A 72,089-nucleotide genomic window follows, 5' to 3' on the forward strand; every position below is an offset into this window, starting at 1 on the left:
GACCGCTCCGATCCGTCCTGAGTGATAGGAGCGAGGTGGCAGCTGCCACCTCGCTCCTAAACCCCTGCCATTGGTCGTTAGGACTAGCGACCAATGGCAGGAGGGGGGGCGGGAGGTTAGAGGTGAAATCTCCGCTCTGCCCCGCCCCTGGATGTCGGGGTAGAGCGGGGGGAAGATGGATGATGGTCCCGGGACCAGCGATCATGTCCCGGGACCGGCGATCGTGTCGGGACCCGCGGCGGTATCCGGACAGACAGCGCGGGAACGGCGGAGGCAGCTGCGGATCCAGCAGTAAAGATCAGCGGTAAGTGACCTTCACTGCTGCGTTCCAGGAGTTGCCAAACTACAACTTCCAGCAAGCCCAGACAGCCAAAGGTTTTCTGGCCATGCTGGGAGTTGTTGTTTTGCAACATCTGGAGGCCCACAGTTTGGAGACCACTGTGCAGTGGTGTCCAAACTGTGCTCTTACAGATGTTGCAAAACTACAACTCCCAGCATGCCCAGACAGTCCAGGCATGCTGGGAGTTGTAGTTCTGTAACATGTGGCCCTTCAGATGTTGCAGAACCACAACTCCAAGCATGCCTGGACAGTCTGGGCATGCTTGGAGTTGACGTTTTGCAACATCTGGAGGGTTACAGCTTGGACACCACTGTAGAGTGGTCACCAAACTGTGACCCTCCAGATATTGCAAAACTAACTCCCAACATGTCTTTCGGTGGTCTGGGCATGCAGGGAGTTGTAGTTTTTAAACAGCTGGAGGCACCCTTTTTGGGAAACACTGAGTTAAGTAACAAACTCAGTGTTTTGCAACCAGTGTGCCTCCAGCTGTTGCATAACTACAACCCCCAGCATGCACGGACAGTCAATGGGCATGCTGGGAGTGTTAGTAGTATGCCTCCAGCTGTTGCATAACTACAAGTCCCAGCATGCCCTCAGTTGTCACTGCATGCTGAGAGTTGTAGTTTTTGCAACGGCTGAAGGCACACTGGTTGTGAAGTTTGTTACCTAACACAGTATTTTGCAACCAGTGTGCCTCCAGCTGTTGCAAACTACAACTCCCAGCATGCACTGATAGACCGTACATGCAGGGAGTTGTAGTTTTGCAACAGCTGGAGGCACACTGGTTGCAAAACACTGAGTTAAGTAACAAACTCTGTGTTTTGCAACCAGTGTGCCTCCAGCTGTTGCATAACTTCAAACCCCAGCATGCACGGACAACCAAAGGGCATGCTGGTAGTGGTAGTTTTGCAACAGCTGGAGGTTTGCGCCCCTACAGGGTACATTCACAAGGGTCTACAGCGAGCTTCTTGCTACAAGTTTGAGATGTAGCAAGTTTTCTGCCGCAGCTCAAACTCCCAGCGGGAAGCTCGCTGTAGACCCCGGCCGTGTGAGTGTACCCTGAAAACACCACACTATACTACATTACACAAAATGAAAACGGAGCCTCCAGCTGTTGCAAGACAACTTCTAGTATTGCCGGACAGCGATTGACTTTCCAGGCATGCTGGAAGTTTTGCAACAGCGGGAGGCACCCTGTTTGGGAAACACTGCCATAGGGTATTTTTGGTATCGGAGGCAAGTGTCATTCTTGCATCTGGTTCCGTCCTTATGCCAATCCCTTATTTAGTCCTCAAATGTGCGTGGCACTCTCCGACTTCAGAGCCCTGTCGTATTTCAAGGCAACAGTTTAGGGCCACATATGGGGTATTTTCGTACTCAGGAGAAATTGCCTAACAAATTTTGGGGGGGCTTTTTCTCCTATTACCCCTTGTAAAAATGTAAAATTTGGGGGAAAACCAGCATTTTAGTGGAAAAAAAAATCATTTACACATCCGACTTTAACATGGATTATTTTTTTTTTGCTGTTCTGGCACCATAGGGGCTTCCTAAATGTGACATGCCCCCCAAAAACCATTTCAGAAAAATTCACTCTCAAAATCCCATTGTCGCTCCTTCCCTTCTGAGCCCTCTACTGCGCTGATCGAACACTTTACATACACATATGAGGTATTTCCTTACTTGAGAGAAATTGGGTTACAAATTTTGGGGGGATTTCTCTCCTTTTACCCCTTATAAAAATACAAAAACTGGGTCTACAAGAACATGCGAGTGTAAAAAATGCAGATTTTGAATTTTCTCCTTCACTTTCCTACTATTCCTGTGAAACACCTAAAGGGTTAACACATTTACTGAATGTCATTTTCAATACGTTGAGGGGTGCAGTTTTTATAATGGGGTCATTTGTGGGGTATTTCTAATAAGAAGGCCCTTCAAATCCACTTCAAACCTGAACTGGTCCCTGAAAAATTCAGATTTAGAAAATTTTGTGAAAAATTGGAAAATTGCTGCAGAACTTTGAAGCCCTCTGATGTCTTCCAAAAGTAAAAACATGTCAACTTTATGATGTAGATATAAAGTAGACATATTGTATATGTGAATCAATATATTATTTATTTGGTATGTCTATGTTCCTTACAAGCAGAGAGTTTCAAAGTTCTAAAATTGCAAAATTTTCAAATTTTTTATGAAATTTTGGAATTTTTCACCAAGAAATGATGCAAGTATCGTCGAAATTTTACTGCTATGTTAAAGTAGAATATGTCACGGAAAAACAGTCTCGGAATCAAATTAATAAGTAAAAGCATCCCTGAGTTATTAATGCTTAAATTGACAGTGGTCAGATGTGCAAAAAATGCTCTGGTCCTTAAGGTGAAAATGGGTTTGGTCCTTAAGGGGTTAAAACTAAAATTTAAGAAGTCATGTTTTCTTTGTGGGATCATGATGTATTTTCTGAATATGTGTTGAAAGAGAGCAGTATCTAGTCACAAATAAAGGTCAAGAAAACGCAGAAAAGGTCCAACCTTCCTTCCTCTAGCCTGAGAAGAGGAGGTTCTAGTTTTCTCTAGTTAGTAACTCTAGCCCTAGCCTTCAGTCAGAGAGCATGTATGTTAGCCACCTCCTACAACACATCCTCACAAGAAGGCTAAGAGTAGTAAGCCTACGTCAAGATGTAGCCAGGCTTACATTATACAAATAGTTCACAAAAGTAGAAGCAAATTCAGCCTGCTGCCTAGTGTATAGTCTTGTTGCAAGGATTATTAACTCTTTAGAAAAAGCATTAAAAGGGATGGCAGCAAAGGGAAGTTCATTTTGTCTCAGGTCATATTACCAATGCCTCATTAGTTAGGGGAAGTGGATACACCTTTTGGAATGACATAGTTTTCTATAGAAGTAACTAAAATGAAGTCCTACAGTTTAGCTACGGTTCACCCCTGTGAGAAACCTTGTCCAGTTTGCTACAGAATTGAGCACACCAGGCTAGTGCATTATAGAATTACTTATATCAGTCTACATGTACAATAGACATATAGAAGGAAATGTGTCAAAGCACCAAAGGAATATATCTGCAAACAGCATAGTCTGCAACCAATACACAATCTTAAAGGGTCAGTGACTAGAATTCTGCTTCCCCTGAAACTAAAATGTAATTGAATTTTAAAAATTCTAGCTTATAGGGCATTTTATCAAAATATTGTGCATAGGTCAACAGTTGAAAATGTAGTTACATTTGGTGATAGTTATACGAGATGAAGCAGTTCAAGAGGTATATGTTATGCCTCTGTGAATGTCAAATATCGAATATGACCTATTGATGTTTAGTGGGAGAATTTGCATAAACTTACTTGACAACTAGGACCTGAGAGTCAGGGTTACTACAGGAGAAGGTGTATTTAAATAGTAATGGTACTGGTCAAATGAGATCAAAAATAGCACCTAAAAAGAAAGAACAAGATAACTTGGCTCTTGCTTTTTGGAACAGAAATAACACTGACTTAACTGGGCTTGTTCAGTCACTTTAAATTAATCTCTCAAAATCAGTGGCTTTGCTGTAAAAAAAAATATAAAAATACAAGAAAGGATAAGAAAACTTGGAAATAAAATCTTTGCACTGAAAAGTATTCCCACAATTATTTGTTTTCCTTCAGACCTTTAGTTTGTAGAATGATGCAAGTCAAAACCCATTCTCTAGGTGTCTCAGTTATTAATAGAAAATGCTAATAGTGCTTTCTTGCCTGGCCATCTGTGGTTAGACATTAATTGCTGCTGACTAGTTGAACTTTTGTTTTAATTTCATTGTGCATATACAGACAGTATGTTGTATTTTCCGTTATTTTATGCCCCACTTTACACTGTAAAAAAGGCAGTCATTTTTTAACAGATATTTCTGCATAAATAATGGAAATGTTAACTACACAATTAGCTTTAATGATGTGTGGTTTATTTGTATAAATGGTTCAAGATGCAAAAATAAAAAAATAAAGGAAAATAAATGCTTTCTTGCTCAGCATATTTATTTTGAAAAATTTTGTTGAGTAAAAAGTCTGGTTAATACTGTCAAAGCTAGCATTATAGTTCAAATGTCATTCAATATAAAGCTTTATAAAGCTATAATTATACATGGAAGGTAATTGCATCATGTATGAATACTTTTTGCCTGGAAATACTCTCTCTGGAGAAGGGTTCAAACAGCTGCGTCGCCTCAAGACAGCAATGCAGGGTGAAGTCTTGGCAAATTAGCATTAGTGAGTGAAAAAGTGTTACTGATATACTGAGAATTTACACTGCATGTTCTATTCTTCACTATGCCAAGGAAATAATGATGATATGGGTGAGGGGATAGTGTCTAAATTCTGTAAATGTCTGTAAATGAGAAATACAGTTAAGTTGATCTTTGGTGTTTTTTTTGCCTGTATTCTCTATATAGAAAGGGCTTTCATAGCTTTGCACTGTTTTTGCGGATGATGCCAGGTGTGTGGAGTGTGCTAGTTGCTGGTGCCCAGCTTGTTGTTGTCCAAAGGGACAAGTCTAATGTTTTGTGATATCCAGTGGAGACTTGCTTGCTCATGACCTTAAAGGGAGTGTTACATTCTTAAATATCTAAAGAAACATCCTATTCTTGCATATATCACTTTCATTTTTGTACACAAAATAAAGATACGTTTTATCTGCCTCAAGATCACAACTTGTTTTAAAAAAATTTCCAATGGAATGTCTGTATATGTTTCTATATATCTTTAACCCCTTAAGGACTCAGCCCATTTTGGCCTTAAGGACTTAGACAATTAAATTTTTACGTTTTCATTTTTTCCTCCTCGCCTTCTAAAAATCATAACTCTTTTATATTTTCATCCACAGACTAGTATGAGGGCTTGTTTTTTGCGCGACCAGTTGTCCTTTGTAATGACATCACTCATTGTATCATAAAATGTATGGTGCAACCAAAAAACACTATTTTTGTGGGGAAATTAAAATGAAAAACGCAATTTTGTTAATTTTGGAAGGTTTTGTTTTCACGCCGTACAATTTATGGTAAAAATGATGTGTGTTCTTTATTCTGAGGGTCAATACAATTAAAATGATACCCATTATTACATACTTTATATTATTGTTGCGCTTAAAAAAAATCACAAACTTTTTAACCAAATTAGTACGTTTATAATCCCTTTATTTTGATGACCCCTAACTTTTTTATTTTTCCGTATAAGCGGCGGTATGGGGGCTCATGTTTTGCGCCATGATCTGTACTTTTTTTTGATACCACATTTGCATATAAAAAACTTTTAATACATTTTTTATAGTTTTTTTTTTTTATAAAATGTATTAAAAAAGTAGGAATTTTGGACTTTTTTTTTTCGTTCACGCCGTTCACCGTACGGGATCATTAACATTTTATTTAAATAGTTCGGACATTTACACACGCGGCGATACCAAATATGTCTATAAAAAAAAAAATCGTGCACTGCCGCAGATGCCGGGATCTGTATTGATCCCAGCACCTGAGGGGTTAATGGCGGACGCCCACGAGATCGCGGGCGTCGGCCATTGCCGGCGGGTCCCTGGCTGCGATCAGCAGCCGGGATCAGCCGCGCATGACACGGGCATCGCTCCGATGCATGCGGTTATGCACAGGACGTAAATGTATGTCCTGGTGCGTTAAGTACCACCTCACCAGGGTGTACATTTACGTCCTGCGTCCTTAAGGGGTTAAAGGGGTATTCCAAGAAAAAAAAACTTTTCTTCATATATCAGCTGGCTCCAGAAAGTTAAACAGATTTGTAAATTACTTCTATTAAAAAATCGTAATCCTTCCAGTACTTATCAGCTGCTGAAGTTGACTAACTTCTCTCTGATGACACCTGTCCAGAGTAGGAGCAAATCCCCATAGCAAACCTCTTATGCTCCGGACAGTTCCTGAGACAGACAAAGGTGTCAGCAGGGAGCACTGTTGTCAGACAGAAAAGAACAACTCAACTTCAGTAGCTGATAACTATTGGAAGGATTAAGTTTTTTTAATAGAAATTATTTACAAATCTGTTTAACTTTCTGTAGCCAGTTGATCTAAAAAGAAAAGTATTTTTCCTGGCATACCCCTTTAACATTCAATCTTACTCAAACAATGAACATCAATGCACAAAAATTGTGTCCCACAATCTCAGCCATTTTTCTCCTTTTCCTCCTCATAATTTTAAGACCCTTGTGAGATGATCAACGTACAAAAATCACAGAACTCAAATCCACCCTCAATAGTGCTGTGTTCACACTTATCATGCTAATACTCATAAAAGTAACATAAAACCTTGGATATCTCATAAACATTGGTGACCCAGCAGACCATCATTATCATTTCATTCATTTTATTTCAGACCAATCTGGGAGGGTCAAACCTGGGTTGGGCATTGTTGGTGTAGTGAACCACTGGTGTATATGTGATAAGCACACTTTGATGCTACTTTTGTGAGTATTTAATAAAAACTATTTTATGCCCTTAATACTAATGATCTGTACGATAGTAAAAATAGAAGGGGATTTGCAAGCCAGACAGAAAGACAAAAGTAGAGATGAGCAAATTGAATCTGACGAATCCGAATATGTTACAAATTTCATGAAAAATTAGATTTGCAATGAATGCAAATATCGCCACGATTCTATCGCTCGGATCACTTCATTAAACTCCATTTAGTGCCATCCAGGCTCCAGGGCATCTAAAATGTGAATTCCACATGTGAGGACATGGGGCAAGGAATCCTGGGAAGGTGGGAACAAGGGTAGGCAGGATGACCCTGAATCACATGCAAGATGGAGCCTATCAGCAGCCAGTCACCCCTGTGATGTCACAGCCCTAAATAATAGGCAGCCACATTTCGGCTAGTGACTCGATCCTTTGAATGCAGAGAGATAGGACAGACAGTGCTGTGTGTTACACAGACAAGCTTTTTCCCACAGTGTTTCATCTCCTAGTCACATCAGCGTTCTGCTGGACAGAGAGCAGTGCATTTTTAACAGAAAATAATTTTTGACTGCAGCTATTAACCTCTCAGTCACTTTCTACAGCATTCTATTACAGAGAGGGGACAAGAGCTGTGTGTTGCCTCAAACCTTTCAACAAGCTGGCTCAGCTGTAGAAATGTTAGGAGAGGAGGGATAAATAAGTTTTTAGTGCAACTCTGTGTCTTTGTTCCACAACAAATGGTCTGCTGGTTATACTAGTCCGTAGATGGTATAATACAAACCCAGAAGTCCATTCCTAATAGTCTTTGAGAGAGAGAGAGTGCAATTTTGTGTTTAGTACACAGTGACTTTGTACTGCAGCACTGTTTTGTACTGCTGGTGTTTTGCACAAATACTTATTTAAGCGTACTGTAGAACATTTTCTCTGCCCTCATAAGTGCATACCACATACCTACATCTAAGTGGTGTACTATATTGTACCTGTTAAATTCTCAACGGCCTAGATACTGTGAAAGTCCTGGCAAAAGTAATCACCGGCTGGTATTTTACTCAAATACTTTTTTAAGTTTACTGTAGCACATTTTTGTGCCCTCATAAGTGCATACCACATACCTACATTCACGTAGTGTACTATTTTATATCTGTTAATCTGTCAAGGGCAGAGCATCTGGATGTGGCAGCAGGGCTGGGAGATCATATGACGTCACAATTGAAGAGATTAAAGAGATTTTTTAATTTCATTTTTATTTCATTTTAATTTATTTTGGAGGACCCATTGGAGGGCAAGTCTAGTGTCAACAGCCGTGGTTATTCTAGCTTCAAGTAGTGGAAATGTTAAGATTTTTAAGTAGAAGAAAATTGGAAAAACATTAATCTCAGAGTTCCCCTCACTCAAGTTTATGGAACAGACTGTTGCAGAAATTTCTACAACTACCTCTAATTTGATCACAGATTTTTTTTTTTTTTTTGCAGTTTGTGTTTTTTGCACTTGTATGTTCTGTAATCAGGGCTGTAGCTCTAAATTCTATTAAATTGTATGTATTGCTCCCCTTTCCAACAGCGATCGCCTCAGGTGCACTGTTGCAAGGGGGAGCAATACATTATACTGAGGCATTGATTCCCAACCAGGGTGCCAGGACACTCTGGTGGGAAATATGGCACTAACATTTTTTTTTTTTCTGGCCAGGTCTGTGCACCTGTGAGTCACAAGCGTGCAGTGCCAGGACGGGTGACGCTGCAGCTCCAATCCTCGTGTATCTTCCCTCTCCGGTGGAGCAGCTCTGGACTCTGGATTCTCCCTGGTCCCTCAGCAGAATGATGTGGATGGAGGGAAGGAGCAGGGGCAGCGCTGACAGAGGCCTACTCAGCTTCAGGTAGTGCACCCCCACCCTTCTTTCACTCCTCTACACCTCTGTTACCCCACGTAACCTCTCTGTAATCCCTGGTCACCACTCTATTATCCCGTACACCCCTCTATCACCCCTCTACCCCCTTATGTCACCCCTCAACCACTCTGTCACCCCTGTACACCCCACGGTTACCCCGTGCACCCCTCTACAATCCTTTGTCACCCCTGCATGCCCCTATGTCACCCATGTACACCCCTCTACACCTCTTTCTCCCATGTACATCCCTCGGTCACTGTGTGGGGGTAATGCAGGAGGCATTGTGTGTGCTTGAGGGGGGGGGGGAGAGGCTGAAGACATTTGAGTGAGACTGGAAACATTGGGGGAGATTTATCAAAACCTGTGCAAAGGAAAAGTTGCCCAGTTGCCCATAGCAACCAATCAGATTTCTTATTTCATTTTGCAAAGGCCTTGTTAAAAATGAAAGAAGCAAGCTGATTGGTTGCTATGGGCAACTTTTCCTCTGCACAGGTTTTGATAAATCAACCTTATGCATTGTGGGAAGGCTGGTGGCATTGTGTTTGGAGGAGGCTGGAGTAATTTGTAGGGAACAGGGGAGGATAATGCTTGAAAAGTGCAGAGCTTAATACTAATATGTTAGTGTTGCAGGTTCCATGATGTCCTCTACCAGATGGGGAAGAAAAAAAATGAGAATGACTCTGATCAGTGATCAGTAAATATGTCATTTGTGAGTCACTGCATAAAACCGTACTGTAATCTACATAAGAAACATATTAAAAAAATTATTCGGTAAGGGTGTCCCGCTCATTTTTTCCCCAAGGGGTGCTGCAAGCCAAAATGTGTGATGTGTGTGTCTGTGTGTGTGTGTGTGTGTGTGTGTGTGTGTGGGGGGGGGGGGGGGGCACAATTTTTTGTTCTCAACTCAGGAGCAAAAAGAGCTAGCTACAGCTCGGTCTGTGATGCACATCATGTAACAAATTTTTTGCATTTAATTGATCACCTTGTAGTTTGCAGACTTTGTTAAAATACTTTTTATTGAATTAAAATTTTATAGAATTTAAATAAATAATTTTGATCCATAAAATCCAGGTGAGAAGTTCAGAATGGAAGGTAACTCTTGTCATGGCATGGCATGAAAAACATTTACTAAAGAATCTGCATGTCATACTGAATAACAGTATTATTTCACTAACCCAGCACACACCGTATGCATGTTACAGCAAGGCAAAGTGTTCTATACCCCTATTGAGGCAATATGGTCTCCTTATGCTTCCGCCACTATATGGTTTACTGATGCTGCTGGGACTGGGACATTACCTAAAAAATTTTATGGTAGCATTAGCTACCATAAATCTTTAATTTAAATTTGAAAATTCATCTTTTAATCTTAGGGATTGTGAGGCCCTATGGTCTCCTCATGCTGCCGCCAACTCCAGACTGTGTCATTCAGCCACTATATGGTTTTCTCTTGCTGCGGACAATTCGGACACAGGCTGTGTCATTCTGCCAGATTATGGTCTCCTCATGCTGCTGCCACCTCTAGGCTCTGTCATTGTGCCGCCATGTGACTCCTTGTTAGATTGGGTTTTTTGGTCACACAGTATTAGTTCAAAGTAAACACTGGGATATTACAGCGTTTGGAGTAATGAACTTCCTGACGCTTCGTGCAGAGCTCCGAAAGCCAGGGCAGGCACAAACCCTTTAACGCCAAGTTTGTTTACATGCCTTAAAATGGTTTATTTAAATAAGAGAAAACAGGTAAAGATTGATGTGCTACAGTATAAATTGAAATATTAAAAGCTGATATCAAACATCTGTCTGTTCACGTCTTAAAATCCTGGCATGTTCCCGTTTCTGAGGAGGTTTTCTAAAAAAAAAGGGCCGATGATTGATGTTTAAAAGATCACTGCAGGCGCTGTGCTGAATGTTTGAATTTGAGGTTGCCATGGAGATGACGGTACTAACCGTCTGCAACTTTAAGTTTTTAGATTAAATGCTTAGAAATTGAAATAATACCAGTTGAATACACAAGGCAGTGCCGATAGTGAGGATGTTGAGGTTTCCGTCATGTGTTTAAATGCACCAGCACCAGTGAACTACCCAAAATAAAGTCACACTTACAGGTTGCTTATCTCATACGGCTTCTAGCAAACTAGAGCTTTGTATCAATAAAATAATGCTTTTATTTATCCTCAGTCACAGACTTCTGATGCTATAGAACTTTGGTTTCAAACTGTGACCCTCCAGATGTTGCAAAACCTCAACTCCCAGCATGCCCGGACAGCCCAGAGAAGATGAAGAAGAAAAAATAATTGCTTTATTATACCATCGCTAACAGTTTTTATTTAAATTCCTAGGACACAATAGTGGTATTAAGAGACAAAAATAAAAACAGGAAACGGCATAAAGTGCAACAACTTCTATTAAGGCCAGGGGGAGAACTGTATATATTGGAGAATAAAGGGGGAGGGGGTGGGGGGGGGGAGCTCAATTGTTTCATAAAAACCATTGCTGTAAATTGCACAATTAAAGGCATTGAGCTGCCACTATAAAAAAAAAAAGAGTGTTCAGCTCCACATCACAGCTTCCAAGCCATATAATACGCATTTCTCTTTGGCAGTGAGTGAGGACATGAGTGCAGTTCCCGTCTAAGCTGAACACATTGAACAGCACTTGGCAATTCACTACAAGCAGATACAATATTGACCATGAATGCTTGGCATCCATATGTTTCAGAGTCGAAGTAAAGATAAATGCAAATAATATAACCCTGATGTTACCATACCATCACATATTTGGAAATCAAAAATATAGATAATACAAACCAGTCTATTATGCATAAAACACTTTTCACGTGAGTTGAATTATGTTATTACTGTTGATCAATTGAAACAGTTTCTGAAGTTTTAGATTATGGAAAGATGTTAGACTGGTCTTCAAAAACTCTTCAAAATGTAAAATATAGCCATGTGCATAGGAAAACAGTCATTTTATTAATCTATTCACCATACCCCATAGGGAAATCAGGTTTGCAAAAATACACTGCTCAAAAAAATAAAGGGAACACTAAGATAACACATCCTAGATCTGAATGAATGAACTAATTGTATGAAATATTTTCTTCTTTACTTAGTTGAATGTCCTGACAACAAAATCACACAAAAATAAAAAAATTATCAATGGAAATCATATTTTATCAACCCATGGAGGTCTGGATATGGAGTCACACTCAAAATCAAAGTGGAAAACCACACTACAGGCTGATCCAACTTTTATGTAATTTCTTTAAAACAAGTCAAAATGAGGCTCAGTAGTGTGTGTGGCCTCCACGTGTCCGTATGAGCTCCCTACAATGCCGTGGCACGCTCCTGATGAGGTGGCAAACTCCTGGATAGTCTGTGGTGCAACGTTGCGTTGGTGGATGGAGCGAGACATGGTGTCCCAGATGTGCGCAATCGGATTCAGATCTGGGGAATTGGTTGGCCAGTCCATAGCATCAATGCTCTTGCAGGAACTGCTGACACACTCCAGCCAAATTGTCTTGCATTAGGAGGAACCCAGGGCCAGCCGCACCAGCATATGGTCTCACAAAAGGTCTGAGGATCTCATCTCGGTACCTAATGGAAGTCAGGTTACCTCTGGCAAGCACATGGAGGGCTGTGTGCCCCCCCCCCAAAGAAATCCCACCCCACACCATTACTGACCCACTGCCAAACCGGCATCTCCAGACTTTGTCACGTCTGTCACATGTGCTCAGTGTGAACCTTCTTTCATCTGTGAAGAGCACAGGGCGCCAGTGGTGAATTTACCAATCCTGCTGTTAAATGGCAAATGCCAAATGTCCTGCACGGTGTTGGGCTGTAAGCACAACCCCCACCTGTGGACATCATGCCCTCATACCACCCTCATGGAGTCTGTTTCTGACCATTTGAGTGGACACATGCACATTTGTGGCCTGCTTGAGGTAATTTTGCTGGCAGTGTTCCTCCTGCTACTCCTTGCACAAAGGTGGAGGTAGCGGTCCTGCTGCTGGGTTGTTGCCCTCCTATGGCCTACTCCATGTCTCCTGGTAGCGCCCCCATGCTCTGGACACTACGCTGACAGACACAGCAAACCTTCTTTCCACAGCTCGCATTGATGTGCCATCCTGGATGAGCTGCACTACCTGAGCCACTTGCATGGGTTGTAGACTCCACCTCATGCTACCACTAGAGTGAAAGCACCGCCAGCATTCAAAAGTAACCAAAACATCAGCTAGGAAGCATAGCAACTGAGAAGTGGTCTGTGGTCACCACCTGCAGAACCACTCCTTTTTGGGGGTGTCTTGCTAAATGCCTATAATTTCCACCTGTTGTCTGTTCTATTTGCACAACAGCATGTGAAATTGATTGTCAATCAATGTTGCTTCCTGAGTGGACAGTGTGATTTCACAGAAGTGTCATTGACTTGGAGTTATATTGTGTTGTTTAAGTGTTCCCTTTATTTTTTTCTGAGCAGTGTACAATGCATTTAGAATGTTTGTAGACCCTTTCACTTTTTCAGATTTTGCTGTTTTGTGGCCTTTTGCTAAAATTATCATTCGACATTCAACACCCCATACTGACAAAGTGAATCAAAATGTTAGAAATCTTTCCTAAATAATTAAAGAAAAGAAGAACAAGACATTTAATCAGTATTATGTAAACTCTGACACATCTGATGTCATAATATGTTATATGTTACATTTCTTATGTTTATAAAATTCAATAAAAACATTGTGAAACATCAGTATGTTTGTAATATGTGCGATGTGTACTGTATGTGTTTTTAGGGGGGGGGGGTTCCAATCATGTTGTATTTATTGTGGATATTCAAGAAAACCTAAGTATTTACTAGTATCATGACTATCATTTATTTGTATACTTATAAGCAAGGTATTGTAGGTGGTTTACTTTTTCATATAAAGCTGACCCAGCAGCCATTCGGAATCCAGATTCCATTCTACATGCCATTCGTTTTCCTTGCAGACCAGGTCTACCAGACCAAGAACTGTTTTTTTTAAGTCGCTTTCCGGTTTTTCCAATAGTACAAATCCCAAGACTCAATGATGCCCATATTCCACCAATGAGGAACATGGAGGAGAGTTTATGGCATTATATCTTCATAATGGTTATCGGTGAATAGGTAAGCACTGTGTATACTGTACATATGATGTCCTCTCTAATCCTTTCAAGCTGCTATTTTAATGTTAATTCATTAAAATAAAGTGATATTTCAGGGTTTTGACTGATAGAAGTAATATGGACAAATACAAGTAATGATTCTCCTTGTCCGACCAAAGGGACGGTGCGTATAGTCATTGTGAGACAACCCATTTCATTTTTTTTCCTTTTCTTTTCCAGCCCGCATTTGCAGTCAAAAAACATGTCACAATCATTCTAGCTCAAACTGAATGAATTTAGGAACAGTGGGAGAGCTTTCATTCTAGAGTTCTAAAATAACAGGTGAATAGGTAGAGAACAAATAATCAAAGGGACCAAACATGACCCCACTTGGAAGCAGCGTGCGCCCAGATTCCCAGTGATAAGATTACTTTGTCAGTGGAGCTTAAATAGTGTTCTCTATGATTAGACTGTCTTCTGCATTGCAGAGCAGAGGACATACATTCTTATTTAAAGGTATGGGGCACTTCATGTGCATTCAGTAGAAAGAAAGTGAAAGGGAAAGATAAATCACCTGTCATGTAACTACAGAGCCACTCCAGAGGGATTTAACTACAGCTTATTTACTTTAAAGGAACGTTCAGTCTCAGATGTCACTTCTGTTCATACTAAATATTCATGATAGCTTCATACTATTAAGTAACTGCTATTTGTACTGAACAACAAAATGCAAATAGAGTAAAAAAATAAGAGCAAATTTGGTGAAGGAGGTAGAGAAGAATAACATATATAAAATGCCTTATTCAGTACAAAGGTGACACCTATAACATGTAAGAAAAATGAAGAATTCCATATTACAACAAGACTGTAAAGATGATGTATTCTGTATTTGTGATTCTGCATTGCTGAACCCTTAGTAATGTTTTGCTGTAATGTTTGGTCAGTATTGATGGTAATGACCTATACAATATGTGAAAAAACAACTGAAAAAACTTGAATCTTATATATTATGAACATAGCAGGTGTTCCAACATGAGAACAAAGCTATTAACCTATAATAGAGAGGAGCAAATGTAGTATAATGGACTTGAGCAATGGGTTAATGTTCCTGTTGTAGTGAACCCTCAAGTCCGAGCCTCTGTTCGGATGTCATCTTAGTACTTATGAATCTGACTTTCAAAACTTTCTAATGCATGTAACTATATATATATTTTTTTAAATAATGTTGTCCTAAATGTTCATTTTTCATGTAGTTCTTTCCATCATGTTGAACTCTTATTATGCATATTTCATGTAAGTAGAAAACAGGAATGGCGCTCACCATACGCTTCAAATTCTTCCTTTATTCAAAAAAGTGCAGGATTAAAACGGCATAGTTCACCTAGCAAGTGCAGACGCTAGCTTTTGTTATTCACAGGTTACAATTGTTTCGCTCAACTGAGCTTCAACAGACTTATTATGCATATACCTCCATATCTATAGTTACTTTTAAAACCTGTTGGTATAGCTGTTCACTTTATTCTCATAACTCAGGTACAGTTTCAAAAGCACAGTCCATAATTATAGTCATAAATCATTCAAGTATAAACAGTTTAGGCTAAATTCGTATTGCTTTCTGGGCCCACTTAGCTCTTTTTTTCTCCGACCTAAAATGGGTCAGAGCACAACTGACACCTCCGGGTCCTAACAGATCCTATTGACTTGAATGGGGTCCATCGGGGACTGAGTATTTTATTTTAGTTTAACATAGGTCATGCACTATGTTTTCTCTGTGAGGCTAAGTTTCCACTCGTTTTTTTTCTGGCAGTTTTTAGAAAACTGCCACTGCAGTTTTTGAGCCAAAGTCAAAAGTGGATCTAAAAGGGAGGAGAAGTATTAGTCCTTCCTTTATATGTCCAATTCCTTTTGAATGCATTTCTGGCTTTGGCTCAAAAACTGCCCAAAAAAAAAAAAGTGGAAACTTAGCCTTAAACTCATGTGGTTCCGATGGACTGGCCGATGGAGCTCCATATACCACAGCTCATCAGCATAGTAAAGAGCTCTTATAACTTTAGGTTATCCAGAATTAGATAAAAAAAAATGTTGATTTATTTGGAAAAACTAAAAAGATAAAAAACTAAAATAAAAGCACCACTCTGTCCTCAGATTAAGTGTAGTATTTCAGCTCTGTTCCATTAAAGTGAATTGAGCCAAATTGTACTACCAAACACAACCTAAAGACTGGTGTGATGCTGTTTTTGGAAGAGTTTTTTATTTATTTATTCCTGGATAAACCCTTTAATTACCCTATCCAGAAAAATACTTTCGTAACCAAGTATTTTCCTTTCTACCCTTATTTCCTGCCCTCCCACTAGCAGACATGGGAAGAAGAAAAAATAGTACTGAACAATATAGAAATTTAATGGACACAATACTGCATTTGGTTTAATGCAACATTTTTTTTTAATTAAGATTTACTATATAAACACTAACATAAACAAAAAGCATGTGCAGCGATTCACAATGAAAACATGAGATTTATCCAGGTCTCAGGTCACTTACACAGGGATCCTGGAATCTAGAATCTAATAGAATTTTCTTGGAGATCCTTATATAAAAGCAAAGGTAGTCACAAGTGACCTTATAAAATAAGAAGCAGAAAATAAATAGGAGTAAGAAGGAGTTGTATTTCAAAAGTTATTATAATTTTTGTATTTTTTGTCTATACCTTTAAAAAATGGAAGTCTTATTCACCTCCCATAATCCCCTGCAGCTCCTGGCCTGACATTAACCAAGAAGAAGAAATGGTCCAGAGAAGAAAGATTCCTTAAAACATATATTTTATTTTTTCCTTTAAATCCTTGGTCCACACAACACAAATGGATCTGACCTGTTTAAGCCAGCAATGGCCTTAATCATATTATTAGATCTATGATTAAGGCCACTGCTGGCTGAAACATGTCAGATCCGTTTGTGTTGTGTGGACCAAGGTTTTAATGGACAAAATAAAAGATCCATTTTAAGGAATATTTCTCTGCTGGATATTCCTTTTTAGTGGTTTATGTATTGCTTACTGAACTCCCAATCGTTCATGCAGAGAAGAATCTTTGTAAGAGATGAGAGCCGGTTTGTACCGCACATCTATGAACATTCTGTTTGCAGACTGGTCGGACATTGTCTGCTCCTCTCTTGCCACCTCTTCTTACTTCTTCCAAGACAAGTCATCTCAACAGGAACTGTCTGCTCAACCCTGATGAAGGACCCAGATGTGGCCAGTGATAACTAAGCAGGCTGTTCCCATTGAGACAGCTTGTCCCAAGAGCAGGGAAAAGATGCGATGAGCAAGGATAGGATGATGGGCAGACTTAAGGGACTTTGTGGTCTTCTATGTTTCATCACTTTTAACTATCTTTTTATTTATTCACTCTGTTCCTATATACAATCATGGAGAAACTCGTTTTAGTCATCTATTTAAACACTGTCGGTTATGCATGAGCTTTATGGTAATAGAGTAAGTCATCTGCCAAGGCTTTCTAGGCTGCTTCTTAGGTTCATCAAAAAGCAATACATTTTTTAAATAAGTAATATTTTGTACAGTAACTCCTGCTAAGAATTGTGCCATTTTTAGTTTTTATTCTTTACCTTAACTTCACTACAATATTTTAATACTGATGATTTAATCACAGTAAAATACATTATGTACTGTATTATAAAATACATAATTTGATATGTGCAATAGTATGCCATACTAGAACACACCAAATGGCATGTCTTAAAAAATGTATAGCCCTTCACTCCTTCACTATCATTATACCATTTGTGCAATATACTGTACATGCTCATGCATGGGTAACATTACTTATAGCTATTCTGAATTTTTATGTAAAATGTCTACTTAAAATAGAATAAAATATAACATTACACTTAACTGGCACAAAGTAGTATGTCTAATTTATTTTATTCATTCTAGTAACAGATATTGTAATATATGCATTATATATTTTATTTATTGCATATCATTTTCTATTGTAGATTAGTTTACTAATGTGCATAAAATATTACATATATTTTTTTTTCATACCAATTGTTCTTATTAATGGTTATAAATTAAATTTATCACATTAGTGATTTTTTTTAGGAAAATATTTTATAAGTTTCTCTTTAAATGCTATGGAACATGTTAGCAGTGTGTATATGAATATGTATTATTGTTGTTCTTCTTCTTCTTCTTCTTCTTCTTCTTCTTCTTCTTATTATTATTATTATTATTATTATTATTTTATAGCAAAACTTTGACAAATTTACTCCCAGCTTAATATTTTAAATTCACATCCATTATTCCTGATATTATATAGTTTTAATTTTTATTGCCTCATTTTTGCTCTTTTATACCCCAAGCAACATTGAAATTTGCTTTGAAATGCTAATTTCAAAGAAGCTGCCTAAACCTTGGTAATCTTAAAGGGATATTCCAGGAATATTTTTTTTTTTGTTTGACTGTGCTACAGGGGTTGTAAAGTTAATGTTGTTCATAATATAGTGTCTGTACCTGTGTGTGACGGTTTTCTCACAATTCTTCTGTGATTCTCACCCTAATATTTATTTTTAACAGCATACAAAATGACTGCTGTCTCAGATTTTTCCCAGGTTGCAATGTGGCCGAGACCTGACCTCACTAGTCAGCTGATGACAGGGAGCCTGTCTGCTTCAATGGGTTAAGCAATCGCTTGGTGGGAGAGAGATCAATCTGCAACTAATGCAACAACTGTAGGCGCCCTGATTGAAAACCACAGGTCTTTTGAATGGATGCACACCCCAACATGAGTAAACCAGTACATATGCATCTGTTACATGACTCAATGGTTGTGTGGTCAGGGACACATGAACAATTGCTGGATCAATTACGCAGGATTATTTTCAGGGCTGCACAATCCCAGCAACTGACAAATGAAAGCAATTTCTCTTTAGTTGGCTGATCACTGGGTCCTTTACATGGAGCAATAACTGGTCTGTTAGGCCGATAATTGCCCCATGTCAATTGCCCCATATCTGTTAGGCTGATAATTGTCCATTTTCAATATGTACAAATTGTTTGCAACCAGAAAATTGCCAGAATAAATATTTGAAAGTACATATTAATGCAAACAAGTAATAATAACAAGAAAAGCAACTCAACAATAGATGACAGAAACCAAATGATGATGGGAACAGGTGACATCACAAACAAATGATAAATATGACACTCAGGAATTTAAGCAGACAGATAACGACTAGAAACAAGCTATACAAACACTAACCCTAGTTTTGCCTAAATTTTCTCCTAGATCTATCAAAAACCAAGGCTGAATATTACTTAACTAAGGAGCAAATGCAATTAAATAAAACTGGGAGAAACAAAAGCAATTGCAAATTAACAAAACAAGGGCTACACAAGAACCTGTGTGCATTGCCCCTCAGTACTCAAAGAAGCAGTTAGTCTGGTGATAGACAGGAGCCCTTGCTAATGTATGAAATTTTAATGGTCACAGAAACAGTGTAACGTGCTACTGATCTGTTTGGCAGCTGTTACCTCTGTACACTAACTTAAAGGGGTTATCCACCATAAGGTGATTTTAGTACGTACCTGCAAGACAGTAATCTGTAAAAATCTGAAACAACAGTCATTTTGTATGCTGGTAAAAATAAATATTGGGGTGAAAATCACATAAGAATTGTGAGGAAACCATGACACACAGGTACAGACACTATAATATGAACGACATTTACCTGTAGCATAGTCAAATAAAAAAATATCCTGGAATACCGCTTTAACATGTTCACACATCCTGTACAAGTAACCTACTAAAATCTTGTACAGAGTGACCAAGTGAGGAGAAAAACACAGTTCTATGAGCAGCATGATAGTAATAGGAGGGACACTGTCACCCAAGAGTATTGACTTAGGCTGGGTTCACACCACGTTTTTAGACATGAATAGACATGAATGGAGGGGGCGTGGTGTGGCGTCACGTCCCCAGTCCCGGAAACTTGGAGATTTCCAAAACTGGAGACGCAGCCCCGCATAGAATGGGGGTGCTGCAGGGAGATCCCGGGGGGTTCCAGCAGCGCCATCCCCTCGCGATCAGACATCTTATCCCCTATCTTTTGGATAGGGGATAAGATGTTTTTGCCGGGAATACCCCTTTAAGTGGGTAAATACAGATGCTGTGCAGTGCTAATTAACTCTTTGGGGAATAGGCACTATCGAGCAATGTATACTCAATAATTACAATGGGCACTAATGTAGTCACATTATGGCCACTGAAAAAGCTGAGGAAACATATCTGACAGACTAGAGTGAGTACTTACAAAATATCTGTTAGAGGGGCTGAGTTTCGAAGCTTACAGTGTATACCACAAAACTCAGTACAATTAGTAGCATTGATTTCTGCATGGAAAGTATGTACTGAAGCAGAGACTCCTGTCAAAGACAAAAGTCCTAGATCCTGTACAACAGCCCAGAGGTAAGAAAGAATGCTCTATGCATCACTACTTACACGTAATACATTTACTGGGCCGGGCATTCTGCAATCATCCCAGTTGATGTAAAGGTTAATCCATATTGGCTGTCAAATTTGTAAAGGAGGTCAGCACCTTCTTGTTTACAGTATCTATATGCAAAAATAATAGAGAAATTGCAAGGTCCAGTACCAGTACTCACCATATTTGTTTTTGTCTTTGCATTTTTCTTTCTCTTTATTGTGTGTCAGTACATCTGTCAGGAAAATTATCCTCGGCACATAGAAATTTCCAAAAGTTTTTCATCATTTTAAGCATTGCATTAGAAAAAGACACATTTTATGAAGCAGTTGTGATCACAGGAGAATATAAAATTTTTCAGACATGTATTTCCCTCATACTTATTGTGGATTAATGATTTGAAGTTCTGCTTTGTTGCCCACCTGTTCCAGCCTTCCACCCACTGTGTTTCCTTTACTCCCTTTGCTCTGCTCACAATATAATGAGAGCTATCCAAGTAATCTAATGAGACTCGTACAACGATGGGTTCAATCCACTGCCTCATATTCCACATCAATCGACTCTGCTATTATTTGCAAACTTTTTTGTATTCATGAGCATTAGTCTATAGGATCAAATAGATGAGGGGTGGACAGATGCCACGTAGGAACAGAAAACCAGGACAGACAAATACCAGAAACATTGATTGTTACATATAATAGCTAAAAACAGAAGAAAATCTAGAGAATTCCTATCTATAGACATACTGATTTCCTGTACCCTAAATAGGTGATGTGTACTTTACTGGTCTGGGCTGGAATATATGAAATCATATTTAATTCACTTTGTCATAATGCATCACAACAGGACTTAGATTCACATTTCTGCACCGAGTGCTGCGATGTAGCATGAAATGGAACATGTCACTACAGCAAATAACATCCCTACTAGCATTTTTATGTGTTTTGTGAGGAGCCATATGCGCCCCTGTCTACAAGTGTTAGTGTTTAACCAAGACACGTTTCCTCAGACAAACTTGTGAGGCAGAGAAGTAATGTCATTACATGCAGAAACAACAGCATTTTAGCATCTAAATAAACACAGAAATGGAGCATTTTTAAGCTTGATGTTTTTCTGTTTAGAAAAATGACACACATTTTTGTTAAACATTCTTTTTACACGGTTGTTTCCTGTAGAACTGCCCATAGTGCATGACTTCTAATAGGTTTTCTACTGTTTTATGTCAATGCAATAAAATCTTCTTTCCAGAACATAAAGGGATAGTAGACCTTCAAAATGAATGGAACAAGCACTATTACAAGCACTAGCATTCGGCCTTGCTGAGATGCATTTTTTTTCTGCTGCAGTGGGAGCTACAGGAGAAATGTAATACGTATTCAAATAGGGAAACAAAATTTCCAGCTAAGCCGTTTCTTCCGAAGGATGCTTCTCTATTATATACGCCCAAGGTACATCAGATAAAGTGGATAGTGATGTGTTTTGGCCTGATTAGCAAGCCTTACTCATATGATATGAGTAAGATGTCAGAGGCCGGACCCCTGAGATCTCAGTGCAGTCACCCAGCGTTCTGAACATCCTGTTCCGAACAATGGGTTCGGGCATCTTGGTTTGTGACATCACGTCAAGCCGCCTCGTGATGTTACACCCCCTTCAATCATGTCTATGAGCGTGGCGTGACGTCATGACCACAGCCGTCTGAAATCAGGATGTCCAGAACACCAGTTGACTGCATGGAGATTGTGGGGTTTCCAGAGTTCAGACCCTTTGTATAGGGGATAAGATGTCTAAGGACAGAGTACCCCTTTAACACAAGGACTCAGTCTAACACCTGAATTTTTGATCCATTGTATGGACATACTAAACATACTAAACATACTAATCATACTCAGACAGTTGTTTAGAGTTGATTAGTTAGTAGACAGTCCAAATTATCTTTTTCCCTTTCATTTGTATTAAGGTTCCAATTTTATTAATGCGCCTCATATTAATGACACTACTATATATATATATATATATATATATATATATATATATATATATATATATGTATATATATATATATATATATATATATATATATATATATATATATATATATATATACATATATATATGCCCGAAAAGGCGTCACACTTAATACTTTTGACATAAAAAGTATATGCCACCACATGGACATGTTGTGCACAAAATAAAAGAGTAAATTATACAAGGAATATATTGAAATAAAGGATATTGGAAACTCCAGAGTTGTGTCCATATAAAGCAGTTAGTTGATTAGTAATGCACCTTTCACTTCTAAGCATAGGTTTAGCTCAGTACTGCAGGCATAATAAAATCAGAAAATGTCTTTGATCCTAAACAGCTCACATAAAAGAGGAAATCATTATTCCAGTCACTTGTCTGCTTCACATGCTACTAAATTATAATTGAAATGGTAATCATTCTCTCCACTAATAATCCTGTTTGTTTCTAATTGATTTATAATAAATGTTAAAATAATTTGGTATAATGTGAATCATGACAAGTTGACTTTTTCTTTGAAAATCTTTGTTTCATACAAAATCATCTTACAGCTTTTTGTGTGTGAATATATGGTGCCATGCGAGTCTAAATGTGTGTGCCCATATAACACCTTCATCCCCACAGAGGCCAATAGAGTGCTCATTTAACCTCCATTGGGCCAGTAAATGTCATTATACCAAGGAAACATAATTATGGAAAACACTATATATAGTAAAATAAAAATATGCCACTTGAAACACATTGCACAATGGGTCATTTGGGTGACATATATTACCATATACCCTAAATATCCCATTATTATTGTACACTGTATACATGTAATTCATCAAACAAAGCAACACCCTAAAAAAGAAAATCTATATTGACTTCAAACCTGATTTGGATATCTATGTTCTTTGGTGACCCAAAGCAATTTCAAGGGGGTCTGACATGATGGCAAGTTGTACTGTTAAAGTATTAGTAAAGCCACATAGACTCAGGATTTTCTGTGTGCAAAGTATAAAGGAAGAACTTGAATTGCACCTTTAGAAAAAAGGGGGCACTTGTGAGGTGGGAGAAATCTGCGCTGTTATGTGCTCCACGCCCTGCTCTGTGTCACGAGATTTAGACACGCTCCATAGACTTACCTTTGGAGTGTGTCTCAATCACATGCACAGAGCTGGCAGAGAAAATGCTGAGCAATAGTGTTGAGCGCGAATATTCAAAATGCTAATTTTTACCATGAATATCGGCATTTCGCTTTTTCACGAATATTTAGAATACAGTGATATATATTCGTAATGACAAATATTCATTTTTTTTGTTTATTTTTGTGAATATGCAAATTTATGCAAATATGCAAATATTCGCAGATATGCAAATATTCGCGAATATTGGCTCTTCCAGTCAGAGGATGCTGATCCGTCCCTTCTTTTAGGTGAAAGATATAATCGTGCATGCGCACTATTAGAATTTCAATATGAATTTTCACATGAAAAGAAAAAAAAAGAGAATGAACATAGCGAACATGCAAATTTAGTGAACACAGAATGAATATTCGTCCATACAGTCGCGAAATATTTCACATTCAAATATGGCCCCCGACACTCATCACTACTGAGCAAGAACTTCTTTCGGCTTGTTCTCCTGATCGGTGGAGGTCTAAACATTCAGACCCCCGCCGATCCAAACTTTGGCCACATCACTAGGACAGATATGGAAATTTAATTGGTACTATTAAGAGAATGTTGCAAGCCAGGTAAGTTGCTAAGAATGACTGTGGGCAGTAAGTCTGCAGAACCATTAGGCCAACATCTTGTTACTAAACAAAATAATAAGCTTTTTCCTCTTTATTGTGTTGGGGAGGACATGCAAGGTTTTGTTGTGGAGGTGAGGAACTGGAGTGTGGGAATTGTTACTGTGGAGGCTGTGCAGAAAGGCAAAAGAGTTTGCTGCTAAGTGAATTATTAGAGCTGAAAGCAGTAGAGGACATGACTGACGTGTGTCAAGGAGCAGAGCAAACAAGTAACTATTGGTGGTTTGGGGCTGATAGAGTTTAGCTGTGGAAGGGGTAGCCTGTAGGAAAAGCTTGTACTATGTAAACTTTTACTGATGAAGGATAAGCAGTACTGCATTGTGAAATTAGCTCTGGAAACCCCGATGAGCAGTGGGGATAGTAAGGCTGCATTCACACTACGTTTATGTCATATGGGGACGAGATCTGTCTGGGAAATTTGCAAACCGGGTGGCCCCGCATCTCTTTTATTTGAATGAGCCGACTGGAGTCAGATAGTGACTCCGGACGGCTCATTTTTGCCCCGCAACCGGTTTTGTGAGAGGACTGAAAACCGCGGTATGCTCCGGTTTTCAGTCCGGCCAGAAAACCAGATACGGGGCAAAAATGAGCCGACCGGAGTCACTATCTGACTCCAGTTGGCTTATTCAAATGAATGAGATGGGGGGCTAGGTTCAGCTGGGATATGAGAGCGTCCGGTATTCCCATCCCCCAGCCGGATCTGGTCCCTGTATGCGAAAAACATAGTGTGAACCTAGCCTAAACCTGGTATGGTTTGCATTCCAATTGTATTGCAATGCTAGTCTATGGGACATCCATCAATTCTATGTAACTGTCACTTTAGAGTTTCCGACAGTTTATGCTGGGATCCTGCTGCAAACTTCAAATGAGAAGTATACTTTAGAAGAGGGGAAGATCTTACAGGGATCCACTTAGGAGACTGTCCAGTTAGCATTCTTACAATGCAATGTTCAGTATAGTGGCTTATTTTTCCTCTGATTGAATCCTAATACCTCGTAAAAGTTGCCCAGCATATAGGCAACTTTTGTGCAAAATTTTGTTTCTGATAAAACACAAGATTTAAGTTTTACAATGGAAATGTGCCCTGAATTGTGTGTAAAATCATTCTTATGCAACTCCTCGCCTACTTGATAATGTAGTGTATCTAATGACCCAGAGCTCACCCCATGGAGGTGGCTGCATTTCAGGTTCCTCCCAAGCCTTACCCAGTAGGGTATCTGACTTCTCTACTTTTTTCTCTGATCAAATCCTAATACCTTGCAAAAGTTGTCCACTCATAAGGGCAGTTGACATGCTAAATTTAGTTCTGATCAGACAAAATCTTCTCTCTCCACTGTGAGCTTCATGTTTTACATGGGAAATGAGCCTTGAATTGTGCCTAATCCCAATTTTCAAGGTAAAGATTATACCAAAATGATTACCTTGTATAATCCAGATTTTATCATCATAGTCCCTCCTGTGTAACAGTAGGGGATATTTATCAAAGCTGTCTATGTCCCGCATCAATATAGACCAAACTACAGAGTGTTAGGCTGGTCTATTGTGTGCTTAATTTATCAAAAGGCGCACGACTCTTGATAAATTCTGCACACAGACTTTGTGATCTATGCTTTAGACTGTATTTAAACCTGCAACCTGCTAAAACATGGTCTGATATTTCGGCGTACTTTCAGTCAATGCAACTTTGATAAATATCCCCCAATGTGTTTTAAGCAAACAACTAATAGACAAGCATTCCCTGCCTGATAACACAGTGCTAGGGTGGTCTTTCACTAAATTCCCCTGCCGTAAAGTGGCAGCAGAGAGGACTGTGAATATTGTGACAGAGATGTCCGGGAGAGTATATAGTCAACTGAAGAGACACGTCATCACCAAATTACATCTACTCTCTTATCCAGACAGGCATTTCCCAAATTTGACAATAAGAGTGAATTTGTTGCCAACCTTTCTGCTTAAGGAGACTCAGATTAGGTTGCACAAGCTCTACTTTTGAATGGTTAGTTTAGTAGGGCTTGAGAGGAGCAGGAAATGCAGCCACCTTCATGTGGCCATGTGGTGGTCTCTGGGTCACTTGATACACCACATCATCAAGTTGGCAAAGGAGCTGAATTAGAATGATTTTCGGCACAATTCAAGGAACATTTCCCATGTAAAACATAAAGTTCGTAGTGGAAACAGTAGATATTGTCTGATCTAAAAAAAAATTGTGCTTGTGAGTTGTCTTTATGGGCAACGTTTGCCAGGTATCAGGATTCCAGAGTACAATGTTAAAAAACAAGTCACTGTACTGAACATTCCAGTGTGACAATGCCCATTGGACAGTATCATACGAGGAGTCCTGGAAGATACAGAATTCTTAAGATGCAGAAAAGTGTCATCTAAAGATAAAATCCTTAAAGAGAGGTGCAGGGACCCATGGCAGAGAGACTGTATTCTTGCGCTGGAAAACTGGCAAGAGACTGAACCCCTAAGAGCAGAGTTTAATGCAAATCAGTAGATGACAGGCTACATCCAGGAAGTACTATATGTATGTATTTTTGAAGCATTTTAATCCTTTGTGGCTTTTATCTTTTTAATGCTATTTTCTTAGCCATTGTATGTTTAAATGAAGTACCAGATGTTTGCTGGTAGTTAGTATTATTGTAGAGATATAAAAAAGAGTTTATGGTAGTAGACACAGTATCATAAACTATTTATTAATCTATACTTATGTAGTAGAGTATTACATTAGAGGCACTTTATATATTTTATTGTATTATATGCAATATATATATATATATATATATATATATATATATATATATAGTAGAAGAAGGAGGTGGAAGCAGCACTTCCTGACAATCAATAGGCAGGTGCTCGCAAGTCTCAGGGGCCCCGGTCACGGCCCAATGTAGATACAGAGTAGAGAAGCGACTGCAGCACACAAATTTAGTGCAAAAATAGGTGGAATAAAAGAAACACTTATTTTTGCACTAAATTTGTGTGCTTCAGTCGCTTTTCTACTCTGTGTGTGTGTAGATATATATATATATATATATATATATATATATATATATATATATATACATATATATATATATATATATATATATATATATTAAAATATGACATTTGTACTTATATAATGTATTTGATTTATGTATTATTCACATTAATTCAGCACTTCATAATATTAGCATGGTAGCTTCTGTATTTCAGCTCTGACTCCCTTATATCTGTGAGCATGATACACATGCTCGGTGACATGTTCCTAAGTCTGCGCATCAATGTGAAAGTGCCAGAAGTGGGGCAGTAGACAGCGGCCAGAGCAACCAGGTGCGATCACTTATGTGACTATAAGCATATTCAGGTAACAGCCATAAATAGTGTTGGCTCAGGAAGAGAGGTAGCAGTTCCTTGATAAAGTCTGACAAACAAAACTTACGTAAGGATTAGAGATGAGCAAATTTTGGGAAAATTAGTTTTGGCCGATTCGCCATATTTCCCCCAAAAATTTGGTTTTGTCCGAATTTATTTGCGATGAATCACTATTAAAAACAGCTATTTCTGGGCTACAGTGAGCCTCAATAGGGGTGCAGAACACTTTGCCTTGTATTAATATGCATAGGGTGTGTGCTGGGTTAGTGAAATAATACTGTTATTCAGTATGACATGCAGATTGTTTCGGAAATGTCCTTCATGCCATGAGAACGTAGTGACAAGAGTTACCTTCCATTCAGGACTTCTTATCTGGCTTTAATGTATCAAAATAATTTATTTAAATTCTATAAAATTTTATTTAAAAGTTTGCAAGTCACTTTTATACAATTATAAAACGAAAATGTCTTTGATCCCTTAAGGACTCAGCCCATTTTGGTCTTAAGGACTAAAAATCATAACTCATATTTTCATCCACAGACGAGTATGAGGGCTTGTTTTTTGCGCGTCTAATAATCCTTTGTAATGGCATCACTCATTTTACCATAAAATGGATGGTGCAACCAAAAAAAATACTATTTGTGTGGGGAAATTGAAAAGAAAACCGCAATTTAGCAAATTTTTTAGAAGGCCATATAGTGGCTGAATGACACAGCGTGGAGGTGGCGGCAGCATGAGGAGAATTCCCTATACGTAGATGTGTTAGGTCCCACGTCAGACCGCGCTTTGGCGCAATTGCCACCCAGCATTCAATTATATCAAGAGAGCAAAATTATAAGAGTGTTCGGGGTAGTGCCTAAAATATAATTTTTATTGGGATCATTAAAAATCACCCGTAAATGTGTTTGATTTCAACACCATTAAAATGAATATGTACAGACCGCAGGGAGCAGGATCCTGCTTAGAGCAAGGAAAACGCTCAACCTGTGCCCCAGATAAATAGTAACTGTTTATTACCAATATTAAATAGCAATATATTATGCCACCAATATATTATACCACCGACGCGTTTCTGCCATGCATTTCAATGGCGTCCTCAGGGAGGCATATATAATGTACAAAATCGGTATAAAAAGTGTATACTAGGTCGTAGGGATGACCTTAGAGGGTCAAGAGGAGATAGTAGTCACCCCTAGTCAATTCCAGGGTATATAGGCACCCAATAGGAGGTTCCTGAGCAGGACTGCCCTTTTTAGGGCGGCCACCCCGCCTAGGTTTTAGGGTGGAATAGGTTGATCTAGGGTTAGTGTAGATCATTTAGGCCCACACCTTTGTCCCTTCCCTCCTCCCTTTTAGGGACCCCCAACATAGGGATCATCCCACCCACATCCATTTTGCTAAGCCCTGTTCAGATCAGGCCTTTTGTAAATATATGGGAGAATCCGTCGCTAGGGATTCCCCCTATCTTTACAATATCTATCATTCCTATTCAGGATAATATATGTGGTACCATACCACAATACTGGCTTGAACTTACCCCGTACTCATGAAATAGATTAGTGACTCTCTCTGTTCGGAATGCTGAACTGTACATACGATCATGACAGCTACATATTATACACAATTAGCCAGTAAATAATTTTAGGGAGGTTGGTCATATCTCATCATTTATATAATTATCCATAATAAGGGGTTAATTGTGATAAGGAAGTTATATAGTAGAAGCCTCAGTATCCATGGCTGTGTAAAGGAATGCACGGCGAAACACTGTATAAGTCTTGTTTACATACTTGTCATTTTCCGGAACGGGGACTTTAGAGTGCGCGCCACTGTATTATCCGGATTGGAGATGCCCCCTCTGTTCAGTGTGTCACTGAGGACGGGCGCAGTGGCGTGCATATAACCTACGGTCCATGCCAGAAGTGACGACAGACGCTGAAAGTTCGCTCACCGGAGTGAACAGAGCTGGACGGAGCCAGCTCCCTGCGCCACAGCAGGTTGTCGTGCCTGCCCCAATAACCAGGGTTCCTTGAGTAAATATTTGGATCAATGTTAATAAATGGTCCAATTTTTTCTCTTGCAGGGCACCACATGAATATTGTGTTTTGCTTTCTTTACAGGTGGACAAACGGACAGCGTCCCGGCATACATTATAGGGATAGATTACTACTATCTATGTATATCTGCTGCTATTTGTTCCCTACAGGAAACATAGGGATAGTATAATTTCTTTTGCAGCTGGATGATCTGTCACCTATGCCAATGACCTATATAAGATCTTTTACATTGATCTAGTATACACTTTTTATACCGATTTTGTACATTATATATGCCTCCCTGAGGACGCCATTGAAATGCATGGCAGAAACGCGTCGGTGGTATAATATATTGGTGGTATAATATATTGCTATTTAATATTGGTAACAAACAGTTACTATTTATCTGTGGCACAGGTTGAGCGTTTCCCTTGCTCTAAGCAGGATCCTGCTCCCTGTGGTCTGTACATATTTATTTTAATGGTGTTGGAATCAAACACATTTACGGGTGATTTTTAATGATCCCAATAAAAGTTATATTTTAGGCACTACCCTGCGCAGCATGAGGAGACCATATAGTGGCTGAATGACACAGCCTGGAGGTGGCGGAAGCATGAGGAGACCATATAGTGGCTGAATGACACAGCCTGGATTTGGCAGAAGCATGTGGAGACCATATAGTGTCCGAATGACACAGCCTGGAGGTGGCGAAAGCATGAGGAGACCATATAGTGGCTGAATGACACAGCGTGGAGGTGGTGGCAGAATGAGGAGACCATATAGTGGCTGAATGACACAGTCTGGAGGTGGTGAAAGCATGAGGAGACCATATAGAGGCTGAATGACACAGCGTGGAGGTGGCGGCAGCATGAGGAGACCATAAAGTGGCTGAATAACAAAGCCTGGAGGTGGCGGAAGCATGAAGAGAAAATATAGTGGCTGAATGACACAGCGTGGAGTTGGCAGAAGCCTGAGGAGACCATATAGTGGTTAAATGACAAAGCCTGGAGGTGGGGGAAGTATCAGGAGACCATATAGTGGCTGAATGGCACAGCCTGGAGGAGGCAAAAGCATGAAGAGAACATATGGTGGCAGAATGAGACAGCCTGGAGGTGGCCTCAGTATGAGGAGAACATATGATGGCAAAGTGACAAAGCCTGGAGGTGGCATCAGCATGAGGAGAACATGTGGTGGCAGAATGACACGGCCTAGAGGTAGCATAAGCATGAGGAGAACATATGTTGGCAGAATGATACAGACTGGAGGTGGCATCAGCATGAGGAGAACATATGGTGACAGAATGACACAGCCTGGAGGTGGCATCAACAGCATACGAACTCCTGAAAATGACCCTATGACAGAGTGGGGCGGCAGGTGGCAATACCAGTGGCCGGTGATGAAGGTGGGTGAAAGAAGGAGAACTTATCAGAATAGTAGCTGAGGCAGGTAGGCAGAAGAAAACGGTCTCTTTTGTCATAGTGTTGGTGTGCACAAGTAAGTATTGAGGATATGCATTACGTAAAACTTTACTTTTAATATTATTCTTAGGATTAAATATATTGACCCAAAGAGGGCGGACCCACACGGAAACCTCTCCCTATTTCCACCTAAAAACACTGCCATTTTCCAGGGTTTTTAGTTGGAAATAGGGAGAGGTTCCTGTGTGGGGCTGCCATTTTTAGGATGAGTAACACTTGCCTCTTAAAGGTGGAAGGGAACAACTTATTGTCCATTGTAGCAGGTGGGTGTAAAAACTTCCCCTGTAAGGCCCTACTCATGCTCTAATTATTCCCTTATTGGCAAGTGTTACTCGCCCCACACAGGAAGCTCTCCCTATTTCCATCTAAAAACCCTTTGGAAATGGCAGTGTTTTTAGGGGGAAATAGGGAGAGGTACCTGTGTGGGGCAGCCCTTTTTAGGGCAAATTACAATGGACCATACGTTGTTCCCTTTCACCTTTTAGAGGTCTTTGCATCACATTAATACTTGGTGGTGTAGGTGGCACATGGTGTTTTTTGCACACCTTTCCTTCTCTTAGATATAAAAAAAAATGGTCCATACATTTTATCTTAAGAGAAGTTTAGTTTTAGCTAATGCATATGCTCAATACTTACTTGTGGTGGATGAATTTCTATAACTGGGGAGCAGCACCTTAAATATGTTTTGCACTATCCATATTTGTGAAGTGTTGGTGTGGCACCATGGTCAACCTATCTGATGAATCAGGCATTGGTGGGTGGAAATTCTGGCTGATCCATGCCTGATTCATCTTCACAAAGGCCAATCTCTCCACATTTTTGGTAACAGACGAGTTCTCCTTGGGGTTACTATGGCCCCCGCTACTGGCCCGGCAGGATAGCTTTTCCAGGGAAAACTCTGCTAGTTGTGGCCACAAATCAAGTTTGGCTGCCCAGAAGTCCAGCGGATCTTCAAAGTGTGCTGGCAGGGTCATGTCAAGGTATGCCATCACTTGCTGGTTCAGGTCCTGCTCCAGGTTTACCTGCTGCTGATGAGTTGCTTCACTATGTGATGAAGAAAGCTACTCATCAGTGACTGTAGACTCAGGCTGCTGCTGATGGAGCTGGTACTGCTCCTGCTTCCCCACCCCTCCCCAGCAGCCATGGCAGTGGAAGATGAGTGCAGAGGGACCCCCAAGTGAGACGTGCGAGAGGATGGAAGATGGCGCAGATAAGCATCGGCCAACTGACTACATAGGATGTCTCTGTAGTAGGTCAGGTTGTTCTCCCTCTCAGTGGGTGTAAAAAAGGCCCCCATTTTGTGCCGGTAGTGAGGGTCCATCAAGGTGGAGAACCAGAAGCCATCCCGCTGCCGAATGGTAACAATTTGGCGATCCCTACACAAGCAAGTGAGTATGCATCATGCCATTTGTGCAAGTGACTTGGAGGCACTATCTACCTCCATCTCCACTGCATACTGCCACGGTGTGTCCGGGTCCTCTGTCTCATCTTCCTTGTCATCCGGTAGCTCCGCAGCCTGCTCCTGCTCCCCCTCTCCTGTCAGATAACTATAAAAACCATCCATTTCTTAAAACCTTGTCTATGCTCCACTTTCCCCCTCCCCGTCCTCTTCCAGTTCAGCCCCCACAGGGCTCATGTGACCATGAGATGTAGGCACCATGTCTTCAGTCCCGTGACCAGCCATATTTTCCAACAAGTGTACTAAATTAAGCAGTGGAATGATGTTGTTCATCCCGTAATCCTGGCGACTGACCAATAATGTGGCTTCCTCAAAGGGCCTGAGCAAAAGGCTGGTGTCACATATGAGCTGCCACTGGTTGACATTGATGTTAAACAGGGGAGCTCCGCTATCCACTTGAATCATCAAGAAATCAGTGATGGCTTTTCTCTGTTCGTATAGTCGGTCCAACATATGGAGAGTGGAATTCCAATGGGTGGAAACGTTGCAAATCAGACTATGTTGGGGGATGCTGTTCTGACGCTGCAGCTCAAGGCGGTTGTGCTTTGCGGTGTACGAGTGGCTGACGTGCATGCAAAGTTTTCTTCCCATTCTTAGGATGTCTTGCAGATGGGGGGAACACTTCCGGAACCGCTTGACAACCAGATTAAACACATTTGCCATGTTGGGCGCATTGCTCAGGCTTCCTTGACGCAGCACAGACAAGATATTCTTCCTGTTGTCGGTCACCATGGTTTTCGTTGAGTAAGTCATGATTGGATTTCTTGATGAATGACTTTCAGCAGTTACTCCCCTGTGTGACTCCATTCGCCAAGGCAAACTATGTGAAGAATAGCATGACACCTCCATGCCCTGCACACATGGTATGCTAGAAAGGCACTGAGACTTGTCCGTGCAGTGGAGGCTGAGGATACGGTGGAGGATGATGAGGCGGAGTTACACACTGTCGCAGGACCAACGGTTTGAGAGCATGGAGGCGGAAGCGGCGTGACCTGTCAAAGTTGCTGTTGTAGCTGTGCAGGAACCACAGGAACTGTAAAGGAAATGTGTTGTCCCTGACTGTAGTTACAGCTCCACACATCTGCACTGCCTTGCAATTTGGTACACACCGACAGGCTCAAGGACTGTCCCACCTTCTGTTCCACATAATTGTGCAGGACTGGTACTGTCTTTTTCACAAAGAAATGACGGCTTGGGACTCTCCACCTCGGCTCGGCACAAGCCATCAGTTCACTTGAAAAGGGAGGGACTGCAGCACCAGCAACTTGAACAGGAGCACATTCAGCTTGGATGAGTGGACACATACTGCTGTCTCTTGGACATGGCTTCGATGGTGAATTGCTGGCGGAATGACTGACTCGAAGTATGAGGAGCAGGAGCATCTGGAGCGACATAAGATGGGTATGACACACAGCTCCCTTAGGCTGAGGTGGCGGAGCCTTGGCTGGCTGAAAGAGGGAGCAGCGTTCCACTGGGTGATGCAGCAGGCTGGACCACAGCATTCGAGCCACGGTTCTCCAAGGCCGCTTTAATGTGACGCTGCATATGTTGACGCAGGGCCGTGGTACCAACATTGGGGCCCTTGCCATGCTTCACCTTCTGCCAACACATCTTGCATGTGGCCATGTTAACCTCCTCTGGATGCTTGGTGGAAAACTGTCACACTGCTGAGTAGCTGATTTTCTCCCCAACAGTCCGCACTGACTGACTGCTACTGCCGCCTACTCCAGGAACCCCTGTTCCACTATCTCATGGGAAGGTAGGCTGCCGCAAAGAAGGTGGATAACCCGGGCATGTTTGGCTCCAGACTTCCCACTTCTGCCACCATGCTGACTGCCAACCATGCTACCACCTTGCTGGCTCAGCTGCTGCCTCATGGGCAACCTGCAACCCCCTTCTTCAGGTGCTGATAAAGCCTCTTTTGCACCCAGCTCCCAAGTGCGATCGGCTTCATCATCATCGAGTTGTGTCTGCATGTCACTGATGTCCTCCTCAGGTTCTTCAACAGTGTCTGCTTCCGGAGCCTGAACACTTGCAACACCACCTCCCACGCCACTCTCCTCATCCCTACTTGCCCGCCTAGCGGAGGAAGCCGCAGATGTCTCCTCCACTTCTTGGCTGGGCAGTAGCTGCTGACTGTCCTCTAGTATATCGTCCTTGGTAAGTAGTGGAGCCTAACCCGCAGCATACAGGAATAGGCCATATTCAAATTTGCGATATTTCGCGAATATATGGACGAATATTCGTCATATATTCGTGAAATTTGCATATCCGTTATATTCGCCTTTTCTTTTTTTTGCGCATATGCAAAAATGTATGCGCATAGGCGAATATTCGCGAATATTGAGCTCTCCCTTCTTTAATGGTATAGGGAACTATGACTAGTGCATTAACTCTGTGATTTTTTGCTCATTGTATCCAATATGCTCATTGTGGTCTATGGGGATCTCACAGCATACAAAACAGTAAGATAAGCAGAACTGTCTCGGCAGCACAGTGGAATGGAAGACCACCACTGGTTCATAGTCCCGGGGTGGGATGGAGTGTTACAGTGTTGAGGTTAAACTTTACTTTTCTGGAAGAGCTACTGAGTTGCCCATAACAACCAATCAGATTGCTTCTTTCATTTTTGAAAAGGCCTCTGCAAAATGAAAGAAGCGATCTGATTGGTTGCTATGGGCAACTCAGAAACTTTTCCTCTGGACAGGTTTTGATAAATCTCCCTCTATGGGGTATATTCATCAAAACTAGTGAAGAGGAAGAGTTGTGCAGTTTCCCATAGCAACCAATCAGATTGCTTCTTTCATTTTTGAAAAGGCCTCTGAAAAATGAAGGAAGCAATCTGATTGGTTGCTATGGGCAACTCAGAAACTTTTCCAGCAAAAGCTGCTGAGTTGCCCATAGCAACCAATCAGATTGCTCTTTTAATTTTGCAGAGGCCTTTTCAAAAATGAAAGAAGCAATCTGATTGGTTGCTATAGGCAACTCAGCAGCTTTTCCAGGAAAGTAAAGTTTAACCACAACACTGTAACACTCTGTCCCACCCTGGGACTCAAACCAGTGGTGGTCTCCCATCCCACTGTGCTGTAGAGACATTCCTGCTTATCTTACTGTTTTACATGACGTGAGATCCCCATAGACAACAATGGGCCTGCTGGTTTCAATGGGCAGAAAATCAGAGGGTTAATGCACTAGTCATGGTTCCCTATACCATTAAAGAATGGAGGGCTCAATATTTGCGAATATGCACATACATTTTCGCATATGCGCAAAAAAAGTGCTAATATTCGTAATTACGAATATATAGTGCTATATTCGCAATACTTGCGAATTTGGGAATATGCGATATTCGCAATTAAAATTTGAATGGCGAATATATACGAGAAACACTATTGGAGGACAGGAACTGCTCCCGCGCCATGCCAACCAAGGGTTGTGTATGAGGAACCCACCCACTGTTCACTGGGGGTGTCAGGTGTCACTTGTAATGAAGTGAACAACCGAGTTAACCAATCAATGAGGGCAGTTGGATTGCTTGTCGAGACATGACCGCTAGCTAATATCGGGAGCTCAGGCCTCTTGCTGTGACTCCTGCTGCCACTCGCCCCTAGTCTGCTGCGACCTTTGTCTGCGCCTGATGAATTTAGGCCACTGGCACGCCTCTGTGCACATCCTGTCACTTTTCTGCCTTACATACTTATACACCAGCTGAGTTTGTATATGTTACAATTATGAGAGGAGGACACTGCGTTCCACTATGCTTAAAACTGTATTAGACTACAGAAACAAGTGTGTAGCTTTGGCTGGCCTTTCAAAGTAACTAGGCCCAAATTAGTTTAACAGGAAAATATATAAAGGACACCACATAGGTGTACGTACAGTTTACACTTATGAGAGGAGGACTATATGCTCCGCTTTAAACTGTATTTGGCTATTAAAACAAGTGTGTAGCTTTGGCTGACCTTTCACAGCAACTAAGCCCAAATTAGTTTAACAGGAAAAAAAATGTACACCACTTAGATGTATGTACAGTTTACACTTATGAGAGGTGGACAATACGCTCCGCTTAAAACTGTATTAGGCTACAAAAACAAGTGTGTAGCTTTGGCTGGCCTTTCACAGTAAGTAGGCCCAAATTAGTTTGACAGGAAAAAAAAAAGTACACCACCTATGAAAGCACAGGTTAGACTTATGAGAGGACAATACGCTCTGATACGCAACCTGTATTAGGCACTAAAATCAGATGACTATGGCTTTTCATGCTCACCCTAACTGGCCCCTATTAGCTTTAGAGTTGTAGTACATACTAGTGCTGCAGCACAGAGTCACTGTGTACTACTGCCCAGTACAGTATTATTATGTACTAATAGCAGGTGACAATGGCTTTTAGTGCTCTGCCTAACTGGCCCCTATAAGCTTTAGAGTTGTCGTACACCCCACTGCAGCAGTACAGAGTCGCTGTGTAGTACACCCAAATGTGTACTTTCTCTCTCTCTCCCTTCCCTGTCAGTGCTTTTCTGCAGTGATTTGGGCTTGTGGTGAATCACTGCTGTAAAGCTGTTTTTCTGTGTAACACACACTGCTCTATCTCTCTCTGCAATAAAACGCTCTCTCTAAAATATAAAATACTGGAATGGCTGGTCGCAAGATGGCTGCCGATGATATAGGGCTGTGACATCACAGGGGTGGCTGGCTGCTGATAGGCTGCATGCTGCATGTGATTCAGGGTCATCCCGCCTACCCAGAGTTCCTTGCACCATGTCCTCACATGTGTATCCGCCATTTTAGATGCCCTGGCGCCTGGACCAAACTAAATGGAGTTTGAAATGATTTGTTTCATTGAATCGCTGTGATTTTCGGATTTGTTACAAACAAATTTTTTCTGAAATTCGTAACAAATTCAGATTTGTCAGATTTGATTCGCTCATCCCTAGTAGGGGTACAGAGAAAAAAACTATCTGTTGTAAAGAATAAGGACATTTTATTGTAAATCTTCCAATAGTTTGTATCTGTAGTTACTCCTTCCTGTGCAAGCAAACTATCATAACACCTTAGTATACTTTACTACATCTGTTATCTATTATTATGGTTTAATGTATTATAGATCAGCCCTATAGGTGATACATGGTTGCGGCATACATTACGTATGTGGGTTTACCTAATTAGATGAATTATTTGTATTGATTTACTATTCCTCTGTCACATTCTAGTGTTCTTTGTAGTTTTGCTTATCTGGTTATAGATTCTAGGTTTTTAACATATTTTTTCAATAAAATTGTCCCTATTTTTAATTTGAAGTTGTTATTTTTAAATTCAAATTCTCTGTGTAACTGCTTATGCTGTCTGCAGATTCTGTAATGTGTCCTACATGATGCAGCCTGACATCTGTTCTCTTGTGTGTAAGAGCTAAAAAGCCATCACAAACAGTTTGAAGCTGTATCACATATGACACTTTATTGTGTCAATAAGGGGACAGAATTTCTGTGTCACTGTTCACCTAAATATACAGTAATCATGGGCCCCCCATGCACCACCAACCCATGTGTAAGCCACACCTATATAGATGTCCCACCCACATACAATATAATTAGTAGTACCCCATTGTGTGTAGTGATTTTCTGTGCATTTTAAACCCAATAAATAACTTTTGAAAAACTGCATGTAAAAATGTGTGCATCTAGACACATATTTGGGTTACGTTTTTGATCAATGATAATGATTAGGATTGTTTAACTCCTTAAGGGCCAGGCCAATTTTCGTTTTTCTCTCCTCCCCTTCTAAAAATCATAACGCTTTCAATTTTGCACCTACAGACCCATATAAGGGCTTGTTTTTTTACATTGCCAACTTAAAAAAAGTACCTTGTAATGATCAATAATTTTGCTAAACAAAAAAATATATATATTTGTGGGGTGAAATTGGAAAAAAAACAATGCCATTTTGTACATTTTGGGGGAGTTTGTGTCTACGCAGTGCACTTTTTGGTAAAAATGACACCTTATATTTATTTTATATTTTAATAGTTTGGACATTTAACTCCTTAAGGACCCGGGGTTTTTCCGTTTTTGCATTTTCTTTTTTTCCTCTTTGCCTTTAAAAAATCATAACTCTTTCAATTTTGCATGTAAAAATCCTTATGATGGCTTATTTTTTGCACCACCAATTCTACTTTGTAATGACATTAGTCATTTTACCCAAAAATCTACTGCGAAATGGAGAAAAAAATCATTGTGAGACAAACTTGAAAAAAAAAAATACTTTGAACGCCGCATCTAAATAGCATTGATCGCGGTGCCGCGCGCTATTAGCCCGGCCGTGGCCCCGCGTTATAGATCGGGAGCGGACTCATGACGTACTCGTACGTCATGGGTCCTTAAGAGGTTAAAGGGGTATTCCAGGAAAAAACTTTTTTTTATATCAACTGGTGCCAGAAAGTTAAACAGATTTGTAAATTACTTCTATTAAAAAAATCTTAATCCTTTCAATAATTATCAGCTGCTGAAGTTGAGTTGTTGTTTTCTGTCTGGCAATAGTGCTCTCTGCTGACATCTCTGCTTGTCTTGCGAACTGCACAGAGTAGAAGAGGTTTGCTATAGGGATTTGCTTCTAAACTGGGCGGTTCCCGAGACAGGAGTCATCAGTGAGCACTTAAACAGAAAAGAACAACTCAACTTCAGAAGCTCCTAATTACTGAAAGGAATAAGATTTTTTAATAGAAGTAATTTACAAATATGTTTAACTTTCTGGAGCCAGTTGATATATATATATATATATATATATATATATATATATATATATATATATATATATATATATATAAGTTTTTTCCTGGATAACCTCTTTAAGCATGCAGCAATATCAAATATGTAATTTTTTTGTACAATGGGAAAATAAGGGAAGGTAATTACATTTTTTATTAATGGAGGGAGTTTTATATAATTTTAGAACCTTTTTTTATTTTTATTTTTTTACACTTTTTAAGTCCCCAAAGGGGCATTTCATATGCAATCATTAGATTGCATTTACAGTATAAGGCTATGCCTATGGCATAGCATAATACAGTGTGGTCGGCTATCCACTGATCTAGCCTGGCTAAGCCAGGCTACATAAGCAACATCGGTGATGGGCAGCAGCAGGCAGGTAAAGGGACCTTCCTCTGCCATTTTAGCTCATGGAACCCATGAGCCCCTTTGAGTTACTTATGATCTTTTACATTCAACACCGTGATCAGTGACTGAGTGTCCAGGTACTGAGTAGCTGACACTCACTGTTCTGAAGCGAGCCAGCTCCTGTGCTCATTTCAGTCGCTTAAGATTTCAGGGCATAAGAGTATGCACATGGTCCTTAAAGGTGTACTCTGCCCCTAGACATCTTATCCCCTATCCAAAGGATAGGGGATAAGATGTCTGATCATGGGGTCCTGGCGTTGGGGACCCCCACAATCTCTGCTGCAGCACCCCAGTTCCTTAGCTGCATGGAGTGAAGATCGCTCTGTGGCTTATGACGGGTGATACAGGGGAAGGAGTATCGGGATGGTACATCCCCACCCCCTCATGATGTCACAACCCGCCCCATAAATGTAAGTCTAAGAGAGGGGGCATGGCGGCCATCATGCCACCTCCCATAGCTTGCATTGAGGGGGCTGGGTGACATCATGAGGGGACGGAGCCATGGCATCACAATACTCTGTCCCCTCTATTTAATAGGCAAAGCCCTAAAACGGTAGCAAGAGGGACAGTAAGGTATCTGAAAGCAGGGGGGGGGGGGGGGATTGTGAGCCATATGACAGAAGGGGCCAGTGGGGCCAGGGAGACATGTGAAGTATGTGATAGGATGGGTAGTAGTAGGGACAGTGAGGAATGTAATAGGAGGTGTAGCAGTAGAGACAGTAAGGCGTGTAATAGGAGGGGTAGAAGTAATACATTCTTTACATCAGTTTTCTGCTACATAGTCTCTTTATTCCTCTCCTATACATGCTGGCAGCTTATGATGACATCATAAGCTGCCAGACAATAGAAGTCAAAGGCAGTATATATGCATTTATCAGCTGCCTGGACAAGTGTCTGATGGATTTCATTCTTGGCAGGTTCACTTTGATAGAACCTACAGAAGACAAATGGTTTAAAAACAAGTTTAGCAAAGCCCAGTTAAAAAAATGATTTTAGGGCCAAAACAAATGCATTTTGGTTGCAAAAAGAAAAACATCCAGGCCATAACCATTAAAAACTATTTATGCAAAATACTGATGGCCATGTTCGCAACATATTTTTGTCTGTTTTTGGGCTGTAAAACAACTGTTTAGTTTATTACTTATTGAGTTCTATTGAACTCATTTGTTAAAAGGCCATTAGTGCACACATCAGTAAAATAACTGCTGTAATTTTAAAAGATGCAAAATGAATTATCATGTTTTTATTTTTGGCATATTTGGGGTAAGAACTGCACTAAACATTGATATTTTTAGATTTTTTTAACCTATTTATTTAAAAATAGTTTTTGACAAAAAATAACAGATTTTTTTAAAAGGCGAAAAAATTTCTGATTTTTTTTTATAAATAAACCTGTTAGAATATTGCCTTATAAAAAGATAGCCCAAATGATGTGACGTACATAGACATTAATTAAAATTTACCATTTTGTCTATATTCTTTCTAAAGATCCATTATGCTGTGCTAAAACATCATTCAGCAACTCTTTGTAAAGCACCATTTTCCTGCAATCTGTACCAAGCAGAAAGCTTTTTTGTTTGGCTCCCAATATGATGAATAGAAGCTTTACAGCAGAGACTTCTTGACTGGTAGACCTAGAAGTACAATTTATTGCAGATCTCTGTTTCATCCTTTATTGTAAACATTTACGTGTGGGAAATAAAATGCTATAAAAGAAAAAAAAATGTTTTATCTATATTTGTTAAAATAATGTTGTTCTATTTTTTTGTTCAATTAAATGGGAATATGTCATCGAAAATTGACCTATTGTTTATTATAAGTTTTTAGTTAAGGACAGTGGGACGGAGTTGCAGGACAGTCAGGCAGTTAGCTGGGTTACAGTTAGAAAGAGGGGTAGGGGAAAAAGTGTCAGGGAGGCTAGTCCTGAACTGGCACACCCCAACAAGTTTGCCCGCTTGGCAGATGAGGGGGATGCCATTACAGAGCTAGCAGAACTGCAGCAGGATACCGCCTCTGACCGCCAGGGGGTGTCTGCTCCAGTAAGGAGGGAGGGAGGAGTACAGGGCAGGCCAGACAGGTACTAGTGGTGGGGGACTCAATTATTAGGGGGACAGACAGGGCAATCTGTCACAAAGACCGGGATCTCCGAACAGTGTGTTGTCTGCCTGGCGCACGAGTTCGGCACATCGCGGATCGGGTTGACAAGTTGCTGGAGAGGACCCAGCAGTCATGGTACATATTGGCCCCAATGACAAAGTAAGAGGTAGGTGGAGTGTCCTTAAAAATGATTTCAGGGACTTAGGCCGCAAGCTTAAGGCAAGGACCTCCAAGGTAGTATTTTCTGAAATACTACCAGTACCATGAGCCACACCAGAGAGGCAGCGGGAGATCAGGGAGGTAAACAAGTGGCTCAGAAGCTGGTGTAGGAAGGAAGGGTTTGGGTTCATGGAGAACTGGGCTGACTTCGCTGTCGGTTACCGGCTCTACCGTAGGGACGGGCTGCATCTCAATGGGGAGGGTGCAGCTTTGCTTGGGGAGAAGATGGCTAGAAGGGTGGAGGAGTGTTTAAACTAGGGACTTGGGGGGAGGGAACCTACAGCAAAGAGGGGGAAGATAGTGTAGATAGAGAGGTGGAAATTATAAATGTACCTGGGGGTGGAGCGGAGGGAGGGGTTAGAATAGTTAATAGGAATAGGCTTCATAGGAAAATAAAACTTACACCCTTGAATCCCATTAACCCCAATAACATAAAGGATGGAAATGTAAAGTGTATGTTCACAAATGCCAGAAGCCTAGCAAATAAAATGGGGGAACTTGAGGCCTTGATACTGGAGGAACATATTGATATAGTTGGGGTCACTGAGACATGGCTGGACTCCTCACATGACTGGGCTGTCAATCTGCAGGGGTTTACATTGTTTCGCAAGGATAGAATGAACAGAAAAGGTGGTGGAGTCTGTCTGTATGTAAGAAGTGGTATGAAAGTCAGTGTGAACGATGCCATAGTGTGTGATGATTTTGAGGAGGTGGAATCACTGTGGGTAGAATTACAAAAGGAGGGAAATACTGAAAAAATAATATTTGGGGTAATCTACAGACCCCCTAATATCACTGAAGAGATAGAAGTCCGGCTTCATAAACAAATAGAGAGGGCCGCCCGGGCAGGTACAGTGGTAATAATGGGAGATTTTAACTATCTAGATATAGATTGGGGTCCGGGGTTGGCTAAAACTACAAAGGGGCGACAATTCCTAAATTTATTGCAGGATAATTTTATGGGCCAGTTTGTGGAGGACCCAACAAGAAGTGATGCCTTGTTGGATCTGATCATTTCCAACAACACAGAGCTGGTTGGTAATGTAACTGTGCGGGAAAACCTTGGTAATAGCGACCACAATATAGTTACTTTTGACTTAAAATGTAGAAAACAAAGACAGACGGGGAAGGCAAAAACATATAACTTTAAAAAGGCAAACTTCCCTGGGCTGAGGGCTGCAATACAGGACATAGACTGGGGGGAGGAATTCTCAAATACTGATACAGAAGGTAAATGGTACATCTTTAAATCAACTCTAAATAACTATACATCTAAATATATACCAAAGGGGAACAAATATAAACGATTAAAACTAAATCCTACATGGCTGACACATCATGTTAAAAGAGCAATAAACAACAAAAAAATAGCCTTCAAAAAATACAAATCTGATGGGTCAGCTATAACGTTTAAACAGTACAAGGAGCTTAATAAAATCTGTAAAAATGTAATAAAAACAGCAAAAATTCAAAATGAGAGACAGGTGGCCAAAGAAAGCAAAACTAATCCTAAATATTTTTTTAGATATATAAATGCAAAAAAACCAAGGACAGAGCATGTAGGAGCCCTTAATAATGATAATGGGGAGGTTGTCTCAGGCGATCAAGAGAAAGCGGAGCTACTGAATGGGTTCTTTAGTTCTGTATACACTATGGAAAAAGGAGCTGACATTGGCCAGGTCAGTGCTGGTAACACATCATGTAATGTACTGAACTGGCTTAATGTAGAGATGGTACAAGGTAAGTTAAGTGATATAAATGTAAGCAAATCCCCAGGGCCGGATGGACTACACCCAAGAGTTCTTAGAGAGGTAAGTTCAGTAATATCTGTACCCCTGTTCATGATATTTAGAGATTCTCTGGTGTCTGGTATTGTGCCAAGGGACTGCCGCAAGGCGAATGTGGTGCCAATCTTCAAAAAGGGCTCTAGGTCTTCCCCAGGAAACTATAGACCGGTAAGTTTAACGTGCATTGTGGGTAAATTGTTTGAAGGACTTATAAGGGATTACATACAGGAATACATAGGGGATAATTGTATTATAAGTGATAGCCAGCATGGGTTTACTAAGGATAGAAGTTGTCAAACCAATCTAATTTGCTTTTATGAAGAGGTGAGTAGAAGCCTTGACAGAGGAATGGCTGTGGATATAGTGTTTCTGGATTTTGCTAAAGCGTTTGATACTGTCCCTCATAGACGTCTGACAGGTAAGTTAAGGTCTTTGGGTTTGGAAATTTTAGTTTGTAACTGGATTGAACACTGGCTCATGGATCGTACCCAGAGAGTGGTGGTCAATGATTCATACTCTGATTGGTCCCCGGTTATTAGTGGTGTACCCCAAGGTTCAGTATTGGGCCCGCTGTTGTTTAATTTATTTATCAATGATATAGAGGATGGTATTAACAGCTCTGTTTCTATCTTTGCAGATGACACCAAGCTTTGTAGCACGGTACAGTCTATAGAGGATGTGCATAAGTTACAAGATGACTTGGATAGACTAAGTGTCTGGGCATCCACTTGGCAAATGAGGTTCAATGTGGATAAATGTAAAATTATGCATCTGGGTACTAATAACCTGCATGCATCGTATGTCTTAGGGGGGATTAAACTGTCAGAGTCACTGGTAGAGAAGGATCTGGGTGTACTTGAAGATCACAGACTACAGAATAGCATGCAATGTCAGGCTGCTGCTTCCAAAGCCGGCAGGATATTGTCATGTATCAAAAGAGGCATGGACTCAAGAGACAGGGACATAATACTCCCCCTTTATAAAGCATTGGTACGGCCTCACCTGGAATATGCTGTTCAGTTTTGGGCACCTGTCCATAAAAGGGACACTGCGGAGTTGGAAAGGGTGCAGAGACGCGCAACTAAACTAATATGGGGCATGGAACATCTTAGCTATGAGGAGCGATTAAAGGAGTTACAATTGTTTAGTCTTGAGAAGAGACGTTTAAGGGGGGATATGATAAACGTATATAAGTATATTAATGGCCCATACAAAAAATATGGAGAAAAACTGTTCCAGGTTAAACCCCCCCAAAGGACGAGGGGGCACTCCCTCCGTCTGGAGAAGAAAAAGTTTAGTCTCAAGGGGCGACATGCCTTCTTTACTGTGAGGACTGTGAATTTATGGAACGGTCTACCTCAGGAACTGGTCACAGCAGGAACAATTAACAGCTTTAAAACAGGATTAGATAAATTCATGGAACAAAATAACATTAATGCTTATGAAGAAATATAAAATCCCATCCCTTCCCCAATATCGCGCCACACCCCTACCCCTTAATTCCCTGGTTGAATTTGATGGACATATGTCTTTTTTCGACCGTACTAACTATGTAACTATGTAACTATGTAATTTTTTTAAAATTTTGGTGATATATTTCCTAATTTTCATTTATATCTATCTATCTATATGTATATATATATATATATATATATATATATATATATATATATATATATATATATATACATACAGTCATGGCTGTAAATGTTGGCACCGCTGAAATTTTTCTAGAAAATGAAGTATTTCTCACAGGAAAGGATTGTAGTAACACTTATTTTGCTATACACATGTTTATTCCCTTCACGTGTATTGGAACTAAACCAAAAAAGGGAGGGAAAAAAATCAAATTGGACATAATGTCACACCAAACTCCAGAAATGGGCACCCCCAAAATTATTGCCACCCTTTCAAAAATTTTAGAAAAATAAGATTGTTTCAAGCATGTGACACTCCTTTAAACTCACCTGGGGCAAGTAACAGGTGTTTGCAATATACAAATCACACCTTAAAGACATAAAAAAGCAAGACTACATTTTGCCAAAGTGAACTTGAGTAAGCCAAAATCCTTCTGGGAAAATGTCTTGTGGGCAGATGAGACCAAGACAGAGCTTTTTGGTAAAGCACATCATTCTACAGAAAACGGAATGAGGCGTACAAAGCAAAGAACACCGGGGGGAGATTTATCAATAATGGTCTTGGCTAGATCATTTTTGTGGTTTGTCTAGATGTGTTTTTTTTTTTGGCGGTGCTGGTCCAAATTTATCATATTGCCGCAATGACCATGATAAATTTCGTTCAGATCTGCATCTAGATCATTTTCTACCCTGCTTTTAGATCATGTCTATCTTGCTTCTAAGGCTAGGATTCCATTTATTTCCCGGCATTTTTTCACTGATAAAAATGACAGAAAAAATGTCATTGCAATTTCCTGCATCTGACGTTTTTTCTGTCATTTTTGCATTTGAGTGGAAATTGCATTTTTGGGTAAAAAAAAAAAGGATGCAGTAGCGATGGGATAAAAATTTATTTAACAAAATTTTTTTATAACGAAATTTTCATGAATTGTTAATAAAGTGTGTGTGTGTGTTTCACTTTCTCTCTCTATATTTTTTTTTACATTTTATTAGGTAGTACTACTACTCCCAGCATGGAACAGACTGTTCCATGATGGGAGTAGTAGTACCTGTGCTAAAAGACAGATCGCCCCGGGTACAGTGACACCCTATGCAATCGTCCATAATATAGCAGAGATGCGGAGTGGCTCTATACAGTGCTCTGCATCTCTGCACTATACTCCGGGCCGGCCAGTGATGTGAATAGAAATTAATATTAATATTTTCCACCCAGAGTGGTGATTGGCCGGATAGTTGCAGCCAATCCCCGCTCTCAGTGGTAAATATGAATGAGAGAGTGGCCGGCCGGAGTACAGAGCAGAGATGTGGAGTGCAGAAGAAAGCTGCTCCGCATCTCTGCAATAAATAGTACGATCGCATTGGGTGTCAGATGTGATGCCCGCTGCGATCTATCCCTTACTGCCGGTAGTATTAATCCCAACATGGAGAACACTCTGCTCCATGCTGGGAGCTGTAGTACCTGCATTAATAGGCAGATCGCTGCAGTGTAACATCTGATATCTGTTGCGATCTGTCTATTAATACAGGTACTACAGCTCCCAGCATTGAGCAGAGTGTGCTCCATGTTGGGAGTAGTAGTACCTGCAGTTAAGGAAAGATCACAGCAGATGTCACTCCTGACACCCGCTGTGATCCTCCTGTTTAATGTATAGATGCAGGTGGCCGCTTTTCTATGGTCCCCTGCACTGCCGTTTATATACATCTATTCATATTTTCCACAAAGAGTTATGATTGGTTTGAACCATCTGGCCAATCACAGCTCTCTGCTTGAAATATGAATAGGTGTATATATACGGCAGTGCAGGGTACCATAGAAGAGCGGCCGGCCACATCTATAAATTATACAGAAGGATCTGTCAATTAGTACAGGTACAACTACTCCCATCATGGAACAGTCTGTTCCATGCTGGGAGTAGTAGTACTACCCCAAAAAAAATAAAAAAAAATATTATTTTCAGCTACATTTTTAGTGAAGGATTGATCCCTGTTTAAATTGATCCCTGTTTAAATTGATCCCTGTTTAAAGATTAATAAAAATGTTGTTATAAAAAAGATAAATTGAGTTAAATACAATTTTTTCTATCACTACTGTATCTTTTTTATTATTATTTTTTTAATGGTACCCTAAGAAATTTTATTAAAAAAGGTATCTCCATTACTTTTTTGGATCACTAAAGTCTCTATCTCCCTCTCTTTCACTTTGGCTGATGTTTTTTTGATTTTCGGCAAACAGACAGGAGTAATAGTTTTTATTAGACTTGGTCAGGAGGTGGTCTAGATTTGCGGGTTTTATTGTACCATTTTCGGGAAATTTTGCACAAAAATTTAAAACACACAGATAATAAATACATTACCACTGCATCTGTCACTTCAAAAACTGGTCTAACAAGACCAAAAGGTCAAAATGACGGAATTTTGAACTTGTGCGATAGTAAAGAAAATTTGCAGATTTAGACCAAAAAAGGAATAGAACATAATGATAAATAACCCCCACAGTACCTACAGTGAAATATGGTGGAGGTTCAATGATGTTTTGGGGATGTTTTGCTGCACTGGCACTGGGGGCTTTGAATGTGTGCAAGGCATCATGAAATCTACGGATTACCAATGGATTTTGGGTCACACTGTAGAGCCCAGTGTCAGAAAGCTGGGTTGGCGTCCGAGACCTAGGGTCTTCTGGCAGGACAATGACCCCAAACATACGTCAAAATGCACCCAGAAATGGATGGCAACAAAGCGCTGGAGTTCTGAAGTGATATCTCTGAGCTGAAAACTATAAACCAAAGTGTCAAACAAAGTCAGGATCATAGAAGGACACTAAAATATTACTTGAATTTTTTTTTTCCACTAAAACAAAAGGTTTCAAAAAAAAAAAAAATCCCCATGTGTATTTATCCAAAACCAACATGATATAAAATAGAAAGCAGTATCTAGTATCAGCTTCGATTTGCTCCAACCAATCTGGAGACTTGCCAGGTCTTTGGGTCATACAAAAAAATTATAAAACTAAAGGAGAGATAGGGGGAAAAAGGGGAGATGGGACAGGGGGGGGATGGGCCTCGGGATCACTTGGCCTATGGATATGTGGCCGCTACCTGATAACCCTGTCAATTGGGGCCCTGATTCTACCCCTGACCCTATGCGGAGTGTACGTCCTGATAAGGATGGCCCCGCACAGGAACCTACCCCTAGTTGCCTACACTCACCCTAGGTAAAGACATGAAGGAGGTTGACTATCTCACTAAATAAATGCTGTCTAGATATAGGGATAGGAGTAGGAAAGAATTGACCTATGGTCACAGCTCAAATTTTAGAATGGAAATCAGCATGTCACGACCTATAAACCAAAAACCAGGGGATATATATGCATGAATAAAGAATGACACAGCCTGCATATGATGATAAGCTAGAGGACATGTATAAATGTATGATAGCAAGACCTGCAAATGAAAGCAAGCTCAGAGAAATCAATGGTTGTCATAAACCAAAAAATGATTTTTACCTCTATGGCTATTGTGTCAATTCAGCTACCTGCCACAATCTGTAAAAGATGGTACACATATATCTCAGACATAGGGTGTAACAAAAATAGTGATTTCTGAGGTTTCTATAGCTACTGTATCAATTCAGCTACCTGCCACAACCTATAAAAGATGGTACACATATATCTCGAACATAGGGTGTAGCAGAGACAATGATTTCTGAGGCTGTTGAAAGAAGCATTTAGATCTATCAATGCTATCCCAGGCTTACTGAAAATGAAACCTATAAGGGAGTATCAAAGCTTAGACCAGAGGCCTGGCAAGTTTTCTGAATTCAAAGTAGTCCCAACGCGTTTCTTGCCCCAATCATCAGGGGACGATAAGGGGCAGAGGTTGGCATTCTGATAACGGGATGGCTGATGGTATGATGCTACCAGATAGTCAGATCGCCATGTTGATTAATGGCCAAGCCTCCCCTTCAATATCGCTGCTTATACAACTTTAACCAATCAGGCACCATGGCCCATATTGATTGGCAGTTCTCATAGCCTCTCATTCGGTAACTCGTTAATGACGCTTACCTGACTGGATGACCTGTGCATCTGTGTGGTCTCACTATAGTGACGAGTACACGATTCAGTATGCTGCGACTCCCGGAATGTGAGTGAGCAGCAACATCACGGTCACATGATCGCGCCAGCCGGCGCCAGGATTGGTCAACTATGCCGTCACTCACAGAATCGTGTAGTGTGGTCACGTGACCAAAACATCCGGTCACGTGGTGCATCAAAACACATCACTAATGTGATGTGGATATTCAGTTTACCGTGCACGTGCGCACGGCTGCCGTTTTCGCATCAATGCGCCATGCGCAAATCTGAGCCGAGCTTTATATCCACGGTGTGATAGAGTGAATGTTGCTGTCAGTGTTCTCTGCGCAGGCGCACAGAGGGTACATGCAGAGATACCTCTATGATGTCAAACAGATGGATAGGGCTATCAAGAGTATCTTATAGCAGCAGATATAAAGATGCATTTCATAGGGGAGTAATGGTCTGGCCATTATGTTTATACAGTAAATATATTATATCATTCAAAAACATGGCAACAAGATTTAAACCAGGTACTCAATAATTATACAGTATCCTGGAACATCCCAAATTTGAAGGTGTAAAATGTATTTTTAGTGAAACCAAAAGAGATTAATAATTGTAATCAATATTAACCTTAACAACAGACAATCTGTGAGAATAGTGGTGACATCACCATATAAATCTCACATTTGATGCAGTCTTTGATCACAATGGGTCAAGAGATATACATATAAGGCACTTTTGCATGCCAATGTAAAAAATGCTGGGGCAAAGACACTAAAGGAACCATATAGGACAACAGGAACCGTATAGTAAACATACCAGTGTCAGGAACCTGCTAAGTTATCTTGGTTCAGATAAAAACGTGCTCAAATAAATGATGTGAAGGAAAGAACTTCATTCATCCCCAGAGGAGAAGACGATTTGAAACGATAAATCCAGCTAGTCTCCTTCTGGAGAAGTAATCTGTCATAATCACCTCCACTCGAAGGAGGGCGTATGACTTCCAAAATCGAGAACCTAAGATTTTTTGGGTCACCATCATGTTTTTCATGTATGTGCCTAGACACTGGAGTGGGACGATTGTGTTTAATAGCGTTAACGTGCTGGCATATCCTCCGGAAAACCTCACGTATGGTCTTCCCAATGTAATCTAGGGGGCAACTACACTGACACAGATATACTACCCCTTTAGTTCGACAGTTCCCAAAGTCCCTAATGTGATAACTCATGCCAGTGACAGAACTGGTCATTGTTTTCATTCGGGCCATAAAAGGGCAAGCTCGACAGCCACTGCATGGAAAATTCCCACAGATTTTCCGTTCTAGCCAGGACCCAGCCGGAGTTGGGTGAGAATAGTGGCTATGCACAAGTCGATCCTGGAGACTATGACCTTTACGGTACGTAATGAGAGGTCGAGATGATATAACTCTGTCCAGAAGTGAATCTGTCTGAAGGATCAACCAATTTTTTTGTAGAAGTTGATAGATAGAGGCGGAATGGTCATCATAAGTGGCAATGATGCGAGTGGCTGGTTTATCTTGTTCCCGAGTTTTAGGTGTCACATTCCGGGAGTCGCAGCATACTGAATCGTGTACTCGTCATTATAGTGAGACCACACATCGGATGCACAGGTCATCCAGTCAGGTAAGCGTCATTAACAAGTTACCGAATAAGAGGCTATAAGAACTGCTAATCAATATGGGCCATGGTGCCTGATTGGTTAGAGTTGTACAAGCAGCGATATTTAAGGGGAGGCTTGGCCATTAATCAACATGGCGATCTGACTATATGGTAGCATCATACCATCAGCAATCCTGTTATCAGAATGCCATTCTCTGCCCCTTATCGTCCCCTGATGATTGGGGCAAGAAACGCATTGGGACTACTTTGAATTCAGAAAACTTGCCAGGCCTTGAAACTCCCTTATAGGTTTAATTTTCAGTAAGCCTGGGATAGCATTGATAGATCTACCTGCTTCTTTCAACAGACTCAGAAATCATTGTCTCTGCTACACCCCATGTTGAGATATATGTGTACCATCTTGAATAGGTTGTGGCAGGTAGCTGAATTGATACAGTAGCTATAGAAACCTCAGAAATCACTATTTTTGCTACACCCTATGTGTGAGATATATGGATACCATATATTACAGTTTGTGGCAGGTAGTTGAATTGATACAATAGCCATGGAGGTAAAAATCATTGTTTGGTTTATGACAACCTTTGATTTCTCTGAGCTCACTTTCATTTGCAGGTCTTGCTATCATACATTTATACATATATGTATTTTGTCCTCTAGCTTATCATCATATGCAGGCTGTGTCATTCTTTATTTATGCATATATATACCCCTGGTTTTTGGTTTTGGTCGTGACATGCTGACCATATGACAAAAAATATATTATTTTGGACACATTCAAGTCTAATAATTTATTCCAACGTATCAGTGCAAAGGTCTACTTATGCTATCAACTGTTAGAGAGTACATTTACATCTGTTATGCAGACTCATATTAGTAAGGAGTCATTTACAGGATATCCCTGATTTCCATTCTAAAATTTGAGTTGTGACCATAGGTCAATTCTTTGCTTCTCCTATCCCTATATCTAGACAGCGTTTATAAAGTGAGATAGTCAGCCTCCTTCATGTCTTTACCTAGGGTGAGTGTAGGCAACTAGGGGTAGGTTCCTGTATGGGGTCATCCTTATCAGGACGTACACTCCGCCTTGGGTCAGGGGTAGCATCAGGGCCCCAATTGACAGGGTTATCAGGTAGCGGCCACACATCCATAGGCCACGTGATCCCTAGGCCCATCCCCCCCCTGTCCCATCTCCCCTTTTCCCCCCTATCTCTCCTTTAGTTTTTTTTTGTATGACCCAAAGACCTGGCAAGTCTCCAGATTGGTTGGAGCAAATCAAAGCTGAAACGAGATACTGCTTTCTATTTTATATCATGTTGTATTTGGTGTTGGATAAATACACAGAACTTTTTGGGTGTTTTTTTTTTTTAAACCTTTTGTTTTAGTGGGAAAAAAAATAAAAGTTATATTTTAGTGTCCTTCTGTGATCCAGAGTTCTGAAGTGGCCAGCAATGAGTCCAGATCTAAACCCCATTGAACACCTGTGGAGAGATCTTAAAATTGCTGTTGGGAAAAGTTGCTCTTCCAACAAGAGAGACCTGGAGCAGTTTGCAAAAGAAGAGTGGTCCAACATTCCGGCTGAGAGGTTTAAGAAGTTTATTGATGGTTATAGGAAGCGACTGATTTTGGTTATTTTTTCCAAAGGGTGTGCAACCAAATATTACGTTAAGGGTGCCAATAATTTTGTCCAGCCCATTTTTGGAGTTTGGTGTGACATTATGTCCAATTGGCTTTTTCTTCCTCTCTTTTTTGGTTTGAGGAATACACATGTGTATAGAAAAACATGTGTTACTGCAATCCTTTTCTGGGGTGCCAACATTTACGGCCATGACTAATATATATATATATATATATATATATATATATATATATATATATATATATATATATATACAAAGAATAAGTTGGCCAGCACTAATGATTCCAGACTATTATATGGACCTGGCTTACAGGTGAAGGGTGCTGGGCTAAATATACAGCAACAGGAGAATACAGCAGCACACTGCTAGCACAAAGATATAGATAAAACATCAGTATATAGATGAAACATGAGTATATAGATTAAACATGAAAAGCTATACAGCTGTAGTGCAATAAATGAAAATATGAAATTATGAAACAATGAGGTACTTAGCTTGCAAATTTGGCGGCCAAATAGCTTGGACCGTCCCACCACGGTAAGGTGACCATATATATATATATATATATATATATATATATATATATATATATATATATATATATATGATAAAACAATCCTGAATTCTTGCAGTATTGCCTAGAAGCCTTAAATATTCATGTCAATGGGACAGTTTCTGTCAATTGTTGCCTATGTCCATGGGGATTGCTACATACAAAAACAGCTCAGGCAAGATGGTAGCCCCCATGGAAATGTAGAAAAAAAATATACAAAAGATATATTAAGAAAATAAAAACATATTAGAAAAAAAAAAAAAAACATTTCAATACCTGGCGCTACACAGTAAAAAATAAAATCTAGGTGAAACATTCCCTTTATGTAATGTGTAAAGATAATTCTTATATTTTCTCTCTGACTGCAGTGCAGGATGTTAGAATTTATAGAGGTGTTGGCTTACCTGCGTATGAAGGTCGAAAAACTTGTAAGAAATAAATATTTGATTACCTTACACTTGCTATGTGGTTGATGACTATGACATTTTGCTTTTAGTTAGTTAGCAAGTAACATTAGTGCCACATATTAAAAGGCAACTCTGGTCACATATTATACTCGACAGCTGGGACCCCCGGTGATCTCCAAAGAACATTCTTTCATTTTTATGGGAGTGCTGGAGATGTCCGAGTGCTGTACTCAGGTATCTTTGACCCTCCCATAGAAATGAATGTAGAGTATGCCGTCTGCAGCATGTGCTCTATCTGAGAGCTGGTCCCAGCAGTTTGACCCAATTAGATGCTTATCCTCTATTCTGGATTTATTGCTAAAGATGATATGTTTCAAGTGCATAGAAGTCCAGGCTTCTCACTTATAAGGTGGCTGGCTTTGAATTACAGGACATTTAATGGGCACCATGTCACCATATTTCCTTTTGCTAAGCAATTGGAAATAGTGCAGGCAGAGACAGGGGTGTGTAATGAAAGTGTAACATGTACATGGATGGTGGACAAGAGAGCTGTTCATGCTTGTATGTGGATCAAAGGATTCCCTCTACTGGTGGTCTTTCTGGGTTGTCCAGAGACTTTTTGTCATGTGTGCATGCCCTCACGTAACCACTGATCCCAACATCTCCTAACATCTTGCTCAGAATGGTCTAAATGGTGGTTAAAGGGGTAGTCCAGTGATGAAAAACGTATCCCCTATCCTAATGATAGGGGATAAGTTTTAGATCGCGGGGGGTCCGAGCGCTTGGGCCCCCCGCGATCTCCTGTACGGGGTCCTTGCTCGCTGGCCAGATAGCGGATGACGACCACCGCACGAAGGGGCGGCCGAAACGCCCTCTCAATGCAGCATTATGGAAGAGCCGGAAGATTGCCGAAGGCAGCGCTCCAGCTCTGCCATAGAGTTGCATTGAGGGGGGCGTGTCAGTTGTAGCTTTGTGCAGTGGTCAACACTCCCCCTTCCCACGGGCTCCATACAGAAGATTGCGGGAGCCCCTGTGATCTGAAACTTATCCCCTATCCTTAGGATAAGGGATACGTTTTTCAGCACAGGACTACTCCTTTAATTTCTCAAAACGATAATCCTGCTTTTTCGTAGTTCAATGATGCGCCCCCTGTCAAAGTATGTCAACTGGGAAAAATGTATTTGAGTATTTTGTAGAGGCATGTTTAGCAGACAGTAATCTTTCAAAAGTACACTTTTAAAAAGTAGCCTGTGAGAACATTTTTATAAGGCAGTGGAGATGCACTTGTATGCCCTATTGTGTCAAGACCCAGACATACAGCAACTGCATGCCAAAATTTGAATCATTGCGTGAACATACCCGCTGTCTAATTATTTAACAGGACATGATGGGTATTGCTATCACTGCATGTGTGCTGTTAAGAAGTGAGCATTTGTGTGATTTAATAACACATGTTCAGCAATGTATTGTAGATGACCTATAGAAATCTACAGCTTTCAGTGTTATCATTCACTATAAACATGTGTTTGTGTAAAATTCAAGTATACAAAAGGCTTTTTATAAAGGCTTCTGGAAAATAAAAGGAACAATCTGATTGGTTGCTATGGGCAACAGCACCACTCTTCCTCTACACATGTTTTGAAAAATCTCCCCCTATGAGCTGTGTAGAGTTCTACTATAATTTTTAGCAATGAACTATGATAAATGTATTGGAAGGGAGACCCTGTCTCCCTTCCACTAAGTCTCACCCACTTGTGTGGCAAAGCATCATTAAAATGGCAAAATAAAATAATAAATTACACATTTTGGTGCAAATATGCAACTTTTGTACACCTGAATACCTGCATACAGGGCATAACCACGCCCCCAATTATATTTGCTATAGTCAGTTACAAACATAAGATCTATACTGATACAATCTGTTACAAATGTTATAAAGTAAATGTAAACTAAAGCAGTAGAAATGTGCACTCTATTGAATGGTGCGGTATACAGATGTTCTAGTATGCTCTCCTGTTTTCCCAGTGCAATTTCTAAAGGAGTCAAAGTCGAGTTTTTTCCTAATATGTGGCTGTATTCCGCATAATTACTCTCTGCAATCACAGTGATAATCAGCTCTTCAGTTCTCCCGGCTAATTATAGCAGCTTTTTCTTCCTCTAAGGACTAAACATGAAATAAAACTTAGCATAATGTACTACTGTATACACTTATGCAGGAGCTCATTCACTCTCCTATGTATGATTGACTAGCGAAACGTAGCATATGCTCCTGCGTTGTACACAGGGGCTCAACGCTGGGGTGCATATATTATAAATGGTCTAACAACTCAATAGAATTGAAAGCAATGGACCTAGTGCTGTGTTTTTTGGACGTTTATAAATTGGTCTATTGTTGCTTTGATCCATGTGGATGTAATTAGCAATGATGCAGATATTTCCAACTGGCATAGGCTAAATGTGCCAAGACCCTTCAAGATAATGAACAGCATTGTTTGTGAAGTGGGGAAATCTAATTTCAGGAATACTTACTGTACATGTCATGAGTAAAATATACAGGACTTACAGTAGTGGCATTTTTTTTGACATTAGAATCTCCTGATAATTCTGACTATAAGAATGTTGGCAATTTTGTATGCAAAATACAAACTGTATCAGGATAATACAATAATCTTAAGCAACTCAACAGTCAACATAATGTACAATGAATAGCCATTACATTAACTCCCCTTTCTGGAACCAAAACAGCTTCAACAGGTCAAGACGTGGACTTCTTAAAGAGGATTTATGGTCAGTATATATATATATAAAAAAATATTATTACTCTTGTGCCCTGATTTACACACTATTTTTTTGTTGTTGTTGCTATGCCTCCCTTATCCCATGGCTATAGGGAATTTTTTTTTGACTGCTCTTTTTCCTGGATAAAAGGTCCAGTGAATATAAATTTTATTTTTAAAAGAATGGTATGAGCCTGATTCACACCGCCACTGATATTCACACTACCCAAAGCCTTATTCACACCCCATCTGGCCCATATTCTCAACTTCCTGAGCCGAGCATTTACTGTCTTTTTTTTTTATATAAAGTTCCCGCCCATCTGACTATTAAACAGCAACTGACAGCAGAGTCACAGCCATGGTCAGTGCTCCTTATTTCAGCTTGCTACCTGTATAAAAGAACACATGGAATCCAGAAATCTTGCTGATTGATAGAAGATACAATGTTTATTTCACTGAGTAAATGCAATTCAATTTATAACTTATTAGAAATGTGTTGCTGGATTTGTTATGTTGTCATTTTGTCTCTCACAGTTCAAATAAACCTACAATTAAAATCATCGACTGATCGTTCTTTATCAGTGGGATAAAGTACAAAATCAACAAATAACTTTTTCCTTCCTGTAAATATAGATCTCTTTTATTGAAGTTTGCAATAAAGATAAAAGGTCCAGTGAACGTATACTTTATTTTAAAAAGGATGTGAATGATAAGCTCAGAAGGTAAGAGTCTGATTCACACCGCCACTGATATTCACACCGCCCAAAGCCTTATTCACACCCCATCTACCCCATATTCACAACTTCCCCAGCCGAGCATTCACAGTCTTCCTTTAATAAAGTTCCCGCCCATCTTACTATTAAACAGAAACTGACAGCAGGCTCACAGCCACTAACCTGAATACATAGGTAGATACTAGTGACCCTGTTTCTAACGCTTCTTACCCGGTAAACATGGGTGTAGCTGTTCAGGAGATATTCATCGTGTTTCTGCTATGATCATTTCTTTCCTCAGAAAAAGGACTCAGATCCAAAAAGGATGTAGGGGTAGTTGTTTCTTGGTTGTTCCTGGCTCGGACAAGTGGGTAATTTTGTGGTATTTACTGATATTGCACTTTACCATTTGCACTTGAACGTTATTTGGTAGTGCATAATTTGGCACCAATGTACCCAAACTATGTGATGTATTCCCTCCGGAGTTAAATTCATTATATACTTTATATCACTATTTTTATAGTCACCAGAAATGTACATTTTCATTTGCTCTCATCTCTGTTTTTATGATGTATTTTATGTATGTATGTTTGTGTGTTGGTAATTAGGCATGAGCGGATCGAATCTGACGAATCCAAATTTGTTATGAATTTCAGGAACAATTTACTTTGCAACGAATCTGAATATCTCCATGATTCGATCGCACGAATTGCTTCATTAAACTCTATTTAGTGCGACCCAGGCTCCAGGGCATCTAAAATGGCGGATCCACATGTGAGGACATGGGGCAAGGAACTCTGGGAAGGTGGGTAGGCATGATGACCCTGAATTACATGCAGCCTATAGGAAGCCAGCCACCCCTGTGATGTCACAGCCCTATATAATCAGCAGCCATCTTGCCAGTCACGTCAGCGTTTTATTTCAGAGTGAGTGCGTTGCACAGAAAAACAGCTTTGCAGCAGTGATTCACCACAAACCCAAATCACTGCATAAAAGCACTGACAGAGAGAGAGAGAGAGAAAGTCCACTTTTGGGTGTACTACACAGCGACTCTGTACTGCTGCAGTGGGATGTACAGCAACTGTGAAGCTAACAGCTGACTACTGGAAAGCTAACACCTGATTACAGTGCCTAATACAGGTTGCGTAGCGGAGCTTATTTTCTTCTCGTAAGGTGGCATTCTTTTTTTTTTCCTGAAAAACTAATTTGGGCCTAGTTACTGTGAAAGTCCAGCCAAAGCTACAGCATTGTGTCTGTAGCCTTATACAGTTTGTAGTGTAGTGCATAGTCCTCCTTTCATAAGTTTAAACTGTACGTAAACCTACGTGGTGCGTTTTTTTTTTCCTGAAAAACTAATTTGGGCCTAGTTACTGTGAAAGGCCAGCCAAAGTTACACCCTTGTTTTTGTAGTCTTAAACATTTGTAGTGGAGCGCATAGTCTTCCTCTCATAAGTTTAAACTGTACGTACACTTACGTGATGTACGTTTTTTTCCTGAAAAACTAATTTGGGCCTAGCTGCTGTGAAAGGCCAGCCATATACAGTGAAAGGTAGCCTTATACAGTACTTAGTGGAGCGCATACTCATCCTATCATAAGTTTAAACTGTAGGTACACCTAGGTGGTGTACGTTTTTTTTCCCCAAAAAACTAATTTGGGCCTAGTTACTGTGAAAGGCCAGCCAAAGCTACACCCTTGTTTCTGTAGCCTTATACTGTTTGTAGTGATGCGCATAGCCTTCCTCTCATAAGTTTAACCCCTTAAGGACGCAGAACGTAAATGTACGTCCTGGTGCGGTGGTTCTTAACGCACCAGGACATACATTTACGTCCTGTGAATAACCACGGGCATCGGAGCTCCGGGATCGCAGCCAGGGACCCGCCGGCAATGGCCGACGCCCGCGATCTCGCGGGCGTCCGCCATTAACCCCTCAGATGCAGGGATCAATACAGATCCCGGCATCTGCGGCAGTACGCGATTTCAATGAATGATCGGATCGCCAGCAGCGCTGCTGCGGGGATCCGATCATTCAGAACACCGCACGGAGGTCCCCTCACCTGCCTCTGTCCGGCTCCCGGCGTCTTCTGCTCTGGCAGACCAGAGCAGAACATGACCGATAACACTGATCTGTTCTATGTCCTATACATAGAACAGATCAGTATTAGCAATCATGGTATTGTCCCTATGGGGACTATTCAAGTGTAAAAAAAAAATGTAAAAGTAAAAAAAAGTGAAAAATCCCCTCCCCCAATAAAAAAGTAAAACGTCATTTTTTTCCTATTTTACCCCCAAAAAGCGTAAAGAATAAATTTAATAGACGCGTGCGTAAATGTCCGAACTATTAAAATAAAATGTTAATGATCCTGTACGGTGAACGGCGTGAACGTAAAAAAAAAAAATCCAAAATTGCTACTTTTTTAATACATTTTATTAAAAAAAATAAAAAAAAATGATTAAAAAATGATTAAAAAATTATTAAAACTTTTTTATATACAAATGTGGTATAAAAAAAAAGTACAGATCATGGCGCAAAAAACGTACTAATTTGGTTAAAAGTTTGTGATTTTTTTTTAAGCACAACAATAATAGAAAATTATGTAATAATGGGTATCATTTTAATCATATTCACCCTCAGAATAAAGAACATTTTTACCGTAAATTGTACGGCGTGAAAACGAAACCTTCCAAAATTAGCAAAATTGCGTTTTTCTTTGTAATTTCCCCACAAAAATAGTGTTTTTTGGTTGTGCCATACATTTTATGATATAATGAGTGATGTCATTACAAAGGACAACTGGTCCTGCAAAAACCAAGCCCTCATACTAGTCTGTGGATGAAAATATAAAAGAGTTATGATTTTTAGAAGGCAAGGAGGAAAAAACGAAAATGTAAAAATTAAATTGTCTGAGTCCTTAAGGCCAAAATGGTCTGAGTCCTTAAGGGGTTAAACTGTAGGTACACTTATGTAGTGCCCGTTTTTTTTCCTGAAAAACTAATTTGGGCCTAGTTACTGTGAAAGGCCAGCCAAAGCTACACACTTGTTACTGTAGTGTAATACAGTTTTAAGCAATGTGGAGCACTCAGCTGGTGTATAAGTATGTCAGGCAGAGAAGTACCAGGAGGTGCATAGAGGAGTGGCAGAGGCCTAAATTCATCAGGCGCAGGCAGTGGTCACAGCAGAGTAGGGGTGTGTGGCAGCAGGAGTCACAGCGAGAGGTCTGAGCTCTCGGTGTCAGCAGTCGTGATTGATTGGTTCACTTGGTCATACTCTTTATCCCAAGTGACATCCAACACCCCCAGTCAACAGTCGGTGGGTTCCTCAGACTCAACCCTCAGTTGGCATGGCCCTCATGCTGCTGCTGCAACCTCCAGGCTCTGTCATTGTGCCGCCATATAGTCTCATCATGCTGATGCTGTCACCTCCAGGCTATCTCATTGTGCCGCCATATGGTCTCCTCATACTGATGCTGCCACCTCCAGGCTCTGTTATTGTACCACCATATGGTCTCCTCATGCTGTTGCTGCCACCTCCAAGCTCTCTCATTGTGTTGCTGTAGGGTCTCCTCATGCTGATGCTGCCACCTCCAGGCTCTGTCATTGTGCGGCTATATGGTCTCCTCATGCTGATTCTGGCATCTCCAGGCTCAGTCATTGTGCTGCTATCTGGTCTCCTCATGCTGATGTTGCTAAATCCAGGCTGTGTCATTGTGCTTTTCCTGAAAAACTAATTTTGGCCTGGTTACTGTGAAAGGCTAGCCAAAGCTGCACCCTTGATTCTGTAGCCTTATACAGTTTAAGCAGAACATATTGTCCAGCTCTCATAAGTTTAAACAGTATGTACACCTAAGTGCTGTACGTTTTTTTTTCCTGAAAACTAATTTTGGCCTAGTTACTGTGAAAGGTGAGCCAAAGCTACACCCTTGTTTCTGTTGTCCTATACAGTTTGTAGTGGAGCGCATAGTCCAGCTCTCATAAGTGTAAACTGTAGGGACACCTTGTTACGCTGAGCGCTCCGGGTCCCTGCTCCTCCCCGGAGCGCTCGCAGCATCCTCTCATTCGCAGCGCCCCGGTCAGACCTGCTGACCGGGTGTGCTGCAATATCACTCCCAGCCGGGATGCGATTCGCGACGCAGGAGGCGCCCGCTCGCGATGCGCATCCTGGCTCCCGTACCTGACCCGTTCCCCGTCTGTCTTGTCCCGGCGCGCGCGGCCCCGCTCCTTAGGGCGCGCGCGCGCCGGGTCTCTGCAATTTAAAGGGCCACTGCGCCACTGATTGGCACAGCAGGCCTAATCAGTGTTATCACGTGTGCACTCCCTACTTATACCTCACTTCCCCTGCACTCCCTCGCCGGATCTTGTTGCCATTGTGCCAGTGAAAGCGTTGCCTTGTGTGTTCCTAGCCTGTGTTCCAGACCTCCTGCCGTTGCCCCTGACTATGATCCTTGCTGCCTGCCCTGACCTTCTGCTACGTCCGACCTTGCTCTTCTCTACTCCCTTGTACCGCGCTTATCTTCAGCAGTCAGAGAGGTTGAGCCATTGCTGGTGGATACGACCTGGTTGCTACCGCCGCTGCAAGACCATCCCGCTTTGCGGCGGGCTCTGGTGAATACCAGTAGTAACTTAGAACCGGTCCACCAACACGGTCCACGCCAATCCCTCTCTGGCACAGAGGATCCACCTCCAGCCAGCCGAATCGTGACAGTAGATCCGGCCATGGATCCCGCTGAAGTCCCGCTGCCAGTTGTCGCCGACCTCACCACGGTGGTCGCCCAGCAGTCGCAACAGATAGCGCAACAAGGCCACCAGCTGTCTCAACTGACCTTGATGCTACAGCAGCTATTACCACAACTCCAGCAATCTTCTCCACCGCCAGCTCCTGCACCTCCTCCGCAGCGAGTGGCCGCTTCCAGCCTTCGATTATCCTTGCCGGATAAATTTAATGGGGACTCTAAGTTTTGCCGTGGCTTTCTTTCGCAATGTTCCCTGCACTTGGAAATGATGTCGGACCAGTTTCCTACTGAAAGGTCTAAGGTGGCTTTTGTAGTCAGCCTTCTGTCTGGGAAAGCTCTGTCATGGGCCACACCGCTCTGGGACCGCAATGACCCTGTCACTGCCTCTGTACACTCCTTCTTCACGGAGATTCGAAGTGTCTTTGAGGAACCTGCCCGAGCCTCTTCTTCTGAGACTGCCCTGCTGAACCTGGTCCAGGGTAATTCTTCTGTTGGCGAGTACTCCATCAGTACTCTTGCCTCCGAATTATCCTGGAATAACGAGGCCCTCTGCGCGACCTTTAAAAAAGGCCTATCCAGTAACATTAAAGATGTGCTGGCCACACGAGAAATTCCTGCTAACCTGCATGAACTTATTCATCTTGCCACCCGCATTGACATGCGTTTTTCCGAAAGGCGTCAAGAGCTCCGCCAGAATATGGACTTTGTTCGCACGAGGCGGTTTCTCTCCCCGGCTCCTCTCTCCTCTGGTCCTCTGCAATCCGTGCCTGTGCCTCCCGCCGTGGTGGCTATGCAAGTTGACCGGTCTCGCTTGACACCTCAAGAGAGGACACGACGCCGCATGGAGAATCTTTGCTTGTACTGTGCCGGAACCGAACATTTCTTGAAGGATTATCCTATCCGTCCTCCCCGCCTGGAAAGACGTACGCTGACTCCGCACAAAGGTGAGACAGCTCTTGATGTGAGCTCTGCTTCTCCACGTCTTACTGTGCCTGTGCGGATGTCTTCTTCTACCTTCTCCTTCTCTGCTATGGCCTTCTTGGATTCCGGATCTGCAGGAAATTTTATTTTGGCCTCTCTCATCAACAGGTTCAACATCCCGGTGACCAGTCTCGCCAGACCCCTCTACATCAATTTTGTTAACAATGAAAGATTGGACTGTACCGTGCGTTACCGCACGGAACCTCTCCTAATGTGTATCGGACCCCATCACGAAAAAATTTAATTTTTGGTCCTCTCTAACTGCACTTCAGAAATTCTTCTTAGATTACCGTGGCTTCAACGCCATTCCCCAACCCTTGATTGGTCCACAGGAGAAATCAAGAACTGGGGTACTTCTTGTCACAAGGACTGTCTTAAACCGGTTCCCAGTACTCTCAGTCGTGACCCTGTGGTTCCCCTGGTATCTGGTCTTCCTAAGGACTATCTGGATTATGCTGATGTTTTTTGCAAAAAGCAAGCAGAGACTTTGCCACCTCACAGGCCTTATGACTGTACTATTGACCTCCTCCCGGGTACTACTCCACCCCGGGGCAGAATCTATCCTCTGTCTGCTCCAGAAACTCAAGCCATGTCGGAGTACATCCAGGAGAATTTAAAAAAGGGGTTTATCCGCAAGTCCTCCTCTCCTGCCGGAGCTGGATTTTTTTTTGTGTCCAAAAAAGATGGCTCCCTACGCCCTTGCATTGATTACCGCGGACTTAATAAAATCACGGTAAAAAAACGCTACTCCTTACCTCTTATCTTGGAACTCTTTGATCGCCTACAAGGCGCCCACATCTTTACCAAGCTGGACTTAAGAGGTGCTTATAATCTCATCCGCATCAGGGAGGGGGACGAATGGAAGACTGCATTTAACACCAGAGATGGACACTTTGAGTATCTGGTCATGCCCTTTGGCCTGTGCAACGCCACTGCCGTCTTCCAAGACTTTGTTAATGACATTTTTCGTGATCTCCTATATACCTGTGTTGTGGTTTACCTGGACGATATTCTGATTTTTTCTGCCAACTTAGAAGAACACCGCCAGCATGTCCGCATGGTTCTTCAGAGACTTCGGGACAATCAACTTTATGCCAAAATGGAAAAATGTCTCTTTGAATGTCAATCTCTTCCTTTCCTAGGATACTTGGTCTCTGGCCAGGGACAACAAATGGACCCAGATAAACTATCTGCCGTGTTAGATTGGCCACGCCCCTCTGGACTCCGTGCTATCCAATGTTTTTTGGGGTTCGCCAATTATTACAGACAATTCCTTCCACACTTCTCCACTATTGTGGCCCCTATCGTGGCTTTAACCAAGAAAAATGCCAATCCTAAGTCCTAGTCTCCCCAAGCGGAAGACGCATTTAAACATCTCAAGTCTGCCTTTTCTTCTGCTCCCGTGCTCTCCAGACCTGACCCATCTAAACCCTTTCTATTGGAGGTAAATGCCTCCTCAGTGGGAGCTGGAGCAGTTCTTCTACAAAAAAAATCTTCCGGGCATGCTGTTACTTGTGTTTTTTTTTCTAGGACCTTCTCTCCGGCGGAGAAAAACTACTCCATTGGTGATCGAGAAATACTGGCCATTAAATTGGCGCTTGAGGAATGGAGGCACCTGCTGGAGGGATCAAAATATCCAGTTATTATATACACTGATCACAAGAATCTCTCCTATCTCCAGTCTGCCCAACGACTGAACCCTCGCCAGGCTAGGTGGTCGTTGTTCTTTGCCCGTTTTAACTTTGAAATCCATTTTCGCCCTGCTGACAAGAACATTAGGGCCGATGCCCTCTCTCGTTCTTCTGATGCCTCTGAAGTAGAGGCCTCTCCGCAACACATCATTCCTCCGGACTGTCTGATCTCCACTTCTCCAGCTTCCATCAGGCAAACTCCTCCAGGGAAGACATTCGTCTCTCCACTCCAGCGTCTCGGGATTCTCAAATGGGGACACTCCTCCCACCTCGCAGGCCATGCGGGCATCAAAAAATCCTTTCAACTCATCTCTCGATTTTATTGGTGGCCGACTCTGGAGACTGATGTTGTTGATTTCGTGCGGGCCTGTACTGTCTGTGCCTGGGATAAGACTCCTCGCCAGAAGCCTGCTGGTCTCCTTCATCCTCTGCCTGTTCCTGAACAGCCTTGGTCACAGATTGGTATGGACTTTATTACGGACTTGCCCTCATCCCGTGGCAACACAGTTGTTTGGGTGGTCGTTGATCGATTTTCCAAGATGGCACATATTATTCCTCTTCCTGGCCTTCCTTCAGCGCCTCAGTTGGCAAAGCAATTTTTTATACACATTTTTCGCCTTCACAGTTTGCCCACGCATATCGTCTCGGATAGAGGCGTCCAATTCGTGTCTAAATTCTGGAGGGCCCTCTGTAAACAGCTCAAGATCAAATTAAACTTCTCTTCTTCTTATCATCCCCAATCCAATGGGTAAGTAGAAAGAATTAATCAGGTCCTGGGTGACTATTTACGGCATTTAGTTTCCTCCCGCCAGGATGACTGGGCAGATCTTCTACCATGGGCCGAATTCTCATACAACTTCAGAGTCTCCGAATCTTCTGCTAAATCCCCATTTTTCGTGGTGTACGGCCGTCACCCTTTTCCTCCCCTCCCTACTCCCTTGCCTCTGGTTGCCCGCTGTGGATAAAGTGACTCGTGATCTTTCCACCATATGGAAAGAGACCCAAAATTCTCTTTTACAGGCTTCATCCCGGATGAAAAAATTTGCTGATAAAAAAAGAAGAACTCCCCCCATTTTTGCTCCCGGAGACAAGGTATGGCTCTCCGCTAAGTATGTCTGCTTTCGTGTCCCCAGTTACAAACTGGGACCACGCTATCTTGGTCCTTTCAAAATCTTGTGCCAGATTAACCCTGTCTCTTACAAACTCCTTCTTCCTCCTTCTCTCCGTATTCCCAATGCCTTCCATGTCTCTCTCCTTAAACCACTCATCCTTAACCGCTTCTCTCCCAAAGTTGTTTCTCCCACTCCTGTTTCCGGTTTGTCTGACGTCTTCTCTGTGAAGGAGATTCTGGCCTCCAAGATTGTCAGAGGTAAAAAAAATTTTTGGGTGGATTGGGAGAACTGTGGCCCAGAGGAGAGATCTTGGGAACCTGAGGACAACATCCTAGACAAAAGTCTTATCCTCAGGTTCTCAGGCTCCAAGAAGAGGGGGAGACCCAAGGGGGGGTACTGTTACGCCGAGCGCTCCGGGTCCCCGGAGCGCTCGCAGCATCCTCTCATTCGCAGCGCCCCGGTCAGACCTGCTGACCGGGTGCGCTGCAATATCACTCCCAGCGAGGATGCGATTCGCGACGCAGGAGGCGCCCGCTCGCGATGCGCATCCCGGCTCCCGTACCTGACCCGTTCCCCATTTGTCTTGTCCCGGCGCGCGCGGCCCCGCTCCTTAGGGCGCGCGCGCGCCGGGTCTCTGCAATTTAAAGGGCCACTGCGCCACTGATTGGCGCAGCAGGCCTAATCAGTGTTATCACCTGTGCACTCCCTACTTATACCTCACTTCCCCTGCACTCCCTCGCCGGATCTTGTTGCCATTGTGCCAGTGAAAGCGTTCCCTTGTGTGTTCCTAGCCTGTGTTCCAGACCTCCTGCCGTTGCCCCTGACTACGATCCTTGCTGCCTGCCCTGACCTTCTGCTACGTCCGACCTTGCTCTTGTCTACTCCCTTGTAACGCGCTTATCTTCAGCAGTCAGAGAGGTTGAGCCGTTGCTGGTGGATACGACCTGGTTGCTACCGCCGCTGCAAGACCATCCCGCTTTGCGGCGGGCTCTGGTGAATACCAGTAGCAACTTAGAACCGGTCCACCAACACGGTCCACGCCAATCCCTCTCTGGCACAGAGGATCCACCTCCAGCCAGCCGAATCGTGACACACCTACGTGATGTACTTTTTATTTTTGTGAAAAACTAATTTGGGCCTAGTTACTGTGAAAGGCCAGTCAAAGCTACACACTTGTCTCTGTAGTATAATACAGTTTTAAGAATAGTGGAACGCAGTGTCCTCCTCTCATAATTGTAACATATACGCACTCAGCTGGTGTATAAGTATGTCAGGCAAAGAAGTGCCAGGACATGCATAGAGGAGTGGCAGAGGCCAAAATTCATCAGGCGCAGGCAGTGGTCACAGCAGAGTAGGGGAGTGTGGCAGCACGAGTCACAGCGAGAGGTCTGAGCTCCCGGTGTACGCTAGCAGTTGTGTCTCCACCAGCAACCCAGCAGCCGTGATTGATTGGTTCACTCGGTCATCCACTTCATCCTAAGTGACATCCAACATCCCCAATCAATAGACGGTGGGTTCCTCAGACTCAACCCTCAGTTGAGGTGGCCCTCATGATGCTGCTGCCACCTCCAGGCTCTGTCATTGTGCCACCATATGGTCTCATGCTGATGCTGCCACCTCCAGGTTCTCTCATTGTGCTGCCATATGGTCTCCTCATGCTGATACTGCCACCTTCAGGCTCTGTCATTGTCCCGCCATATAGTCTCATCATGCTGATGCTGCCACCTCCAGGCTCTATCATTGTGTTGCTATATGGTCTCCTCGTGCTGATGCTTCCACCTCCAGGCTCCCTCATTGTGCCGTCATACAGTCTTCTCATACTGATGCTTTCACCTCCAGGCTCTGTCATTGTGCCACCATATGGTCTCCTCATGCTGATGCCACCACCTCCGGACTCATTGTGCTGCCATGGATACTGCAAAACATAATTAAGGTGCTTGTCCCCAGTTACAGAAATCCCTCCACATTAGACCACAAGGAAGTATTGAGATTATGCATTAGCTAAAACTTCAAAGAGTACTCCACTGGAAAAAAAAATAATAATTTTAATCAACTGGTGCCAGAAAGTTAAACAGATTTGTAAATTACTTCTATTAAAAATATTAATCCTTCCAGTACTTGTCAGCTGCTGTTATGATCCACAGGAAATTATTTTCTTTTTGAATTTCCTTTCTGTCTGACCACAGTGCTCTCTGCTGACACCTCTGTTCATTTTAGTAACTGTCCAGAGCAGGATAGGTTTTCTATGGGGATTTGCTCCTGCTCTGGACAGTTCCTAAAATGGACAGAGGTGTCAGCAGAGAGCACTGAAGTTAAACAGAAAGGAAATTCAAGAAGAAAAGAACTTCCTGTAGAACAGAATAGCAGCTGATATGTACTGGAAGGATTAAGATTTTTTAATAGAAGTAATTTACAAATCTGTTTTACTGTTTAATTTTGTTGCATCAGTTTATTTAAAAAAAAAATGTTTTCCAGTGGAGTACCCCTTTAACTTTTCTTAGGACAAAATATATGGACCCAAAATGTTATGGAAATCTAACAAAAGGAAAGGTATGCACAAAACACCATATGCCACCTACACCACCAAGTATTGATGCAATGCAAAGACCTCTAAAAGGTGGAAGAGACCTTTGTAAGTTTTTTTAAGCTATCACGCCCCCCTCCCGTAGGCTTGCATTGAGGGGCGAAGCGGGACGTCATACGCCACCGGCCCTGCGGTCGACCGTAATCAGTCCTGGAGCGAACACGCTCTGGGGACTGATTACAAACGGGGTGCCGCGTGCATGATCACGGGGGTCCCCAGTTGCGGATATCTTTAATGTTTTCAATTGTGAGGCCCTTTCGTCTCGTCAGGCTGTTGCCACTTCCAGGCTGGGTCATTCTTCCACATTATGGTCTCCTCATGCTGCTGGCACATTAAATGAAACTTTATCTTAATCTATTTGAAATCTTAAATAAAAAAGGTCCTTAATATCTTTAATCTTTTCAATTGTGAGGCCCTATGGTCCCGTCAGACTGTTGCCAACTCCAGGCTGGGTCTTTCTGCCACTATATGGTCTCCACTTGCTGCCGCCAATTTCAGCTTGTGTCATTGTGCCACCATATGGTCTCCTCATGCTGTTTGCTCCTTAAATTAAACTTTTAACATTTTAATCTATTTTAAATCTTCAGTTTAAATTTTACAAACTATCATTAAACTTTTCTATTGTGAGGCCCTATGGTCTCGTCGGGCTGCGACCACCTCTGGGGTCTTTCATTGTGCTGCCATGTGACACCTTGTTATATTGGGTTATGTGGTCATACAGTATTAGTTGAAAGTAAACGCTTCGTCACCCAGGACATTAAACTTGTGAATCAGATGAAAATGTGAAATTTAAATTTTAAAAAACTAATCTTTTCAGGACTTAGGCCTGGCCGTCGACGTCATATATTACCTTTGGAATTACCACAAGAATCCAATGAAACAGGTTGGAGCGATAACAAAGAGCCATTTCTGATTAAATGAAACATTCGCACTTTCACAGTTGGGGGGGGGGGGGGGGCGCTGAGAGGCAGGGGCTGGAACAGGAGGTAGCTCATCTCAAAGAGGACCGCCAGCTCAAATTTAAGATACAAGCACAACTTTTTCACTGCAGCCACTTCTAGCTTTATACGCCCACTTATCCAATCTAACAGAAGCTGAATATGCTCCTGTGCAAGTTGCTAGTACTGCAGTCCCTCCTTATCAAGTGGACACAGAGCATGGGGGTGCGCTGAGAGGCAGGGGCTGGGACAGACAGTAGCTAGCCTCGCGGCGGTCCGCCAGCTCGATTTTAAGATGCAACTTTGCCATAGTTTACACTGCAGCAATTATAAGGGACTATTGGAAGTGGAATTACTGCAGCTGCTGGCACCAGACTTGCCTTCCAAGGATTTAAAGTTTTCTCATTCCATTTACCAGGCTCTGTCATTGTGCCGTCAAGTGATCTCCTCATGCTGCTGGCAAATTAAACGTGTGAATCTAATCAACATCTTCTATTTAAACTAAAAAAATCGATGTAATCTTTTCAAGACTGAGGCACCATGGTCGTCGTCATATATTACCTTTGGAATTACGACAAGAATCCAATGAAACAAGTTGGAGCGATAACAATGAACCATAACTGATTAAATGAAACATTCACAGTTCCACACAGAGTAAGACAGTCAAATGGGGGGAGGGTGGGGGCGATGAGAGGCAGAGGCAGGAACAGGTGGTAGCCCGCCTCACGCGGGCCGCCAGCTCGATGCTCACCAGAATGGGTCCTCAAAAAAGGTTTTAAAAAACCTAAATAAATTAAAATAAATTAAATAAAAATGACATTAAAAAAATCTCTTTAATTTCTTCAATTGTGATTCCATATGGTCTCCCTGCTGCCACATCCAGATGCTGTGTGGCAGTAATTCTAATAGTGATGCCTGTAATCTGCATGTCATACTGAATAACAGTATTATTTCAGTATTATTTCATTATTTCACTCCCTATGAGTGTTACATCAAGGCAAAGTGTTCTACACTCTATTGAGGCTCTTTGTAGCTCAGAAATAGACGTTTTTAATAGCGATTCACTGCAAATAAATTCAAAAACAAACCAGTTTTTTTCCGAAAATTCAGCGAATCGGCCAAATCAAATTTTTCTAACATTCGCTCATCTCTATTGGTAACTAATAAAGATTGTCTATTTTTGATGAAGATATTTGGTCTGCTGTAGTAGGTTTTGTAGTTCATACCTGCGGTCAGCAGACTCTTTGATGGGGTCTATTAAAAGAATGCTGTAGGAATACAATTGGGAGATATTTATATACCCCCTCCTTATGTTTATAGCCTTACAACACCTGTGTTTTCAGTATATGATAATTTCTTCTTACTTTAGCAATGTAATCCCACACACAGCAAGCTGTAATACAGTATGTGTTCTACTACCTTTCTTATATAGTAAGAATTATAGTTTTCTGCAATTTGTGCTACAGTAGCTCTTCTGTGGAATTGGACAATAATGGATAGTCTCCATGTTTCCTTATTGAGCCCTCAGGTTGTCTTGCCTTGGACCACTCTTGCAGTTACTAACTACTAGAGTTAAGCAAACTTTTGGCAGGCTTTTCAAACTTTCCAAAATAGTTTGCAGCAAGCACTTTCTCCATGAATCAACAATGGAATAAGCAACAAAACATGTGTAAAACACTGCCTGAGAGCTCTAAAGCCCTGCATAACACTGTTAGGGTCACTTAGGAATGTATTCAAGCTGTTTTTTAAGCAGTTTTAAGGCTATGCTAATGGCAAAGTTACAGCGACATGCAGAAATGCAAGGAGGAGACAGGAGGTCACTGTCTAAGGTCAGCCCACTGTTTAATGCTTTGCTCAGCTTGCTTTGTATTGGATAAAGGTTTTCTGGGATCAGTAGTTCCTCTGCACTGTCTGCTCTTTCTTTCAGTTTTTCCTCCAATATGGCAACAACAATGCAGGGTTTTATAAGCCTCTTAAACTTACCCCTATGCTGTCTCCTGATTGGCCGGTATATCGCATAATGCATGCAATGATTGGACAACATGGGGTCATGTGATCTAGCTGCAAGGTATGCTGGACTACTCTAATGTTATCTGAGTGTTCCTAGTACTTCCTACATTTATTTAGGTGCCAAAATGCCATGTGCTCCTCATCTCTTCTGTTAATTATAGTGCCGATGCCAGGTTGCATGAGCCTAGCAAAGTTTGAAAGTTCTGCGAGCTGATTGTCTATCTGATCTCTACTACCCACTTTTAGATATGCTCTGATCTAGTTGTCTATCTATCCCAATTTAGCCTTTGTTATGTGAAGTTTCCACTTTTTTTTTTCTGGCAGTTTTTGAGCCAAAGTCAGAAGCGTATTCAAAAGGAATAGGACATATATTGGAAGAACTTACACTTCTCCACCTTTATGGATCCACTTCTGATTTTGGCTCAAAAACTGCTATGGAAAGTGGAAAGTGGGAATTTAGCATTAAAGTTACTTAGATCCTTACAGATCCTGCATGGAGCCTGTGTTTTTTTTTTCCATTTTTAAATAATCACAAAAACTGTTATAAACTTCTCACCAAGATGTTTGGTGATGGTCTTGTAGCCTATTCCTGCCTGGTGTAAGTCCACAGTCTTGTCCCTGACATCTGGACTGTTCTTTGGTCTTGGCCATGGTGTAGAGTTTGGAATTTGATTGATTGTTTCTGTAGACAGGTGTCTTTTATACAGGTCCCAAGCTGAGATTAGGAGCACTCCCTTTAAAAGAGTGCTCATAATTTCAGCTTGCTATTTGTATAAAAGAACACATGGGATCCAGAAATCTTGCTGAATGATAAGAGATAAAATACTTATTTCACTGAGTAAATGCAAATCAATTCATAACTTATTAGAAATGTATTACTGAATTT

This window comes from Hyla sarda, chromosome 3 (assembly GCF_029499605.1).
Source record: "Hyla sarda isolate aHylSar1 chromosome 3, aHylSar1.hap1, whole genome shotgun sequence".
Taxonomy (NCBI): Eukaryota; Metazoa; Chordata; class Amphibia; order Anura; family Hylidae; genus Hyla; species Hyla sarda.